Genomic DNA, 72,089 nt, shown 5'->3' on the forward strand with positions numbered 1-72,089 from the left:
CAGAGAACCATGGAATGAACAGAGATTGTGATATAAACAGATGAAGGAGAATTTATTAAAAATGAGACAGAGGGCAAGGTGGAACTTTAGGATGTTCTTCAGAGAGTGAATTTCAGAGTTGTGGATAATGGAAGCAAAATATATTGTGGGAGTCATGGGAAGTTCAATTTTGGTATATAATTAAGTTGGAGTGAAGGCAGAGGACATGAGAGTTGAGATTGATATCCTTAGTGGCCAGAGTGTTTTAGAAGACATGGACCAGCATATTGATGTCCAATATAAGATCAGGAGTTGGGCTGGAGAGAAAGACTTTGATTTAGGTAACTCAGTTCCCTGAGAGAAAATAGATTGAGAACAGTAGATGAGTCATCCCATAGTTAGGACCAGCCTCTTGATGGTGCATTTGCTGGTAGATAGGATTTTTCCTTTGGAAATCCTTCCGAATTTGTCATATTTTTAGGAGGACCATTGAAAATTGACTTTCTTGTACTATGTGAGCAAATGAAATGAACAAACACAATTATAAGGGGAATATTTATCTATTAGCAAGACCAATTATTTTCTAGTACTTTGGGAGAAATTATTTACATACAGACAGTATATATGCCATGTAAATAGAGGTCAGTCAACTGGGAGTGATGCTTTGAAATCAGAATTACAAATCATTATAATCTAGTTAAATAAGGTCACTAATTTCAATTACTACTTCATATCAACAAATTTTTAAAAATCTTAAATGAGTATAGTCAATTTTGAAGTCATTGTGAAAAATACATTGTTGGTGAAATTGTAAAATGGTCCAACTATTCTGGAAAGTAATTTGCAATTATGAAAAGAAAGTTACAATATTTCCATACCCTTGAACCCAGAGATCCTACTATTAGGCATGTATGAGGAGGTAAAAGACAAAAAGAAAGGCCTTGTATATACCTAAATACTTATAAGTAACATTTTTAGTAATGGTAAAGAATTAGAAACAAAGTAGATGCCCATTGGTTGCAAAATGGTTAAACAAGTTGTGGTACATAAATGTATTGGAATATTATTATACTATAAAAATGATGAACATGATATATAGAGAGGAAAGCATGGAAAGACACAAACAGATGCAAAATAAAGCAAGGTGAACTCAGAAAACAATATATATATATATATATATAATGACTACATTGGAAATTGAAATAGTCACACAAAAAACAATCATCAAACGGAATGCAACAAAATTGAAATAATTGTGTTTGACATCAAAGAAAAAATAAAAGAAAATCTCTCTTCTCTTTGCAAAGTTCAGAGGGTCATGTGTGTATGGAAAACTGCACTGTAGTATCAAACTCATGTTGGCTTGTTTTCTTTACTTCCCCCCCCCCCCTTTTTTTTTCTTCTTTATCTTATGAGGTAGTTCTCTGAAAGAGAGATAAGAAAGGATGGGAATGTAGGTGAAATGAGAATAAAAAATACCATAATTTTTTTAAATTCTATAAAGCAGATTTTTGTCCTAACCTACAATCAGGTCTTTTATACAAGTTTTCTATAGCAATTAAGGTATTTTAATTTCCTTGAAATAATTTTTCAGCTTATTTTTTCCTTTATTTCTGTCCATGTATTCTCTGTCCAAAAGCTTCTGGGCAGGAAGAACATATCTCTCATTAAATAATTTTCTGTAGCATACTGATGCTCAAGTATTAGGAATGGGATTAATTAATACTATCCTAGTAATATTCTAAGTTTTAGATAGATAGTTAAATATGAATGCTGAAACAATTACATATCTATATATGTGTTTATATGTATGTTTATATATACATATGTTATGGATATATTAAGTGCACAAAGGCATCTGTATGTATTTATATATTTAGTATTTACTTACTGGCATTTATAAATAGCCTCCATTATAAACATTAAAAAAGGAAAAATCTAGATAATATAAAAAATGGTCTTCTGGGGCACACATAACAAATGATCAAAAAAAAAATTTTTTTAATGGTCTCCATTAAATCCTACTCTGACACCTTATTATGGCCTGGCCATATCCCTGGACTAATTGAGTAGAACAGAAACTCAGGTAGGCAATAGTACATCATGCACAAAGGTGGAATGTCATACTTGAACCAACTTGGCTAAGCATGGATTATTTCCAAAGCACTTGATTATCAGTTAATTTTAATTTAAAATTCTAATTCATAAAGACTTTGTCTTATGGTAGAAGGCCATGTCTAAACTGATGCAATCATGCATTTTCATAAGTGAGGAAATATTTATCAACATAGTCAATGATCAGAATGCTCTATGTGATATTGGAATCCATTTTCTTTTGGAGATGCTGCATGATTCACCCAAGTTTTTCACGATTTCCATACAAGGCATAGACTTGTCCCTATAAATAGTTTATTGAATTATTTGTTCAATTTGGAAAAGAACAGATTGGAATTGGTGGCATCTGTTGTTTGTTCCATTTGGTTTGGAGCTAGTATAAGCCTTGTAGCTGTGCAATTACTATACATCAGTCAATGTGATGTTAAAGCTACTTGGATCACAACAGATCTGTTGTATGAGACAAGTCAGCTCTTGTGTTCCTCCAGAAATGTCATTACTTACTAAAGGTATAGTTCAAGGCAAGGCCACCAGAATTAAGCATGCACTGGATAACTCTGCATCCAACTTCATTTAGGAGGAAGTTTCATTGGCTACCTAGCAGTAGTTCTTTGACTTCTCGTATTACAATAATGAGTGGGCCAGAGAAATAATTAAAGGCCTATGGAACCACTGACTCACTGTGTGCCTACCAATTCTTCTATTGCAATCCTTTAAAACTTCAAGAACCAACAACTACTTGGACTTCATGTGTGTTCCTCACTAAGCAATAAATGCTGGGTTTTGCTTATTCCTTTTGTCTTTTTTCTCTGCCTTCAAAATTAGGCCATAAGTTAGGTTGATCTGTCTAGAGAAAACAGTCTCAGATGATTTCTATTAACTAATTTTACCAAGAACACCTGAATGTTCCGTTTCATTGGGACATATTAGTAATACCTCTTAGTTTTGTCCAGAATTAATTGAATTAAAAAAAAAGACTCATTAGAGATTTTCTTCCTTCATCCCTTCTTTCCTTCTTTTGTTCTTTCTTTCCTTCTTTCTTTCTATCTCTCTTTCTCTCTCCTCCATTCTTTCTTTCTTTCTTTCTTTCTTTCTCTCTCTTTCTTTCTTTCTCTCTCTCTCTTTCTTTCTCTCCTTCTCCCTTTCTTTCTTTCTCCCTTTCTCTCTTGCTTTCTTTCTCTCTTTCTTCCTTCCTTCCTTCCTTCCTTCCTTCCTTCCTTCCTTCCTTCCTTCCTTCCTTCCTTCCTTCCTTCCTTCCTTCCTTCCTTCCTTCCTTTCTTCTTCTTCCTTCCTTCTTTCTTTCTCTCTTCCTTCCTTCCTTCCTTTCTCCCTTTCTTCTTTCTTTCTTTCTTTCTTTCTTTCTTTCTTTCTTTCTTTCTTTCTTTCTTTCTTTCTTTCTTTCTTTCTTTCTTTCTTTCTTTCTTTCTTTCTTTCTTTCTTTCTTTCTTTCTTTCTTTCTTTCTTTCTTTCTTTCTTTCTTTCTTTCTTTCTTTCTTCCTTCCTTCCTTCCTTCCTTCCTTTCTTCTTCCTTTCTCCCTTTCTTTCTTTCTTTCTTTCTTTCTTTCTTTCTTTCTTTCTTTCTTTCTTTCTTTCTTTCTTTCTTTCTTTCTTTCTTTCTTTCTTTTCTTTCTTTCTTTCTTTCTTCTCTTTCTTCCTTCCTTCCTTCCTTCCTTCCTCCCTCCTCCCTCCCTTCCTTCCTTCCTTTCTTCCTTCCTTTCTTTCTTTCTTTCTTGCTTTCTTCCTTCCTTTTTTCTTTTTCTTTCTTTCTTTCTTTCTTTCTTTCTTTCTTTCTTTCTTTCTTTCTTTCTTTCTTTCTTTCTTTCTTTCTTTCTTTCTTTCTTTCTTTCTTTCTTTCTTCTTTCTTTCTTTCTTTCTTTCTTTCTTTCTTTCTTTCTTTCTTTCTTTCTTTCTTTCTTTCTTTCTTTCTTTCTTTCTTTCTTTCTTTCTTTCTCTTTCTTTCTCCATAGGAATTTCAGGTCAGGATATCAACCTCCACTATCATTTACATTAATTTATCCTGCCTGAGCACATCTGAGCTAGCCTAAACTTTTCTAATAGAATTTTGTCCCAAATCAACCACTGAAAAATTCTTCCTGCCACCTAGTGTATAGTGTTTGTTATTACAATATATTAGTCTTCAAGTTACATAAGATTTTGATTGTTCCAGTGACAGTGACAGGACAGGCTATCAATAGTGAATCCACCAGGATTCACTGCTTCATTAACATGAAAAAAGATTAAATTTTTTAAAGTTGAGAATATGGTAAACTATTTTATTACAATTATAATTTTTTAAAAAGCTATATGGGGGACTAGACTGAGAGACAGAAGAACCAGTTTCTTGTCCCTGATCTCCCATTTAATGGTTGTGTGACCTTGGAATCCAGTTTACCTCTCAAGAACTGTTTCCATTTATTTTGAGCACATAATAACAACAAATAAAAATTTTGTTGAAGGAATGCCAAAGAAGTAAAGATTAGATATATCTCTCCTAGTTCTAAAAACTCAGAATCATAATTTCATTTTAGCTCTGCTAGGCACTATAAGCACCATGAAAACAAGACATGTCTTCCTAACAAATTTAAAGCCTCCTTGCCTCACTCCCCCTGCCCCAAGTATCTACCCTATCTGCTTACCAGGAGTTCCACAATTACCTACTTTTATTTAAAAGTCATCTATACCTGATCAAGCTAATATAGTAGTTTGCTAGCTGTTTACACCTTAATGTGAATGAGTTTATTAAAATCATTACTTTAAGGAGACTTTAGTATATTTTTTATGTCCAAGAATTTTAGGCCATCCAATCCAAACAACCCATGCCTAAACAAACATGTTCTCTCTAATAACAATGATAAGAATTCATCAAAATTTTGCTTAAAGACCTCTAATAAGGAAAAATATTCAACCTCCAAGGCAGTCCATTCGAGGTTTGGACAGTGGTACTCATGAATATGGTTTTCCATACCTCATCTCTTTATGGCTTTGCTTAAAGACTCTATTTATTTCTTAATTTCCACCTACTAGTTCTACTCTCTGAGGGCAAGCAGAACAAATTTAATCCCTCTTACATTTGTTAAATTATGGAAGATAGCCATGATATCATCTTTAAGTCTTTCCTTCTCTGACTTAAACATCCCTAATTCCTTCAAAAGATTCTCATATGACACTAACTGGAGGCTTTTCACCATCCTGGGTGCCTCCCTCTGAGCATTCTTTAGTTTATTAATGTCCTTTCTAAATTGTGACTTCTAGAATTAAATATAATATTCCAAATGTGGTCTGATGATGGGAATATTTATTATCCACATTCCCAAATTCTTGAGCACTAGTCATTTGCAGATAGCACTATCTATTATCTTTGTGGACCTAATCATAGTTCCTTTAAGTGTAGACTAAAGTTTTTGATGACAAATCACACTGGTGGGACATGTTGAATTTTCATTTAAATAAACTCCCAAGAGCTCTTTCAGATGAACTTCTAATTAGTTGTGCTTCTCTCATCTTGTACCGAAGAGGTTGATTTTTTTTCAAATGATGTAATACTTTACATTTATATCTCTGTTAAATTTCATTTGGCTAGAACATTCAGTCTAGTGTTTCACTGGTGTTCTAGCCTGTCAGGGACTTATTGGATTCTTTCTCTTTCATCTAGCTTTCCTTCCTGGCTTTGTGTTCTCTATATATTTGGTAGAAGTATCATTTATACCTTTACAGAAATCACTGATAAAATTTCTGAACCTACCTAACTGTACTATTATCTTGCCCATAGCTTTCTATCTTGTCTAAATGATACGGTGAAAAATATAGTTAAATTATTTGATTAAATCTAAACAACTATATCCATACAATCCCCTGATATTCCAGTCTAATGATCCCATCTCCCATCTCCCCTCTCCCGAGAAATTCAAAAAGAAATGAGTAAGACATGAATGGTTTTTGATGAATTCTTGTCACCTCTGCTACCATTGCTTTCTTTATTAGTTGCTCAGTAATCATCCCTTTAATAGGGGTAGTGAGAAAGCACATTAAATAGAAAATAGGGAATTTAGAAGGTCTGGGTTCAAATCCACCTACAGACAATTCCTAGCTGTGTGACCCTGGTCAAGTTACATAACCCCAATTTATCTAGACCTTATTGCTCTTCTGCCTTAGGACTGATATGTGGTATTAATTTTAATACAGAAAGTAAGGATTTTTTAAAATAATATATTCTATATTTTTTAGAAGTAGAAATTTACAATTTTACTAAGGACTAGTACTAGTCTATTATAATAAAATGCCAAAATAAACTATCAAATTAAGTTTATCCTTTTTCAGATAGAAAAAGACAGAACACATGAATGGTCAAAAAAGAGTTTTTCTGTCCTCTCACATGAATTTATAATAATAAGATGGGCTTGCAGTAATCCATTCCTCATCACTTATAGAATAGAGAATTAACTTACTATTTTTCCCTTTTTCCCCAAAAAAGAAAGAAGCAATATAGTTGATTAAGTATTTTCTACAGGAAAGGATTGCGTTCTTACACTCAAAAATCTCCTTGAGTTTCACAAAGTGAACCGAAAGATTAGATGAACATCTTTATTCCCAAAATGTCAAAGGAAAATGAGTACGCACCATTATCATGTAAACTCTTACCACAAAGGTAAAATGAAGAATTGTCTTCACTTGGGACAGGAGGTCATATGGGCAGAATAGAATGTGCCAAGGTATCAATGGTCATCCAGCATCTGCACAAACTAGGCCAATTCAGTCAGTCAATGGTGCCATAGCCAACTGAACCAGAACAAAGATCTTTCTGTGTCACTTGGAAGCCAAAACAGATTGAGAAGAAAGCAAGGTATGTAGGTTATGAGGACTAGGTGAAGCACAGTTCCTAAAATGGAAAAATAAGCCCAGGTGCGAATAGACTTAAAAGAGTCCTTGTTTTTCTACCTCTGCAGTCAAATTGGAGCCATGGTGTTTTGTCCCAGTCTTTTAATGACCAATTCTCTAAGGGTCATTGTTCAGAAGCAGAGATTATAGATATTGGTTTGTATCCAGCTTTCTTAGAGATCCACCCGGAAGTTCAATATTCAAACAAAACTTCCTAATATGTCCTAGGTGGGATTTCCCAGACTTTAGTATATCCTAGTAGAGCAGATACTAAAGCCACCAGGGACTAAGGTTATTTCCAAGAAACCAATCAAATGGGAGTTCTAATGAAAAAGAGAATTAGGGAGTAGAAAGAGGAAAGCACACAAAAACATTATGTTCTGCACATCCAATTGGGAAACAGGTACTTTCCCAAGATATAGCTGTATAAAATAAGGACAAGAGAGATATTGTGGGGAAGTCTCTTCTAAGGGATATAAACTCGAATAAAAGTAACTACTGTCTTCAAAGAAAGTGTGGGTATGTACACATATCCAAGACCTGCCTGATACCAGCAAACTTTTAGCAATCTTAGCATTATGAGAAGTAATAAAAGAATTAGAATAACTCCATAAGAGATCTCATTTTATTATGCTTTAGATTATCTATCAATACTTTGCTAGGTTGTGATTTACCTTCATTATAAATGTAAATGCACACTTAAGCAAAAAGGGGGGAAATTATAAGGATGATATTAAATATATGTTTAGAGATAAGAAGTAGAGAAGCTGGCTTAAGAAAGAATTGGAGTTTCAAACAGAGCTGAGATAGTGTCAGTGTCAAATGTTGACAGTTTAATGTTTTTTTTTCTGTGACTGTTACACACTCTAGGTGTGGCAGTTACTCAGAGGGAATTGGGAGTTATCTCTGGAGGTAGTGAGGAGTTACTCTCTCTCTCTCTCTGAGTCCTCACATGGTTGTTGCTGAAATTCAGCTAGCTAGCCTTGTTATTTTTATAACTTGGAAGTGAAGTTAAGAATTACAAGGATAAAAGTGTTAGTTTATTATATAACAGGGAAAATTTGGGTTAGTTAGATCAGGAAGGATCAGTGTAACCCATGAACACAGGAGAAGTAGTTCCTTGTGGAACCAGGGAGTTTTATTTGGGTGGAGTTAGAATCCCTAAGAGTTAGATGTCTTTTTTTTTATCCTTATGTTTTCAATAAATAGTTTATTTGTTTATAACAGGAGTCTCCTTAGGGTCCTTGTACCTGGCCCTGAAGAGAAGTTCATATATGAGATTCACTTCACAGATAGAAACTGAAGATACTTTATAAGCACAGCAGAGTATCTAAATCAGTTTATAATCAATAATCAATCCATTGCAATATTATTTTTATAGTTTTCCTTTTATTTTTACAAGAGTAAATAGCTTTGATTTAAGGGGTCCTCTAATAATTCATGCTTCCTAAAAGCACAATTACTGCTATACTTGCTGAACTGAAACTTTTCTGAAGAGTGAGTTTTGTGCATTGCAAAAGGTGAAATCATCATTCATGAAGGTCCTAAAAATCTTGAATGCAGGAAGGCTAATGGAACACAGGAATTGAAAAGTAATTTAGTAATACTAAGTCAAATCAAGGGCATAACTGGAGTTATTCTAATGCTGTATAAACTGTCTTAGAGGGATCACAAATGCCTAGAGGCCAGGAGAGTGCTTTGTTTTTTCTGTATCTCCTAAGAGTCTATCTATAACACTGGAGAGTTAACAAGATGAATGAACATCCAAGAGCTATATGAGTGAGTAATAGCAATAAGACTGATAATGATAATTGATGACATTTATATAAGACTTTAAGATCTGAAAAACACTTTACAGACATCTCATTGGAGATCCACAACAAATCTATGTTTTACTCTCATAGAATGGGAAAACCAACTCAGAGAATTTCAGTGATATGCCTTTGGTTATACAAGACTAGTTGTCAAAAGTTGCTCTTAAGACAAGGTCTTCCTTATTCTAGCTTCAATTGTCTATCTAGAATAAAGCACTTACATATTCTTAGGTGAGAGATGCTCTAAGTACAGAATAATATTCTTTTGTTGTTCAGTCACTTTCAGTAGTGCCCTTCTCTTTGTGACCCCATTTGGGGTTTTCTTGGCAAAGATACTATAGTGGTTTGCCATATCCTTGTTCAGCTCAGTTTTGTAAAAATTAAAATTAATCTCAAATAATAAAATATTATATTTTATGAGATTTATTAAATGATCATTAGAAATCAATGAATAAAGAGGATATAAAATAAAGACCACATACCCATAGCTGATCAGCCAGTTCAAAAGCCCACCTTACAAACACAAAGCTCAGGACAGAAAGTAAAGAGCCAGGACCCTCCATGTCCCTGCCTAATATTCCCTGTCTACAGCAAGTACATAATGACAGGAAGTTGGTGGACTCCTGGGAACTGTAGTTCTTTTTTAGGGTAACAGATTTTCAATTATACATTCCCCCATGAGATCCATGTCTCTCCAAGGGATCTTGTAAACATTTCCAATTTTTAAATTACAATAATTTGGGGATAAAAGGAAAAGAGAATAAAACCAATGATTGCTAGGCACATTGACAAAAAGCCAATTAGGGGACAATCCCCTTTGGCATAAGAGTATACATACAAAACAAATGCATTCAACCCCACACAGTTCAAATTACCACATCCCAAAGTTCACTCTAGATTTTCTGGTGCAGTGTGTGGTCTGTGGCGGCATCTTCATTGTGCCTTCTCCAAACAGTTCACTTTTTGATTTGGAGAGGTAGCATATTTCTTATACTAAAATTACTCTCAAAAAGAACTTAAACTTTGCATTTTGAATAATACATAATAATAATACATTCCCCCCTGAAGAGGGTGAGAGAGAAAATCAAAAAAGTCAAAAAATTCAAATAAAGAGAATAGAGAACTTCTGGATGAAATATAGACTATCAAAGTGTGATATGTGTGAAAATTCTAAGTAAAAGAAAAATAAATTTATAACAGTTCCTTGATTCAGGGCCCAATTAAAGTAATTTATAACCCACAAGTCTATAGGACAAAATGCAGTAATATTTCACTTACCCATCTGCAGTTAAGACTATGGGAAGTTGCCATACTATAAGAGAGAAAAGGGACTAGATTATAGGAGCAAATGGGAACAGGATGGATCCAGAATAACTGATGTCCCGTATTTTATATAGTGTGTGGTACAAAGAAGACCTGCATTTAACAAATGTTTAACAGCTGCAACCTTGAGTCTCAAGACATGATTAAGTCCTTGAGTTCTTTGTGCAGAATGTCATCAATCCACGTAGGATTGGTTAGGTCTCTTTGATCTTGTGCTCTATTGGCACTAAGCAAGTAGCTTTGTGCTTTTTTGGCACAGTGCAATGGCTCTTTTTGTATTCCCTTCTCCTGGAATTAGACAGATTCATTAAGCAAAGGCACATAATTTTTTTAAACAACCAATGACATCATTTTGATAGTCCAAAGATTTTTGGGTATGTATTAATATTAGAACAAATGTATTTTAAAACATTACTACAAAATAAAGAAAAATCTTCTCAATACTATTGACATGTGCTTCACATACAAAAAGGAGAGAAAAAATAAAACTCAGATATTTTATTGCACATGCAAGGAAAAACAATAATAAAAAGTATTTTTAAAAATAAAAAATATATAGCTTACAATCAGTGACACACTGTGTCAGGCAAGGAGAGGTAGAATACTAATGTTTCTCACAAAAAAAATTAAATCCATTTCCTTTTTAACTTAACCACTGTGTGAGTACAAGTGATTTTCAGAATAAAACAGTAATACAGTAGGTAATGCACATTCAAAGTACCAAAGTCCCCAAAATTCACAATAACCCAGTTAATTACAATCACAAATAAGCCCACTTTCATATTTCATATAATTTGCTATATGACAAAAAAAACCCTATGAACTCAGATATTTGTCACAATTTTTACAGAAGTAGAAAATCTTTCAACCTTGGCAAATATATTTTTAGACAATGTAAAACTTATTTGGGTCTAGAGCAACACCAAGAAATTGAGATTCTTCTAGTGGAAGTAAATTAAACTGAACAGTTTTTCAGGAGCTCTTTTTGGCTTCCTGTTTCATATAAACACCTTAGTAGGAACATTTCTTTGTTTCTCTACCTTTAATACAATATTCTTTATAATATAAATATTAAAAAATAATCCATTCAGAAACCACTAGTTAATTAAAATTGTTTCTGAAGTCCCCTTAGAATTACCATTTAAATTCTTTGCTAATTAAATTTTCCAAAGGTTTTTAATCAGGTTGAGTTCATCCATCATCTTTGTGACACTTAACAAATGAAAAATGGAAGAAAAAGCTATTTATGGGCTTTATAATATTTTTGTTCAGTATAATTATAGGGGAAAGGTAAAAAGAATATGTATAATAGTTAAAACACAGTAGATTAAACTGATTCAGTGTAACAGAACAGTACTGAATTCATTAATGTATGAACTTAAAAGGACAAAATTAAATCTTAAAGCAGACAATCAGTAAAATACAATAAACTACAAAGACTTTCATAAAACAATGGAGTCTGAAGAGGTTTGAAATTTTCACCTCCAGTCTCTTTAAAGTTCCTTTCTCTATCTGTTCAGATTCCTTTTGTCAGAACTTTGGAATTTCCCATAGCAAGGGAGAACATGGATTTCAGGAATCTCAAACTGGATGAATCTTAGAGACTGGGCAGGCCCAATTGGCAAAGGGCTGTGAGGAGATGCATGTCTCCCCTGTATCTCAGGTAAGATAAGTTAAAGGATCACTGTACTCATAAATGGTAGAAGCTGTTTGAAATAGGCAAGTTACTGCTCTTTCATAGAGTACACCATGCTTGTAATTTTTACTTCCTATTTGGAAGAGTAAAAAATTCTTCCCTTCCCCTTCCCCCTGAGGAAAAATGCTATTGAGCAGTTTGGTTCCCCAGCCATGTGGAGAAGGAGTTAGGAGGCTAATTGGTACCTAAATAAAATTCACCCCAGTTTTTATCAGTTGCCCAAAAAGTGGCTCCAAGAACTCTTAGCTTCTTGGCGGCAGCAATCAGCAACCCAGAAGGATCAAAAGTAGTGGTTGGGGTTGAGGTTGGGGCAGAGACCAATTCAGGAGCAGTAGTAGGAGAGGAACCAGAGATCAGGAGGAGGATTGCCAGAGGCAGCAGAGAAGAACTGAAGAACATGGGCTCAAGCAGAGTCCCTCAGCTAAAAATAGCCTTGCCGGGTAGGGAGAGCAACCAGGCAAAAAGTAGGGAAAGAAAAGGGCAGAACCTCCAAAGATTAAAGAGTTCTCTACGAGTTTGCAAGGGTAGGTGGTTGGGATGGGTGAAAACTCTGGGCAGGAGAAATGTGGCTTAAAAAATTTATCTAGGCTATCTTAAAAAATTGAGAGATTCTTCTCCAACCAGTGGTTGCCATCAATGTAAAAATTAAAATTAGTCTCAATAAAATATTATCTTTTATGAGATTTAATGATCATTAGAAATCAAGGAATAAAGAGGATTATAAAATGAAGACCATGTGCCCATGGCTGATCAGGCAGTTCAAATGCCCACCTTATGACTACCAAGCTCAGGACAGAAAGTAAAGAGCCAGGACCCTCCATGTCCCCGCCTAATATACCCTGTCTGCAGGAAGTATGTAATAACAGGAAGTTGGTGGGCTCCCAGGAAATGTAGTTCTTTTTTAGGGTAACATATTTTCAATTTTACAGTTAATAGATGAGAAAACTGAGGTAAATAGGGTGAAGTGACTTGCCCAGTGTCACACAGCTATTAAATGTTCAAGACCAGATCTGGTACTCTACATATGACCTAACTACCCCATATTCTTTTATCTCACCATAAATAGTCTATTATTTACTATGTTTTTACTCAAAAGAAAGAGATGGAATGCCCATTTAACAGAATATTCTTGTTAATAGGGAATTACCTTCTTCCCACTCAGGACATATTGGGAAGTCTCTTCTGAAGGCTGAACTTCCCGATGCATCTTTAAGAAAGGAAATTATGATGGAGAATGGAGATGAAGAGACTTGATATCACAATCATATGAGTTCACAGTGCTCTCAGAATTATTATGAGCTTTGCTAAGTTGGTACAGGTTAATAGACATTTTGAATTGATGAAACTCCAGATAAAAGAATAAGTAACTTCATCACACTCAGAAGAATAATAGAACAGCAATTTAAGATGAGATGATGCCAAGCTAAAGCAGGGAGGGACAAAGGATATTATTTATTTATGGCAGCTCTGTTTGGGAAATTTAGAGAGCTGACAAATCATAACAGAGCACTGGGCATGGAGTCAGGAAGGCTCCTCTTTTGAGTTTAAATATGGCCTCCTATACTTACTAGCTTTGTTACTCTGAACAGGTTACTTAATCCTTTTTGCTTTACTTTCTTCATCTGTAAAATGAGTTGGAGAGGAAAATAGTAAACTACTCCTGTATCTTTGCCAAGAGATCCCAAATGGAGTTATAAAGAGTAGGATATGACTGAAATGACCAAACAACAAATAACTGTTGAATTGGACAGAATTGCAAAATGATATGATCAGGACCCAGGGAAAGGGAACTAATTAATTAATATTTTATTTTTATTTATTAAGTCCCTACTATGTGTTAGCCTATTATTGAGCAGTGGGGTTATAAAGGAAGGAAAATTTAGCATTGGAGCTCAAGGATCTACATTTGAAAGAGGGGAGACAAAAGACCTGTAATTAGTGGGTGAAATTCCATCTTGGTAGGAAACTTTCCCACCAATACGAGGTACCACCATCTCTGAACTTACAGAGTTTCCTAGAGAACTGAGAAGCTAAATTAATTAATCAAGGCCACAAAATTAGTTTGTTTCAGAGGTATGAGTTGAACATAGGTCCTACTGACACTAAGACTAGATCTTTATCAAATTATACCATATCTTCTATGGAGTAGACAACATGCCAATAACTATAAAATTAAAAGATATAAACAGAAAAGATGGAAGATGCCAGAAAAATTGCTAGTAGATAAGGACTCTTGAAGAAGGTAGGATTTGAGCCTATGTCTTGAAGGAAGTCAGGAAAAATAAATGGTGGCCTTAAGATGGCAGATCACTGCAAGCATGTGAAACAGTTGGTTCAAAAGCACATGGATTGGAAATTGAGTGTCCTATCCAAAAAGCAGCAGGTAAGTCAATGTAATTAAATGATAGAGTGTGGAATGGGGTGGAATGAAAGAAGATTAAAAAGGATATGAAGAAGACAGTTTTAAATAGAGAATAGATGACTTTAGAGTTGATCCTGTGGATAAAAGAGAGCCACTAGAATTTGAGTGCTAAGAAAGGTATCATTATGATATTTACCCTTAAGGAAACTCTCTTTAAAAGCTAACAGGGGAAGATTTGAGGCAGGGAGACAAATTAAAAGGATTTTGTAGTATATCAGAAGGGAGGAGGTGATGCTTAAACTTGGGGTGATATACTATTTGAGTGAAAAGAAAGGCATATATATGAGAGATATTATGGAAATAGAAGTTCTAAGACTTGGCAACTGATGGGATTCTTGGGATAATGGAGAGTGAGAAGTCAAGAATGACACAGAGATGTAGTCAGGGGAATTAGGAGTATAATAGGGGGACTTAATAGTAATTCTGAAATTTGAAGAGGGGGGAAATTTGGGGAAAAGATAATGACTTCTCTTTTGGACTTGTTGAGTTTGAGATCCCTGTATATCTCAACATTAGTCAATCCTTTCAAGGGAAATGTTTTAAAGTTATTCTAAAGCAGAGATTTTTAATCTTTTTAGTATCAAGGAACAATTTGGCAGTCTTATAAAGCCTATGAACTTAGATTCATGTTTTTACATGAATCAAATAAAATGAAAAGGATTACAAAAGATTCCAATTATATGGAAATAGTTATAAAAAATTAAGTTCATGAACCCAGCTTAAGAACTTCTAATCTGTGTGGGCAGAGTCAAGATGGTGGCATAGAGGCAGCAAAAATTCAGACCTCATCAATTAAAAACAAAATGCTTCTAGGGGACTGAAAACCAAATATAACAGGACATTGCTAAGGAACCCTCCTGCTGGACTCAAGTTAAAAGGTATGTCCCCCCCAAAAGCAGGAATTCTAGAACACTCTGATTTAATGAGAAGGAAGAAGGAAGGTCCCAGGACCCCTCCCCCCACCTATAGTACTGAGCCTCTAGAAGAGGCTGGAATCTCTGGGACAGTGAGGGCACTAGCTTTGAGGGAGTACCTTGTGGGCACAGGTGTGCCAGGCTCAGAAGTCTGAACACAAGTGGCAGGGAGGTAGCTGGAAGAGAAGCACAAAGGGGGCAGCCTAGTCACAGTAGCCAAGACACTCCATATTGCTCCCCCCTTCCTGAGGTTTTGGACTCAGGGCACATCAAGTTCTACAAGATCAACTCTGCTCTGGCTTAATCTTATCAAGCCTTCAGAGGACAGGGAAGCTCAAGCTCCAATACACCTTCCCCATAGATTTTTCTGAGAGCCTTGCTGACTAAGCTCCAAAGGTGAAGGCTGCAATAGAACACCTTCATAACAAGGTGGGAAGCCCAGCTCCTTTTCAGCTTCTGCTGACAGCTAGGGAAGATCTGATATCAGGACTCAACCTGACCAATCAGCAGAGCAGAGAAGAAGCCTCTTCAGGACAGAAAAGTCCAAACCTACAGATTCAGCACATAATGAGAGGAGCAAGACTACAGGCAACCAAAGGGGGGGGGGGGGGAAGGAAATATGATCAAACCACAGAAAAAGAAAAAAAAAGAGAAATTACAATTGACAGCTTCTATCCAGGCAATGAATAAAGAGCAAATGAAATGGAGGAAGATCAAGGAATACCAAGCAAAAACACAGAAATTCCAGTGATTTGGACACAGGTTTTGGAAGAACTCAAAATACAATTCAAAACAAAATTAAGAGAGACTAAAGACAACTGGGAAAAGAACTTAAAAAGCAAGATAAGTCACCTGGAAACAGAGACACTTGAACTAAGATGAGAAAACAGTGTCTTGAAAGCCAAAATTAATAAGCTTGAAAATGAGGCAGAGGAGATGGAAGATGAGGCAAAGAAGATGAAAGATGACCTCCAAAGAAAATCAGACCAGAAGGAGAAGGATGACCAAAAAGACAAGGATGAAATTTAGTCTTTAAAAACTAGAATCCAACATCTAGAAGCAAATGACTTCACAAGGCAAGAGGAAACTATTAAACAAAACCAAAAGAATGAAATTGAGGAAACTATGTAACACCTCATCCACAAAACAGAAGATGTAGAAAACAGATCCAGGAGATACAATTTAAGAGACATTGGTCTACCGGAAGATCATGACAAAAGAAAAATCCTGAACATCATTCTATGGAAAATTACCCAAGAAAATTGCCCCAAAATTCTAGAGCAAGAAGAAAAAGTGGAGATTGAAAAAATCCACAGATTGCCTCCTGTACTTAATCCCCAACTGACAACACCCAGGAATGTAATAGACAAATTCAAGAACTACCAGACCAAGGAAAAAATATTACAAGCTGCTAAGAAGTAATTCAAATACCATGGAGCAACAGTTAGGATAACACAGGATCTGTCTGCATCTACACTGAATGATCAAAAGGCATGGAATATGATGTTCCAGAAAGCAAGGGAACTAGGTCTACAATCAAGAATCAACTACTGTGAATTTTAAAGCTACTCCACCCTACTGTTAGATTTAAAATAGTTTTGAGCGTTAAATAGTTGTAGATAAGAGAGTGGGAGCCATAAAATATGATAATTAAAATGTTTGGGAGCAAAGGAAATATATAACAATTATGACCGCTGAAATATGTTTTCTACTGTGTCTTGGTTTTATATAAATATAAGATGGTCGCCAGGGAATATATTCCCAATTTATGAATATGCCCAAGCCAACTGGGTTTTATAGAGAAATTTAATTTATAATACACTGATTAATCAATAGAAAAAGAGAGAAAGTAAGAAAGGAATAAGAATGAAGGGCCTCAAACCAATAAGGCCTAGACCTCAGTCCTAAGAGATAAATCAGTCAGTTGGTTTTATCACTCACCCAAGATCTCTCTAGGTAAGGCTTCTCATGCCAACCTCAGGCTCCACCTTCAAGAGAGGCTCCTTTCAAGAAATGTTTCCAGAGAATCCTCCTCCTGAGTTCTCCTTCCATAGCCTCCTTCAAGACCTCTCCAGGAGCTCTCCCTCCAGGACCTCTCTCCTCTCAGACCTCCTTCAGAGCATCCACCCCCCTTCAGTCCTGCTTCAGAGCAACCTCCTCAGTCCTCCTTCAGAGCAACCTCTCAGTCCTCCTTCAGAGCCCCCCTTCAGTCCTCAGACCCCGCTATCTTAAAGCAAACAATCTAAGTTCCCTCCCCTCAGTTCTCACATCTACCAATCACTGTCCATGTCTTCCCTGTGCCAATGGTGGCTCTAGCTTAACCCAGGACTTCCCAGAGGTCTGCCCCCTTTGCACATGTCTGTTGAAGATCATATTCTCAAATAATTAAATCTTGATCTTTGCTGTAGCCCTTCCTAAATCCTGTTACTCTGAGTAGGGTGGAGATTGTAGTTTCCAAGACCTGGTTCTGTCATTCCAAGTATCTCTATTGTATCAATTCTAAAATCAATCATGACTCAAAGAACTTCCTGTTCTATGCTTAAGCATAGGTCAAAGCCCTTTCCATTGTTTAGCAAAAGGTTTCTGTCCTAATATAGTCTTAAGTAGGGAGGAGAAGGATCCTCCCATGCCAAGGAGTTTCATATTCCAATAGAGTTCTTACTATCAGTAGGAGATTTTTTCAAGTATGAAATTTCCCAATGGGGAAATTTCCAACATTCATAAGTCTAAGAAATTTTAAGGTTTACACTACTCAGACCATACTTTAGAAGATTTGATTTAGCTATTTCCTGATTATTAACAATGGAGATACTTGGTCTAACAGAATCAAGTCTTGAGAACTCTACATTTCTCCACCCTACTTAGTTTAACACCTCACACCCAGCAGACTGGCTAATATGCCAGTGAGGGAAAGTAATGAATGCTGGAGGGGATGTGACAAAGTCGGGACATTAATTCATTGCTGGTGGAGTTGTGAATTGATCCAACCATTCTGGAGGGCAATATGGAACTATGCCCAAGGGGTGATAAAAGAGTGTCTGCCCTTTGATCTAGCCATAGCACTGCTGGGTTTTTACCCCAAAGAGACAATAAGTAAAAAGACTTGTACAAAAATATTCATAGCTGCGCTCTTTGTGGTGTCAAAAAATTGGAAAATGAGGGGATGCCTTTCAATTGGGGAATGGCTGAACAAACTATGGTATATGTTGGTGATGGAAAACTATTGTGCTAAAAGGAACAATAAAGTGGAGGAATTCCATGGAGACTGGAGCGACTTCCAGGAAGTGATGCAGAGTGAGAGGAGCAGAGCCAGGAAAACATTGTACACAGAGACTGATATACTGTGGTACAATCGAAAGTAATGAACTTCTCCATTAGTCTCAATGCATTAGTCTCAAAGTTCCTGAACAACCTGCAGGAACCAAGGAGAAAAAAATACTACCCACAAGCAGAGGACAAACAGTGGGAGTAAAAACACGGAGGAAGGAAAACAGCATGAATACAGGGGTGGAGGGGATATGAACAAGGAGAGACTCTGAATAAACACCCTACTATGGAAACCAATAGCATGGAAATGGGCTCAGGTTGAGGAAGCATGTGATACTCAGAGGAATTGCGCATCATCAATGGGAGGGGTGAGGGGAAGAGGGGAGGGAAAAAAAAGGTGATCTTTGTTTCTAATGAATAACATTGGAAAACGATCAAATAAAATAAACGCTTAAAAAAAAAAGTTCAGGAATGTCTGCACCATACTAAGGGATTAAGTATCTGAGAAAATGGCCTTCAACAGACATGTGCAGAAACAGAGGACAGACCCCTGGTCTGTCCTAAGTCAAGCTAAGCTATCATTGGTACAGATGAGATGCAGGAAAGTGATGTAAAACCATTTATATAAGACATGTCACTTCCTCACTTCACCGTCTTTTCTTGGAGAGGCATCTCTGGCTGGCAGCATGCTAAGCATTCCTATATCTTGGCATGGTGGCAGCTATTTGTCTGGGTTTTGGTGGTAAGTTTGTCCTTGAGCTAATTCAGGTTCAGGCATCTTGGCTGAGCCCTTTTGGAGTTCAGGCTGATTCCTTCCTCTTTTTCTCTCCAAAACCTTACCTTCTAGAGCCTCTAATCTTCCCACCCAGCACAAGCCAGGCAGGAGAAATCCTACACCCTTTTCCTTTTCCCTTCTTCTTAAATTTCTTTCCACTATTTTAATTAAATCCCCATAAATTTCCAGACTGACTTGGGTAAAATTTTTTTTTGGTTATTTGGGATATCCACAGCTGCCAATAATTAATATAGTTTGGATCACAATGCTAAAATTATCCTTTACATTACCAAGCAAAACTGACTATATCTTAAAGGGGAAAGTATGGTCATTTAATAAAATAGAAGAGTTCCAAGAATTTGTAAAGAAAAGATCAGATCTGAACAGAAAATTTGATGTCTAAACACAGAACTCAAAAAATCATCAAAAGGTAACTAAGAAAGGGGGAAAAACCTTTTTTTAAGGGGACCCAATAAGTTAAAATGATATATATCCCTACAAGGAAAGAAGATATTGGTAACTCTTAAAAATTATTATTATCACCTATGTAGCTAGCTAGAAGAATTATACTTAGAGGAACAGTGACAAACTGTATAGGATGAAATTCCAAGACATAAATATGTATGTAGATATATGTATGCATATATATATATATATATATTCTTATATAGAGAGAGTTTAAAAAAGAGATAATATTAAGAGAAACGGGAAAAGAAACAAAATGGGGTAAATTCATATGTCATAAAGAAGCACATGGAGGGAGTGGGGGAAAACACCAATACACAGGAAGGGTAAAGAGGTTGAAGACAGAAAATACTCAATTCTTATGTGCATTGAAATTGACTCAAAGAGGGAATAACAATCAAATCCACTGGAGCAGAGAATTGATTTGTGCCCTATAGAGCAGTAGAAGAGTAACAAATGGACTGGTGGGGAGGGAAGCAATATAAGGAAGGGAGAGGGTGGAGGGCTAGTTTTAAAAGACTGTAAAGAAAATAAGAGGGGAATAAAAAGGGAGGGGGGATAGAAAGGAAAGTAAAATAAGAGTGGGAATTAGGGGGACTGATTAAAAACAAAACACTAATGTGGAAGGAAATAGTGAAAGATGAAAGGGCAGGAATAGTAGTCGAAATCAAAATTTTGGGAAATACACAGCTGGTAATCATGACTCTGAATGTGAATGGAATGAACTCACCCATAAAAAGCAAGCAAATAGCAGAGTGATTAAAAATCAAAACCCTGAAAAAAGCCTTTAACAAAATACAACACTCATTCCTATTGAAAACACTAGAGAGCATATGAATAGAAGGGTCTTTCCTAAAAGTAATAAACAGTATATATCTAAAACCAACAGTAAAAATCATCTGCAATGGGAACAAACTAGAAGCCTTCCCAGTAAGATCAGGAGTGAAACAAGGATGCCCATTATCACCTCTATTATTTAACATTGTACTAGAAACACTAGCTGTAGCAATTAGAGAAGAAAAAGAAATTGAAGGTATTAAAATAGGCAATGAGGAGACCAAGTTATCACTCCTTGCAGATGATATGATGGTCTACTTAAAGAACCCCAGAGAATCAACCAAAAAGCTAGTCTAAATAATCAAGAATTTTAGCAAAGTTGCAGGATACAAAATAAACCCATATAAGTCATCAGCATTTCAGTATATCTCCAACACATCTCAGCAGCAAGAATTAGAAAGAGAAATTCCATTTGAAATCATCATAGGCAATATAAAATACTTAGGAATCTATCTGCTGAGACAAACACAGGAACTGTATCAATACAACTACAAAATACTCTCCACACAATTAAAACTAGATCTAAACAATTGGAAAAACATTGACTGCTCGTGGGTAGGATGAGCTAATGTAATAAAATTGACAATCGTACCCAAATTAATTCACTTATTTAGTGCCATACACATTGAACTACCAAAAAAAAAACATTTTACTGAATTAGAAAAAAACATATCAAAGTTCATTTGGAACTTTGGATATCCAGGGAAATCATGAAAAAAAATTGCGAAGGAAGGAGGTTTTGCAGTCCCAGATCTCAAACTATACTATAAAGAAGTGGTCATCAAAACAATCTGGTACTGGCTAAGAGACAGAAAGGAGGATCAGTGGAATTGGGGTAAGTGACCTCAGCAAGACAGTCTATGATAAGCCCAAAGATCCCAGCTTTTGATAAAAACTGTTGGGAAAATTGGAAGACAGTATGGGAGAGATGAGATGGGATCAATATCACATACCCCACACCAAGATAAACTCAGAATGGGTGAATGACCTGAATATAAAGAAGAAACTATAAGCAAATTAGTGAACACATAATAGTATATATAATCAGATCTTTGGGAAAGGAAAGGCTTTTGTAAAGATTAAAATTTAGGGAATATGGGGAGACTGAGGCAGGTAGAAATTAGTTTCTCTCTGCAAGGAGTATTATATTTTTTTAGAGGTTTATTGAAGATTAAGGATTAAAGAAAATACAGGATAAGAGACACGTGTCCAGGCCATAGAGAGGCCTAGACACAACCTCACCTTCATTATGAAAAAAACCAGGCCTGCCCCAAAACGGAAGTCCAAGAGTCAAGAGAGAGCTTAAAAAAAAAAAAAAAGCCTTTGAATCAGCTTAAATACCTTCTCGATCTCGGCCCAGGTGAGATTACAAGGCATTCTGGGGAAGTGAAGCAAAGGCTTGTGGGGATTGTAGTCCTGTATTCGAGTCTATTTTTTACATTCCTCCGTTTGATCGTTTGAAAAAAATTAATGTTTTTTCCAAAGGATCATGAAAACATAATCAATTTAAAGATTACAATAATTTGAGGATAAGAGAAACAAAAGAATAAAACCAATAATTGCTGAACGCATTGACAAAAAGCTGTTAGGGGGCAGTCCCCTTTGGCATGAAAGTATACATACAAATAAATGTTCAATCAACCACACCCAAAGTTCAATTTGATCTTGTGCAGCTTGTGGTCTGGATGCTTCTTCATGATGGCTTCTCCAACAGTTCAGTTTCTGGATTCAGAGACATAGCATCTTCTGTAATTAAAATTCTTCTCAAAAGGAATTTAAACTTTGCAATTTAAATAATGGTATTTTTTACATTCCCCCTGTTAAGAGGGTGATATAAAAAAAAGGGGATCACTTAAGGATGCATGACTGAGGTATGAGGTATATGAATCAATTGGCAAGAGATATTAAAAAGACATCAGAAAAATCAAAAAGAAAAGAAAAATTTTCTGGATGAAAATACAGACTATCCAAGTCTTATGTGTAAAAATTCCAAGTAAAAGAAAAATAAATGTATAACAGGTCCTTCTATCAGGGCCCAATCAAAATGATCTAAGTAATGATGCATTTACCCAGTCAATAGCCAGGACTACAGAAAGGTACCACACTATGAGAGGCAGAAAAGAAAGGGACCAGATTATAGAAACCAAGTAGGAGCCAAGGTTTTGGGGATACTCGTCTGTGAGTATCTTCAGAGTGAGTGTGGACACAAGGAAAGCTTATGTCTTAACACATGTTAAACATAGTAACCTCTAGTCTTCACACTAGGTTCAAGACCTTTGTATTGGCCTAGAAGTGCATCAATCCATCCTGGATTGGCCTTTTTTTTGGCTCTGTACAATGGCTCTTGTGTGTATATCTTGTCCTGGAATCAGACAGAATCATTAAGCAAAGTCCCATAATTTATTTAAATAATTAGTGGCATTGTTTTTATAGTCACAAGCATTTTGGGCATGCATTAGCAAATGTATTTCAAACTTGTAGCACTGAAAAGTCAAAAAGTTAAAGAAAATCTTAATGCTGGTGATGTGCTTCAAATATAAAAAAGAGAGAAAAAATAATAAAAAAACTGAAAAAGTATATTGCACATGCAAGAAAAATATAATAAAAGAGCTTTTAAGAAAATTCAAAAATATAGCTTATAATCATTGACACTCTGTGTCAGCTAAGAAAATATAAAATGCAAGGCTTTCTCACAAAAAATGAGATCCATTTCCTCTTAATATCTGGCCATGCTCACTGTGAGTAGAAGGCAAATGAATTGAACAAGGTTAACAATTTTTTCATTTTTAAAAATACAGTAGTACAAATATGTAGATATCAAAATCCCCAAAATTCTCAATAGCCCAATTAATTACAATAGCAAACAAACACACTTTCATATTTCACATAAGTTGCTGTATGACATTTTTAAAACCTATGAATTCATGGACATTTGTCACAATTTTTACAAACATAGCAATCCTTCAACCTTGGTATTTAAACATATTTTTAAAACAAAGTAAAACTCATCTTGGGTTTAGAACATAATCAAGAAATCTATATATCATTCTGATGCAAGTAAAGTAGTGAGCTGAAGAGTATAAATAAAGGGGTGCTCCTTTTTGGAGGCTGTTAGGGATACAAATGCCCTGAGATTAACTGCCCAACTTCCATTCACATATTTAGAAATGCGGGAAGGTTGGGGGTTATAAAATGTATTTCACTTCAGCTAAAGGGCCTTATCTCGTGGTAGGGGCAGGCAAAAATAACCAGATTGTTAAAAAAAAAATTCCAAAAATCGTATTTAAAAAACCCGTAAAATCAAATCATTTGAGGTATTTAGCACATTAAAATTTCCAAAGGTTGTTAATACAATTATAACCAGTTCTGAAGTCCATCTATCCTCAGAAAAATAGAAAAAAGCTGTTTTTTCATATATGGGCTTATTCACAATAATATTTGTTCAATAGTTATAGGGGAAAAACAACAGAATTTCAAAACTCAGTACATTCAAAATAAATTCAATCAACCTTCAGTTCAAGCAGAATAATATTGAATCCAGTAATATATGAACTTAAAATCACAAAGTTAAACCATAACAAAAAATGCAATAGAATACAGAGATTTTTTTATAAACCATTGGAGTCTGAAATGCCTTAGAATATAGCCTTTAGTCTTTAAAGTTCCTTAGGTGAGTTTATCCATTTAAATGTCTATTGTCGGAAGGCAGAGTAGTAACAGCTAGGCAATGGGGTTCAAGGCCAGGGCCCCACAGCTGGGAAGTATCTGAGGCCAGATTTTAACCCAGGACCATGCTCTCAGTTCCCTGAGCCACCCATTTGCAAATTCAAAGTTGAATCTTTGAGCTGAATGTTTCTTCTGGCATGCAGGTGAAATCAATGAAATTACCAGAACAGTCAAAAATCTTTTTAAAAAGCCCATTGCTTTTTTAAGTTTCTGTTTGAAAAATCTGTTTCTTCTCCTCTCCCTTTCCTCTCTCCCCTGCTCTGATCCCCCTGTGGCCAATACCCCCATCCACGTGGAGGCTTAGCCTAAGGGAAAATTACCCGGTCTCCTTTCCCTCTCTTCTCTCCCCTCCGCCCACATGGCCAATACTGTTACCAGCTGGTCACAAACAATGAGTCCTGAGCGATCTGCTCCAAGGATCTGGGTGATGAGCCAACTGGGGTTGTGCTCGTGGGTCTGGGGCTCAGAAATAGGCAGGCAGAGGGCCGGTGAGAGGCCAGGAGCAGGAGCTGGAGCAGCTGCGAGGGTGGGCAAGGCCGGGACCAGGTACCAGGTGAGGACGATCAGGGCTGCAGGCTGCAGGCAGGAAGCGACGGGCTGAGCCAGGTGGGGTGGGCAGCAAACACAACAGGTCCGGAGCCTGTAGCAGCTTTGCAAGGGTAGAAAACCTTGGCCAGAGAGATATGGCTCAAAAAAAAAATTCTATGTACTAGCTATTAAAACTGAATTTAAGATCAGAAAAGAAATCAGAAGATTGAAAGTTTTTTTTCCCCATTAGGTCGCCAACTGTAAAGATTAAAATTTAGGGAATATGGGGAGACTGAGGCAGGTAGAAATTAGTTTCTCTCTGCAAGGAGCATTATATTTTTTTAGAGGTTTATTGAAGATTAAGGATTAAAGAAAATACAGGATTAGAGACACGTGTCCAGGCCACAGAGAGGCCTAGACACAACCTCACCTTCATTATGAAAAAAACCAGGCCTGCCCCAAAACGGAAGTCCAAGAGTCAAGAGAGAGCTTCAAAAAAAGCCTTTGAATCAGCTTAAATACCTTCTCGATCTCGGCCCAGGTGAGATTACAAGGCATTCTGGGGAAGTGAAGCAAAGGCTTGTGGGGATTGTAGTCCTGAATTCGAGTCTATTTTTTACACTTTAAAACCAAGCAAGAGCTAGAAGAAATCACAAAATGTTAAATCAATAATTTTGAGTACATCAAATTAAAAAGGTTTTGTACAAGCAAAATCAATGCAACCAAAATTAGAAGGGAAGCAACAAATTGGGAAACAATTTTCATAACAAAACCTCTGACAAAAGTCTAATTACTAAAATTTATAAAGAGCTAAACCAATTGTACAAAAATCAAGCTATTATCCAATTGATAAATGGGCAAGGTACATGAATAGGCAATTCTCAGTTAAAGAAATCAAAACTATTAATAAACACATGAAAAAGTGTTCTAAATCTCTGATAATCAGAGAGATGCAAATCAAAACAAATCTGAGGTATCACCTCACACATAGCAGATTGGCTAACATGATAGCTAAGGGAAAGTAATGAGTGCTGGAGGGGACAGGGCAAAATTGGGACATTAACTCATTGCTGGTGGAGTTGTGAATTAATCCAACTATTCTGGAGGGCAATTTGGAAATATGCCCAAAGGCATTTAAAGACTTTGCCCTTCAATCCAGTCATAGCACTGCTGGGTTTATACGCAAAAGAGATAATAAGGAAAAAACTTGTATAAGAATATTCATAGTGGCGCTCTTTGTGGTGGCCAAAAATTGGAAAATGAGAGGATGCCCTTCAATTGGAGAATAGCTGAACAAATTGTGGTATATGTTGGTGATGGAATACTATTGTGCTCAAAGGAATAATAAAGTGGAGGAATTCCATGGGGCCTGGAATGATCTCCAGGAATTGATGCAGAGTGAGAAGAATCCAGAGAAAACAATACACAGAGACTGATACACTGTGTTACAATTGAATGTAATGGACTTCTCAATTATTGGCAAGGCAGTGATCCTGAACAACTTGGAGGAATCCACGAGAAAAAAAAAAAACATTATCCATATTCAGAAGATAAACCGTGGGAGTAGAAACACAGAAGAAAAGCAACTGCTCGATTACATGGGTTGAGGGAAATGTGATTGGGGATGTAGACTCCAAATGATCATCCTAGTCTAAACATCAACAACATGGAAATAGGATCTGATCAAGGACACATGTAAAATCCAGTGTAATTGCATTTCAGCTATGGGAAGGGGTGGAGGAGAGGAGGGAATTAATGTGATTCTTGTAATCAAGGAATAATGTTCTAAATTAACTAAATAAAATTTTCAAAAGAATTTAAAAGAGCAAAAAAAGAACTTCTAATCTAAGATTTATAGTATAAATCAAAACAATTTCTTTCATAGGACAAAAGAACAATAGCTTTTAGAACTAAAAGGGATTTAAAAAATCATCTGATCTAGCTACTTCATTTCCTAGAGGAGAAAATAGAGGCTTTGAAAAGTTATGTGAATAATAAATGTTGGAGAGCATGTAGCAAAATTGGGACACTAATGCTTTGCTGGTGGAGTTGTGAATTGATCCAACCATTCTGGAAGGCAATTTGGAATTATGCCCAAAGGCCTTTAAAATAATACATAACCCTTTGATCCAGAAACATAACACTACTTGGTTTGTATCCCAAAGAGATAAAAAAAATGGGAAAGGAACTGGTGGTAAAAAAAATTTTATAGCTGAGCTTTTTGTGGTGGCAAAAAAAATGGAAAATTAAGGGATACCCCTGAATTGGAGAATGGCTGAAGAAATTGTATTTTATGATGGTGATGGAGTACTGCTGTGCTAAAAGAATGATTAATCAATGGATTTCTATAAGAATTGGAATGACCTACATGAACTGACACAGAGTGAAATGAGTAGAACCAGGTGAACATTATACACAGTAACTGAAACATGGAATGATCAAATGTGATTGACTTTGCTATTAAAAGCAATCTAAAAGCTACTAAAAAAAAATCCAGGATAATTCTGAGGGACTTATGAGAAAAAATGCTATCCACATCTAGAAAAAGAATTGTGGGAGTAGAAATCCAGAAGAAAACATGATTTATCACTTGTCTATATGGATGTATGATTTGAGTTTTTAGTTTTAAAAGATTATTCTATTGCAAAAATGAATAATATGGAAATGCGTTTTGAGTGATAATATATGTATAATCCAGTGAAATTGCTTGTCAACTCTGGGAGAGGGGAAGTATAATAAGTAAATAATAGCTGGTGTGTTGATAACCAAACTATTATTAATAAGCTGATATAACTATTATAGCCAACTGTTGTAAATAAATTGAATCTAGTATGGATCAAGCTGTTATAACTATTGATCATATTAATAACAAAATGTAATAGCTAATTATTATAATCAGTTAAAGCTAAAGCTGTCAGGGCCAAGCTGGTCTCAGGCAGTGTATTGAAGGCTAGATGCAGTCTAATACAACTTGAATTTTTTATGGAGGGGAGATATAAAAAGGAAAACAGAAGGTAGAAGTAAGAGTTGAAACTAGGAGAGTATATATTAATATTATGTTATGTCTAAAGTTCAAATTCTATGATAACATATCTAAATAAGTCCTCCCCCACCAAACTAACTCCTCACAGAGTTTCTTATCTGAAAACAGACCTGACTTAACTGACTTGACTAAAAATGAAATTCATCTTACTATCTTATCCTAAGCTAATTTATAAACTCTTCAATTGATGTGAGTTCTTTATCTTCAAACACCTCCTTAAAATAGTATATTAAATCAAAATTTCAAATATAACTGTCAGTTTCTCTTTACAGAGCTCCTCCCTGTCTTCCCTCCAATGGTTCAACGATCTGTGACAGTTCACACAAAATAGCTCTCTAGCGCCCCTCGGTTTCTGAAGAGAAAAGCTTCTGTAAAGACACTCTCAGCTCAATATGAATCTCAAATCTCAAATCAAATTCTCTCAAAATAGCAAACAAATCATCTTTTCTGTCAGAGAATAGACCCAGCAACAACTGGCTCCAAAAACAAGTCAGAAAGATTGCACAGAACTCCCAACTGCCTCTCTCTTATCCTTGGCCTCTTAAAGAGTCCTCTGCAAGTTCTGTGGGTTCTTCCCTCTTAAAGGGGACATCATAAAAGTGAACAAACTCTTTCTCTTACCTGAAGCCTGTTCTTAATGAAAGCTAAATAAATTCTTATCAAAACAGAAGGAAGAGGAGAAGGAGACAAGAATCATGTAAGTATGAAAAAAAAAAACATTTTTTTAAGTTATGTGACTCGCCTATCATGAATTCAAAGTCATGTCTTCTGATGTCAAATCCAATGCCCAATACCACAATTTATGTCCCTATTTTACAATTTCAGATTGAATTAAATAATGAAATCTCTTATCTTTCTAAAGTCTTCATAGAAATTATCCTCCCAAAACCTTTTTGTTAGAAATCTACATGATAAAATTATCTCCTAATCTTTGTCACTCTTCTTTCAAATTGACTGGTTTTGAGTGGTCTTTGTAACTCCTTCCCTCCCACCACAAAATTATTCCTAATATCTTTCATGCTGTATGCCTTGTCTAGGACTAAAGAAGTCTGAGCTAGTCCAGTGTCCAAACTCATGTGTCAACCTGGCTCTTGAATGATTTGGGCCATAGGGTTTAAACAATAAATAATGAATATTTTAAAGTCTTTTCTCATTAATTGCCTTCAAAGAAAAAAAAATTGAAACAATGTGATAGTGGTTAGAGTGTTGGACTTGGAATCAGGAAAAAAGGAAGGAAGGAAGGAAGGAAGGAAGGAAGGAAGGAAGGAAGGAAGGAAGGAAGGAAGGAAGGAAGGAAGGAAGGAAGGAAGGAAGAAAGGGAGACTACTAATTGCTTTTGTTTATGTAGTACCCTGTCTTCCCAGAATTGGGTTGCTAATTAGAGAGAGAAATTATTGTCTGAAATGCTTCTGTTAGAAGAGAGAAAAGATAAGCAGATGAAGCAAAAAGAGAAGGAAACAAGGAGGAGAGAGACAAGTTGCAGACTTTGAATGGCTAATAGGAGCCTCTGGAGCCATTGGCACATGAGGAACACCAGTCCCACAGCATATCCCTTGAATCCAAAAAACTCTAGGATTTGAAAAGGAACAATTTTTCAGGGGAGACCATTTTTATCTTGTGTAAGCCAAGATTTCCTCTGACTGCCTCTGTCTCTGTCTCTGTCTCTCTCTGTCTCTCTGTCTCTCTGTCTCTCTCTCTCTCATCAGAGTAACAGTTGGGCACCCAACTTAATCGAAACCATTTCCCTCATTACTATTTTGTTTCTTGTTTGATTCAATATGTTTGCTCAGTAACCATGGTGGTTTTTCTGTAATAAGCTTTTTGGTGGGTGGAGAGCTAAACTGGATGAGGTTAAACTAACTATTCCCCTCCCAGTTTGGATCAGGACTACTTCCAAACTGTAATGAGGAAAAGTAGCTCTTATCCTGAACTCCAAAAGTATCATACCTCTAAACTGCAAATATCTTATTTATAATAAATAAATATAATTCTAATAATAACCATCCTAAAAATAGGAGAGCTGAGGAGTGACTTCCCAGCCATAGTCATATACCTACTCTCCACAAAGGCAGAAGAGAAGTCTCCTTTGGAAATGTGGAAAAATCATTACAAATCTAAATGAATTCTTATAACACCCAGGCCACTCTGGATCTTTCTGATTTGGTCTAATTTTTTACATTCATAGAGTTTATCCTGTGATTCTTAAAATAGCCCTATAAGGATTATTATGCTTATTTTAAAATAATTAATTAATTAATCAAAGTATTTGTTATATTTAAATCCCCAGTTAACTCCCTGCCTCCCTACCCCAGTAAGTGGAAAACTATGTCTTATTTATTTCTTATCAGTACTTTCTCTGGAGGTGGACATACACAAGTCATTCTTCAAACAATAATTCTGTTGTTCTATAAAATGTACCCTTTGTTCTACTCATTTCACTTTATAATTTCATTAATGTCTTTCCATGTTTTTTTTCTCCAAAATTAACCTGTTATTCCTTATGGTGCATTAGTATTCCATCACAATCATGTATCACAACTTGCTTAGCCATTCCCCCTTTGATAGGCATCCTCTCAATTTCTAGTTCTTGCCATCACAAAGGGAGCTACTATAAATGTTTTAGAACATATTGGTCCTTTTCTATTTTCCTTGATCACCTTAGGAAATAAACCTAGTTGTAACTGGGCCAATGTCAGGGGACTGACAAACGTTTGGGGGTCCCAAAGAGGTGAGGGGAATGATACGTAGGGAGAAGGATGACACACATCAGGAGGGCCAATGAAGCTGGTAGCAATCAGAGGCAAAGTTTATTGATTACAACTAGTATGTTATAGAGAAAGTGATGTAGGGTAAGGGATTAGAAAAGCTTTTTACACGGACAATGGTTAGTAATGATTTACAAGCTCAGTACAACGACTTAGTTTACCTCACCAAAACTAGACAGATTTTTCTATAGGATAATAAATCATTATGTCAATGTGTAACCATCTAACAGAGTTCCTCATAGAATTCTTGCACCAGTGATTTCTTGGAAGGTAATTTAGTAATTGGGAAGGAATTGGATTAAGGTCTCATGCTAGGGGGTGGGGGTGGGGAGCTACATGTCTGGCTCCAGCTAGCTGATGGCTCTGATTTTATTGGAGCCTATTCTCACTACTGGGGGCTACATCTACTACTTTTTTATTTAAATTTAACAAATGAAGGCAAGGTAAGTGAGTGTGTGATTTGTATGGATTGTGTAAGCCTAGAAAGCTAGATTCCAATTCTATTGCTTGGGTTTTTACTAGGGCCTTTTTTCAGAGTGTGTCTCAGAATATGCTTTGTGTTCTGGCCATAGTGTTTTGTCATAGACAGACATTTATCCATGGCTTTAGTGTATGAGATGAGATGACTTTTACTCAGTGGTCTTTTTTGACCTCAAGTCAGGTGGTCTAATCCTAGGGTTTCTAAGACTATCTCCCCAAAAAGGCATTTTCTCTGGACTTTTTGCATAGCCATAGTTGGATTGTTAGGCTTGCTAAGGCTTTTGCTAAAACCCAAGGTCCTTCCTTTTGCTTTTATGACAAGCATATCTATCACACCTTAAGAGAATATGCAAATATCTTTTGTGAGTTTTCATGTAGAGGTATTGAGAAAAAGGCATAACATAAATCAACCACAGTAAAATATTTTGCATGACTTGAGATAGATGATGGTAGCAGGACTTGGTACAACTGGGTATGGTCATTAACAGCTCTTAAATCTTGAATGAATCTATAGACTATTCATCTTTCAGCATCTAGCTTGGGGTTTTTAACTGGTAAAATTAGGGCTTTATATTCAGAGATGCATGGTATTATTATGCCTTGCTGCAATAACAGATTTATTATCAGAGTAATCCCATCAATGGCTTCTTTACTTAGTGGGTATTGTGGAATGCATGATGGTGGACCTCCTTTAGTCAGCACTTTAAAAGGAAGTTGCTGATTTTAATAAACCTATATCTGTGGAATCTGTAGCCCATAAGCCTTTTGGAATATTATCTGGTGTGTGATAGATATGATTCCCTTCCCCCTCTGATTCTACTGTATCTAGGAATAATATAGGGAAAAGTTTTAGGGATTCTTTTGGGAGTTTTAAGGAAATATCTCTGGTTGGGGTACATACTATCATTGCTCTCAATTTACAAAGAAGGTAGATTCCACTAGAACCCACTAGATTCATTGGAGAATTTAGCATTAAAAGAAAAGACTATTCTACACTTAGAGGTCCAAGTGAAACCATTTTGTTTTTTTACTTTTTGAGGTCCTGTCACACACACAACTTCTATTGAACCCACTGCCTTTCACTCCTCAGGGGATTTCTGCAACACAGATTTGATAGCACCTGTGCCAAAGAGATCATCATAAACTTGTGTTCCTGTTTGTAGGGTTACATGAGATTCTGTACTATTTTCTGGAGAATGGACAGGTATGACAGGAGCTAACACACTAGAATCAAGAAAACTCAACAATTGTTCCTGTTCCTCATTCTCTAATTCTTCATTGATTTCTCCTGCACTAATTTCCCATATTTTAAAAATATCTTTGTCATTTTCATTAGTTTTTATTTCATTGCCCATACTTCCTAGTCCATTTTCTCCACATACTATACTTTTAACTGAACAGGCCTTGGCACACCTTCATAATGAAGTTGCACCTTTTTGCATATTGAAATTTTGGGGATTCTCACCAACTACTTAGGAATATTTTGCACAAGCACCTACTTTGATATATTTTTGCATGGTATTTAGGTCTGCAGCTTGTTATGAATTATGGTAGCATCCAGTATTAAAATAATTTGGGTAATTTGGTCTCCCATACTAGAATGCATTATTAAATCCATTATTAAACCCATAATTTCTATATCCATTTTGCTTGAGTCCATTAAAGCAATTAAATCTGTTGCCTCAGTTTTCCCTGAAGCTTTGTCCAAAGAATTGTCCCCTAAATCTGCACTCTCTCATAAGATTACCAGGTCTGCTACAAAGAAAACATCTTGGGGTTTGTCTGTATTGTCTGGGGTTTTAGTTATTTCTGGGTTGTCTATAAGTTCTTAGTGCAGCTACTGTTTTTTTTCCCCCTGAACTTTATTGGATTTCAGTTTTTGGTTAAACTCTCTGGTTTCTTTGTTTAAGTTATCAATTATATAATTTTTCTCTTCTGATTGCCTATCTTTCTCATCTTGGAAAACATAGTTAGCAATTCTCCTAATTTCTTAAAGACCCATGTCAAAACAATTTAGACAGTTACTCCAAAAAATAATTTTGGACCACAGGGCATGCATTTTTTACAAACTGCCTGTGAATGTGATTTACGTCCTCATCTGTTAAAGTATTCAACCCAATCCATTTTTCTGTACAGTCAATAATTCTATTGAGGAAAGTGGAGGGAATCTCTCCCACTTCCTGCTTTAGGTGCTCAAATTTAGACCAGATTCCTGGGTGTCTGGAATTTTCCCTCATAGTTTCAATTATTCCCTCCCTGGCTGTAGTTAAGTCTGTACCTCCCCCCCCCCCCAAGGGTTAACTTCCCAACCAGAATCCTCATTTGGCCAATTGACAATTCGGGGGTTATTATTAGTGTCCTGCATAATGTGCTATTTCTCCTTTTTTGTTAATAATTCATCCATAAGAATGTCAAAGTCCAAATAAGAAGGATTATAAAGCTTAATTAAGTGCTTGAACTGCTTTACATCTATTATGTGTTCTTCTTCATATGTTGGAGTATTTTTCTTAAAACTGTCTATATCAACTTGTGTAAACTTTCTGTGACACATGAGATTCACTATACCACGCTTTGGGGACACTATAGATACCTCCCTTAGAGAGAACATATGAGCTGGTCTGCTTTCTAATGCTTCAGTTTCCATTTCTAATTTAGTTGGATTATCTTATTTAGTTGCACCATCTAATTTAGTTGCTTCATGTTCTTTAGTTTCTGTCATTGTTCCTTTATCCTTGAGTAATTATTCATATTGAGTTTGCATTCTATCTAGTTGAGTCTCTAGATAGTTCACTTTTAACATTAGTTCACTCTTTGTAGTAGCTTGCTTGATGCTTGCTTTTAAATGTTTAAAAGCAACTGCCAAAGATTTGACTAGCATGTAAAAGCACATGATAAACAATAGTAGCACAGGGACATAAGAGATTAGTTGTAGGAATATCAATGAGAGAGTAATGGCATTAGAAATTCATAGGCAAGTACATTTTGTATATATTCTTGTACAATAGTGAAAATGAGAGAAATCATAGCTAATAGAGAAAATCCTACGGTGATTTTATGTAGCTAATTCACCAGGTTTTCTGAGAGTACAGATTCTTTGTATCAAATTGACTGGGAGATTGATTTTGTAGTCAACTAGAGTTCAGCTCACTGGTACCATAGCTCACAGTAAAACTATCAGCTCTAGCTGTTTCCACAGATCCCCTGCTGAGATGACAGTTCCAACTGCATAAGTTGACAGTTAGACCCTTAAGATCAGACAGTTAGGTTCTTTGTCCATTTAGCTTGCCAAACTGTAAGAATAAATGACAATGGCCAGGTACATACAAAAAAAAGATAGGAAAACTCACCAATACAGATTCAAAACTGTTTGGATACTTTTGATAGAGGTAATTAAAAGTATCTTCAGTGATGAAGTGAAGCTCAAATGTGAAATTCCCTTCAGAGCCAGGCTCAAGGAATTTAAAGAGACTCTTATTATAAAAATAAGATATTCATTGAAATATATTAGGATAAAAAAGGATTTCTAATTCTAAGGGATTCTAAATCCACCCAAATAAACTCCCAGGTTCTGCAAGGAATCGCTTCTCTGTGTTTCACAGGCTACACTACTCCTCCCTGATCTTACTAATCCAAATTTATACTATCTAAATAAAAAAATACCACTATTATCCTTATAATTCTTAACTTTGCCTTCAAATTATAAAATAGTAAAGGCTAGTTGGTTGAGTCTAAACAAGAATCAGTTAGGACTTTGAGCCTTAACAGACTCAGAGTCCAAACCAAAGACCAGGTTTTTCTTTGGTCTTTTCAGAGGTAAATCAATCTATAAAAATTGCAATAAATAGTCAATAATGTTTCCAAGTTGGGAAAGGAAAACACTGAGCTCTTTCAGGTCTCTCCCTCAGGCAGAGAGAGAGGCAAAGATGTTACCTCCTCCAGCCCTGAGAGAGAGAGAGAGTCAATTGCCAGAGACCAACTCCCAACTGCCAGAGAGAGTAATTGACACAAAAAAAATGGTTATAACTGTCAATGATTGAAATTAACACACTCTCTCAGCTCTGCTTCAAACTACAATTCTTTCTCAAGCTAGAACTCTACTTTTTATCCCTAAACTAATAAAACAACATTTATTTTCTAATATCATCCTTACAGTTAGCATCTAATTCTTAGTTCTATAAGCCAAACAAATGAATTCTCCTTTATTTATAAGTTCAATTTGTGTTATTTTTAAGTGCCCATGCTATTATGATGCTATGAGTTATGTTTTTTTAATGGAGTAATATACTAGGGTATACATAGTTTTATATGTCTTTGAGCATAATTCCTAATTGTTCTCCAAAATGGTTGGATCAGTTCACAGTTCTCCCAACATTGTGTAAGTATCCCTTATTTTTCCACATCCCCTCCAACTTTTGTCATTTTGCCCTTTTATTATTTTAGTCAATCTGTAAGTGATAATAACAATAAGATATGATGCTTATTTCTACAGAAAGAGAAACAATCTGAGATTAATCAAATGATTTGTCCATAACCACATAAGCTAGACAGTTTTAAATTTCTAGTTAAGAATAGATTAGCAAGCAGTCTGTCAATAGAGTTTCCACATCAGAAAGTGACACTTTATTTTTCATATACACTTTTAATTTCTGTATATTAGGGAGAGTTACCATGTATTTCTGTGTCTGGAATATGAGACAGAGATACCATCCTTTTTGCTGCTTTTTGCATTTTTTTGTCCTCAGTAATAATAAATGAAGGAGACAAGAATTCTTTTTCTTCTGTACATGTGACCTATCCATCTGTGGGGATGGGTAGGGGTGGTTATGGTTAATGGACCACCTCTTAATTAGTTATTACAAATTAAATATGTTTTGGGATGGTCGAGGTAAGGGCTGTATCACTTTATAATGCTGGCCTAACCAACAAACTTCACATAATCAATAAATTTATATTCTTAGACAAAAATCAGTTTCTCAAAATAATTTTAAACATAACAGGAATTTGGATACACTCATCCAAAATTTAATTAAGCTGTCTATCAGCCCATAGACAGAGTCTTTAGTCAGTACCACACTCAAAGCCATTTCTATTGCAGTTAGGTCTTTTCAAAACTTTACAATTCACTGATATAACTTTTAAGAATTCTGGGTTTGCTCTATCTGGTAATAAGAGATCATAGTAAAACTTTAATGGAAGTGGGCAGCTAGATGGGTCAATGGACTGAGAACCAGGACTAGAGAAGGGAGGTCTTGAGTTCAAATCTGGCCTCAGACACTTCCTAGCTGTTTGACCTTGGACACATTATTATCCTCATTACCTAGTTTTTACCACTCTTCTGCCTTAGAACCAATATACAGTATTGATTATAAGACGGAAGGTAAGTGTCTTTAAAAAAAAAAGCTTTAGCAGAGGTAAAAGACGAAAACATTTTGCAAATTCAAGTGAGAAATGAGACAGGGGAAGCTACACCCAAAAAAGCTACTGATGAGTTAAGAGCTTTTATCCCTCCCCAATAATTCCCTCACATAATAAGCTCAATCTGTCATCTGGCAAGATATCTTCTACTCTAAAATAATTCTTAGCTGACTACATAATTTCATTTCATGAAAGCCTGATTTGGTAAATTCTTTTTACTTAAAACAATACCCTTTTCATCTGTGGTCTCTTGAAGATATACATGATTTAAATGTTGAAAATTATTTTTAAATGTAACTGGAAAAAATAAAATATTATTAAATTTTAAATATATATATGTATGTATGTACACTTGATTTTAAAAGCAGGGATTTTTGGTATCACTTAATAATGTATGAAAATGTAAGGCTCTGAGACCTTGCCTTCATGATGGCCTTAAAACATTTTGGAAGCAATAAAACAACAAAAAAGAGGAGGGAGTAATTATTTTGTGATCACTAAGAGACCTGAAACATTTGAGTAGTGCAATGGAATAATAAAGAATTCAAAGCAAAAAATCTATGTTCAGATCTGTAACTTACAACCTAAGAGACATTGACAAAATTACTTCAATTCTCTGGGACTCAATTTCCCCATCTATAAAATAGGTGTTGGGCTATATGTCATATAGGGTTCCTTCGGGCTCTAAATCAATGATCCTTTTATTCTCAGACTCGGTGTTCTAACTAGAAATTCTGACCTGGGAGAAATATAAGGATCATTTGTGGCAGGGAGACCTTGAGGACACAGACCAAGAAGCTTCTGACAGAGAGGTCTCTACCAGAGTGCAGAGCAGGGGGAAGTTAACAGAGACTGAGTCATGGATTCTCACATGTGGCATGTAACTGTCTTCACTTTAATTATGATATGGGTGACTTTTGTGCAAATCACTTACTAATGCTGAGGAAAGCAAAGCTTATTTCCTAGGGCATATAGCTTGGGCTCTGACTCCCCAAATCCCAAGGAGGAGGTAGAGGACCAGACAAAGGTACAACTGTTTATAGAAGTTTGGCAAGTATCATCTTCTTTGGCTCCAGGATGTGGCAACAACATGTGAGAGAAATGATTGTGGGGCTCTGGTCCCTGAGAGACAGACAGAGGTAGAAAGAGACAGAGACCAGGAGAAACAGATATGAGGATTGAAAATTCAGTCAAAGAAAGTTGGCATAATCACACTGTGAAGCATAATGATGCAGGCTGTAGGACTTCTTGGGAAAGCAACATGCCATTGTAAATTTTGACAACCTGAACCAAAGTCTGTTGCCTTATTTATATCTTTGGAGATAACATCTTTACCAATGAGAATACTGATTTATTGGCATATAAATGGGTACTAATCACTCAGGAAAGAATATTAGGGTCTTTTAGCAGAGCCATACTAATTCTAGGAGCAGCTTGCTCATTGGCACATAAATTGGCATATTCCATTTCTGTGTTTTTGCTTTGGGGATACTCAGAATCACAGAAGTTCTGCAGAGCTCTTGCCCTTAAATAACTTACTCCCAACTATTTAGCCAAGGGCAATTATATGTAAAAGCACAACCTCGCTGACTAGATTTTGGGATGCTCCATAGGGCAGCTGGTCCGTAGCTGCAGCTATGTACCCTTTTGAAAGATGTTCAATCCTATCTGACTCTTCATTTTCCTTTCTAGGGTTTTCCTGGCAAAGATAGATGAGGAAACCAAGGCACACAAGGTTAAGGTCCCACAACTAGTAAATGTCTGAGACTGGATTTGAACTCACTCTTCCTGACTGCCAGACATCTAGCTGCTCTCTCATGAAGGTTAATTCAGCCTGCATCTGCCATTTTTCCCTTAGTCTGTCCTCAGAACTTCAAAGCCTAAACACCTTAGCTTATCTATAAATGGCCAAAGAAGTTTTCAATTGTCTTTTTTTTTTTTTAAGTGAGAAAGTTCCACTCCACAATTCAGGGCACGAATGCTCAACCTGCTTATTGCTTTCAGTCGGTTCAGTGAAAAAATCAGCAGGTGTGAATGTTTGGCATCTCACAGAGTGAACAGGCAGCTGAAGAACTGGAGTGTTTACTTTTTGACCAGTTGTTTTGGCACCAAGTAAACACAGCCTAAGATTTGTTGGGGGAAAATAATGATGCACAGATTTTTCGGTCTTTGTGATATAGGAACAGGTGGTACTTGGAAGCTACAAAGCAAAACCCTGCTGTGCTTTTCAAAGAAAAAAGCCCATACCTAAATAAGGCAGGAGGAGAGAAAAGAGAACAATGAACAATGGGGTTCGGTGCTCTTGCTCTGGAAATTCACAACTCAGAAAGTTCCTCATATCCCAGTGAAGGAATTCTTAACTGTTTTGTGCCAAGGACATAGCTATAAGCTAAAGATGGTTCTTACTTTCAAGGGAAGATGATTAAATTTTCAGGGTGAGCATTGGAATTGGCAAATGCTACAAATCAGGGTTTGATTTATTATCTTGCTGATAGTCTAAATTTTTAAAGAGGAGAAAATGTTAACAATGTACATAAAACTTAAAAGCATGTTTTATGTACCTTGTTTTCCAGAGTGCCAACTGTCAACATTTATTAGAACACTCCTGCATTGATCCCTTTAGCATTTGAGTGAATCCTATAGGCTCCTCACAGCAAAGTTTTTAAATTCCTAAAATAAAATACACAGAATTGAAAAGGAAATCTATTGTTTTGAAATAAAGATGCCATTTTCCCCTATCTAAGCTGAGATACTCATTGATATCAATCCATACATCTCTTGGGGACCTGTGGATCCTAGGTTAATAAACCTTCATTTAATACATATTTTTAAATGTCCTTAATTGTAATATACAGGGTGTTGCTAAAATCTTAGTGCTATTTCAAGCTATTAAAACTTGAAACTGTATTTTAGAAAACACTGTATATGTTCTATTTCAGAGTGATAGGTAAGAAAACTTGATACTGATGATTAGAAGGTCGACAGGAGATCCTGGGCTCAAATTTGATCTCAGATACTTTCTGGCTGTGTTATCCTGGGCAAGGCACTTAACTCTAACTGCGTATGTCCTTATTACTCTTCTTTTTTAGAATCAAAACTTAATATTAGTTTAAGGTAAGGGTTTAAGAAAAAAAGTTCATTGAATAAAATGATCAATATGCTACATCTATTAAGTAATCTTGTATGATCTCAGTTATCCATTGCAGATTCTTTGTCAGAAGAGGCCCTTTAAAATTGTTTAAACTCTTACTGAGTCAATTGCTTCTTTTTATAATTAAAAATAAAAGGAAACAGTGGGATTTCATAAAGTGCCTTTTTCAGTTAGTGTGACTATAAAAATATTAGTAGATCATATTTGATCCTTCCTTGATTGTACTTTTTACAAAAATATAACTGGTCTTTTCTCATATTGTCATCAAGTACCCTTCATAGGCCTGTATCTTCAAAAATATTTTATAGAGATAAGAAAGTAATTATTTCATATATTTCAGAGCCAGAAGGTACTACAGGGGTCTTCAGGTACAAACCCACTTTATAGATGAGGAAACTAAGGCCCTTAATAGGTAAAATAATTTTTGTCTAAGGTATACATGTATAGTAGTTATAGAAGCACAGAATGTCAGGATTAGAAGGGACCTTGGAAATCACTACATTATAGAATAATAGAATCTCAGAGTTGGAAAGGACCTCAGAGGTCTTTTGGCCCAACTGATGCTCAAATAGGAATCTCTTTTATGATATTAATTATTTAATTTATTGCCATTATTATTTTAATTAATTATATTAACTAATATTAAATCAATAATTCAATCATTTAATTAATTAAATAAGTAGCATCCTTCACTCAAAAACCTTCAGTAAAGGAAAACTCCTTCCCTTCCAGAACAGTCCATTCCACTTTGGGCACCTCCAAATATTAGGAAGTTTTCTTTACCTTAAGTTTATATATTAGTCTATATATTATTGTTTATATACTTGATAATATATTTTCCTCTGAAATTTCCATCTATTGATCTTAGTTCTACCCTCTGAGATAAAAAATGCCAGTAGCCCCTTGCCTCAGAGACAGACCTCCTGCTCCTTCAAGATCCAGAGGCAAAAAGACCCTCACTGTCAGTACTGCTTCCTTTTCTCCATCCTGGTCTCCCTCTGTAATGGAATCTGGCTCTGGCTCACTGACTCCTGTCAGTTCTGATCTACTTAGCAACCCTGCTCTCTTGCCTCTTAAGAAGACAGAGAGAGAGAGTTTTAAAAAATCCCTTTAACACAGGTGAGGAAACTTATGCATATCATCCAGAGTAACAAAGCCAACATGTGTCAGAGGCAAGACATCAACTCAGATCTTCTTGGTTTTGGTTCTTGTTCTCTATACAAATGTTGTGCAGCTCCTCTGTCTATTAAGTTTATGAAGAAAAAAAAAAGATTTAGTCTGTTATCAACTGTTCTTAATGAACTGATGTTGGCTCTGTGTGAGCACTGTTTCTTTTTCTAGATAGTCACTAGACATCTTTCTAATAATACCTTCCTGGATTTTGCCAGGAACCAAAGTCAAGGTCACTGTCTCATAGTTAACAGACTTCATTCTCTTTCTTTTTTTTTAAATCAGGACATTTGTCTTTCATCCAGCAAAATCTTTCCAATTCTCCACTGTTTTCCAAACATAATTGGTTTGGCAGTCTTACCTAATTGTACTCTAGAATGTAATTATTCTGTGACCTTTGATTTGAACTCATCAGGAGCAGCAAAGTGCTCCCTAAATATCTCCCTTTCTTTTTTTTAGGTTTCAGTTCTCCATTAGCCATTTTCCTCTGTCCTTCCCAGGGTAAAGGTCATTCTCCTTATCAGAGAAAACAAGCATAATAAAAACTGATCAGTTTTGCTTTGTCTCTATAATGCAATATGATTGTCCCATCCAACTCAAGTTTTCTTTGAGCCTTCTCTTTTCTCCTTAGTTCTTCTCACTCTATTTAGCTAATTCTGAGTTTTATCAATTTTGGCACTCTTCTTATAGGATTATGCCATTCTTTTTTTTTTAATCCTTTGTTATTTGCCATTGGTAACATATAACAAATTTGCAGTTTTTAATTTCTTTTTTGTAGGGTGGTATAAATGCCATCCCTTATTTTATTCCAATTCTTTGATATTATTCATTTCTGTCAAACTTTGTGAACATTTATTTGTCAGACACTGAAAATGTGAAAATGGGCAACGAATTGGGTCCAGAATTGCTAGGGAACAAGATAATAGGATGGATAACATGTGAGAAATTTCATGGTGGTTTCAACCATCCCAAACTTTGAGGTAGTTAGGTGGTACAAACAGATAAATGACTGGTCCTGGAGTCTGGAAACTTGAGTTCAATTCTAGCCTCAGACATTTCATTTACTAGCTGTATTTCCCAGGACATGTCACTTAACCTCTGCTTGCCTCAGTTTACCCAAAGTTAAATGGAATAACAGCACATAGCACAGTGCCTGGCATATAGAAGGTGCTATAAAATGCTATTTTACCAGTACCACTGCCTTCTAACAATGTATTCCTTATTATTCTACATGACTATGAGTATGGAACATGACAATCTCCAAAGAATAACAAATTTTGGAAACATAAAAGGCAATGGATGTATGTAGACTGTAGTGTATCACCAACAATGACTTGCACATTAGAAATGGTATTAAATATACCATATGAGAAATGCATGAAGGAAAGGAGTAGGCTGGTCACGTATCAAAATTAAGGGCATCATGATATTCTGTATAATATACTAAGGGCTATATTATTCCCCTTAAAATTCTAAAACAAAGATCTGGCTCCAATGGATTTTTCCAGATTTATTTCATGATTCACATATACTATATTCCAGTCATACTAAACTATTAATGGTTCCCTCTCTAGTTTTGCAATCCTCTTCTTTGTGGCTTCTGAAAGATTGCTTCCCCTGCCTGGAATGGATTTTACCTGACCCTGGAAGTTCATCTTCAGTGTCACCTATTCTATGCATCCTTTCCAATTTCCCCCTGCTGATTTTTTTCTCTAACACTATCCTTTGCCATTATTGCAATATTGGCATGCATGTGGTTGCCCCCCTAATAAACTTTAAGCTTACTGAAGTCTAGAATGAGTTACTTCTCCCAAGTACTTTGCACTGTATTTATCTAGAGCTTGTATTTAAATAATTGGTAAATTAAATAATTTCCTTGTACTTTTTTGTTAATCTTGATAAAAAGAGCAACAACCAAACTCTTGATAATTTCATATCATATGGGAAATTTTGTAGACTAAAGTTTTCCCTGAGTTGGTTAAGGTCATATGCAAGATGAAACTCAAAGTTTAGAAAATATTAGATTATGCTCATGTTTATGAAGCAAAATCATACTGAATTGACAATGGGAGTATTTAGCTTTGGGAAAAGATCAAAGAAATAATCAATATATCAATTTATCATCTACCTATAGTCAAAGAGGCCTGTGATCCTTTGCATTTTGTATTTGTATTTGTGTTTTTTATTGCTTGTTTTATTCTTGCAAATGTTTCCGTTTTGCTTTGATCTTTATACCAGTTTATTGTAAATCCCTTTTCTTTCCTTTCCCTAGTTAAATTCCTTAGCTTAATGTATTATTATTAAGACTAGGATAAAGTAAGTGAGTGTAGGCTATTTGTTATTTTGGGTAAGAATATTAGAATAGGAGTACAATAAGGGGAATTGGTTTATTGGTGCACAAATACCAAAATATTTTTTTTCAAAATGACTTTTAGTTTCGTGCAAAGGGTGGATTATAAGAAGGGAAGATGAGAAATGGATTGCAAACATGTGAAACAGAGAGAGGTTTTGCAAAGACAGAGGTTTGCTGGACCTAACCATAAGTCTGTGTTCTGGAATGTGGGGAAGGGGATAAAAGTGAACTCTGGAAGTTACTGGGGAGCTCTTAGACTTCCTGTTGTTAGGTCTGTCAGGAGCTGGAATCTTCCTCTATCTCTGTGAACTGACAAGGTTTAGGTTTCCTATCCCCTGAAGCCAAAGATACCAAATCTGGTGTTCCTGTCTGGAGAACCCTTTCACTACTTGAGATTCAACAGTGTTTCCTGCATACTGAAAGTGTTCCCAACTGCTCTAAAGATCAGTGACCAGCTAAACTCTACAAATTGCCTGTGGTGGGAAGACCAGAAGCCAATTTAAACTTAACCCTACTAGGGTTAACTTAACCCTACTAGTAGCTTCTGAAGATACTCAGAAGACCTGTTTATCCTTCTAAAGTAATCTGGGAGGATTAAGTAGTGTCTGGTAGCCAGTTAGCCTGAGGAATTTAGACAGACAGTAGGGATTAGGGAGCTTGGAAGAAATGAAGATATCTCCATGTGGAGATTTTAAAAGGGGGATGATTAGCTAGAACCCTTAGAGTTAGGGAATCCTAATTCCTTAATCCTCCCCTTCAATATACCTTATTTCCTAAAATAAATCCCTGTCTTGTTTTTTAAAATCTGTCTGGGAGTCTGAACAGCATACTGGTCACTGTGAAGCAAGCTCATAGGCCTCCTTCACTGTGGGGTACCAAGGAACCATCTAAACCTTGATAGTTCAACATTATCAATGTCATCCCATGGAGGATCTACATTATTTCACTATCTATCTATCTATCTATCTATCTATCTATCTATCTATTTATCTATCTATCATCTATCTATCTAATCTTTTTGCCTCAAAATAAGTAATTGTCCTCATTGCCTATGAAATAAGATCTACATTCCTTCACATGATATTGAAGATTTCCACAATTTGGCCAATTTCAATTGTTTTCCAAAATTCCCCATTGTCCTCCTAATCTTCCAGGCAAAATGTTGTTTCCTGAATATATCCCACCATATTAATTTCACCTGGAACCCCATTTACTTATTTTTGTGTAGTAGGTAACCCCAGCTCCACCTGCAGAATCCTACTAAGACCAAGACTTCCTCTAGATTTCCATAGCTCCTTGTAGTTCTTTTCTTATATTTCTTAATTACACATTATAATTGGTGTTATTAATTTACTAATCATTCTTAAGCTGCAAAGCACTGTTAGTGTTTTGTAATTAATTTGAATTATTGGGAAAATTACAAAGATAATCAAGATACGGTTCCTGCCTTCCTGGAGGTTATAATGTGTTGGAGGAAAAGGCTGGGGGAGGGATTGACATATATACTCATCTGCAATACTATCTAACAACTATAGAACAGAATAGAATAATAGCAAAGAAAATCATGGAATGCCATACAAATTCAGAGGAAATAAAGGCCAGAATAAGGGAAAGATTGAAACACAGGCATCTGTTGTTTTATTCCTTAGTTATACAGCACTACCTGGTTTAAAAGAGATCCAGCAGTCTTACTATCCTGCAAAGGAGCCCCATTTTTCCTCATACAAAGATGCTTTACCATCAAGTTTTGAAGTTACATTTATTTTATATCCTGCATAATTAAAGTATGTGTTATTTATAGCCAATGTGAGGCCTCCGCTGTATTTTAATAACCACAGTATTTAAGTTTAACATAGGCAAAAATCTATTTATGATATAATTATCTTTTTTTTTTAAATACTGTTTCTGCCTATCTTGCCCAGCCTGGTTGTTCTGAGTCTACTTATGGGCTCAGGGCCCTGAATAATCAGAATAAGCAATTTGACCTACTCCATTTTTTGATACGAGCTAGTTCTTACCTCCTTAAGCAACCCTCTCTTCCCCCAGCTCTTCATTAATGCCAAACAATGACAATACCTGATCATCATAGCTCACTGTAGCTCAGAACTCCCACACTCAAGAGATCTGCCAGCCTTAATCTTCTGAGCAGCAGTGATTACAGGTATGCACCATCATACCTGGCTTACATTATTTCTTAAATTAACGAAGGTAAAAGAGTTACAGAACTTCTGATCTTGCAGGGACTTAAAAACCATATAGTCCAACTTATATTTGAAGAAGAGAAGGAATTCTATAGCATAACTAATAATCCATGCATTGTCTGAAGACTTCCAGTGAAGGAAAATGCATTTTACTACCCAAAGAAGCCCACTATGATTTTGGAGAGCTCTAAAGTTTTATAAAGTTCAATGTTATACTGTACATAGGGCTTTAGCAGAAGGATCCAGCTATTTATTCATTCATTCCATACACTTCTCAGGATAAGGATACAGAAACATTATGTAGATCTTTGAAAATATAGATTAATCCAGCTCCCTGCACTAACATGTCATCAAACCCTGCTAACTATTGTTACAGATAGTGAGTGGATCACCAAGGACACAACTATCAAACTGTTTAAAAAAAATGATGCCAAAATGGTGTCTAACGAATGGATTAGACTTAATTGTCATTCAATTATCAAAGTTAAAAAATGGTAAACTCCTAATTAAAGTCAATGAATTAAAAAATGAGCATTATTCAAGTCATATTTTTACTTTTCTGACCCATTTCATAGACTAATCTCCTTGCCTGACTTCCCAGGTTAGCAATGAATTCCTAGTGAACTGTACTACTTCCTCTTTCCCCTTTTCCACTGCTAGTTGTCTTTCTCACTGCTTTTCATCAAAAGTCTGTGACTCCTAAAAACCTTCACTATCAGAACTAAGAATTTGGGTAAAATAAACCCCAAAGAAAGTGTTCAGAGATGTATGAAAAGTGACTCAGACACAGGAATATATGAGTTAAATAAGTACCACTTTCTGTCTGTCTGTCTGGTTCTCTCTGTCTGTCTGTCTGTCTGTCTGTCTCTTTCTCTCTCTTACACACACACACACACACACACACACACACACACACACACACACACACACAGGAGCAAATCTTTTTTCTTAGTGCCTTAGAAAACTCTCTAAGACTATAAATTGCAGAGCCCTAGAAAATCAACTTTAGTAAAGTTTCTATATCTAGAGTTCCCAATACCAGTGAAGTCACCAACATAGTCTCATTCCAGCCCATGTATAAAAGGCACCAAGGCACTAAGAAGTTAAAAGACTTGGGATAGGAGAAATCCTTTAAAAAATTCTGCTCATATTTTCCTTATTCTATATATTTTGTTGAGTTATGTACTAAAGATACAAAAATAATTGAAATGTGGTATATAACTTGTATAAACTCTTTAGACTTAACTTTCCTCCAATGGGTAAAAACCAAAAAGCATAATCTCAGCAAATCTCCTTTACTCTTTCTCCTCCTCAAGTAGAGAGATTAAAATTTATCTAAGCAGCTAGTGAGGAAGGGTAATTTTTGTTAAGCTGCTAAAAAATTTGCCATTCTCATGAATGAGATAATCTCTTCTGATTCATTTTTGTCCTGGTATAGCCTATTCTTTTATATTCAGAATTATTAGTGGAACCCTTTTGTCAGAGACTCTCAGGGCACCAAGAGCCAGGCTATCTCTGGGACAAGGGAAGAAAGGAGGGAGACATTTTGCAATCCTTTTGAGTCCTGTTTCTATCCAGAAATCCAGAATAGATGATCTCAAAGACTCTTTCCAATTCTAAATCCTCTGATTCCACACAAATCTCTGCTGGGCTTGACAGTGCCTGCCCATGAATAGTTCATAGAATCATGGGTTTTAGTTGGAAGGGACTTTTGTGAACATGTTATATTCTATGAAAAAAGAATGAGAAAGCCCCCTAATCTCTTTAAAGGGGAGATTGCTAAGTGTCTTCTATTTTAATCCAATAAATATTTATTAATCACAACGGAACCATAAATAAAAACAAAAACAGTTCATGTCATCAAAGAGTTTATAATCTAACTGAGGAATACAGAAAAAGCTAAAAGGAAGCTAAAAAGAAACCTTCCTTGTTGGAGACTTCAGAGAAGTACCAAAGTAGCATAGTTGGTGGGAAATGTAGCCCATCCCAGGCTCTCCTTAATTCTCTAAGGACCCTATTAGTAATCACTATGAACATGATGTGTACATTGAATAGGGGAGCTTGTCTTTGGAGCATAATCAGATCACCTAACCTGGAGGCTACTGGTGGAACTTGTCCTAGATATGCCCAGATTTCCCAAGATAAGGATACTTTTCCTCCTGTACCAGGCAGATGGATATAGCTTCCTTCAATTGACTACTAAACAGAATGAAGTCTTTTTTTTTAATTGGTAAGAATTCTGGGGTCACTCTCTGCTTTCTTGCTAGAGCTAGAGCTCTCTAACTCCTTCTGCTTCATGAAGAGGGTGAAGATGACAGTTCTCAGTGTGGGTGCAAGGACTTCCTTCTCTCACTCTTCCTTTCTTTTACCTCTTCTCTGAGAAATGAGCCCTGAGTGCTTGTTCTTGTGTTTTATTTGTCTTCAATTTCAGGTGTAGATGGTGATCTCCACTCTAGTTCAAGCTAGGAGGACCTCAGAGCCAGGATTCTAAGCTCCCATGTCTCCACCTGCCAGAGACATTCTGAGAAACCAAAGGGCCAAGGACACAAAAAGGGTTTTGGACTTAGAGCTAGTTCAGAAGGAGCTTTATAGGAACTGGGCTTAAACTATGAACAGAAAATCCCTTTCTCCTCCCCAGACACTGAGGAAATAGAAGAAGAGGAAGATGTTGAGGGGAGTATGTTTGCATAGTTGATTATAATGTTTTGAACTAAACATTTCTTTGTAAAAGTTAATCTGATAATTAATGGCTAAGTGGAACTGAGGGGCAGGGTCCCCCCACTGATGTGAGAAGGGGAGTGAAGGCTGGAACCATTTATGAAGTGCCTAGATACTACTCAATCCCCCTTCCTGGTACTACAGAGCAAAATGTAAGATTCTTGGCCTGAATGCAGTGGGTGCCCAGGTGCCCAATGTTAGGTATATGTAGTGCAGATGTGTATTTATTATATGTATATGTCTATTAATAATAATAATAGGTGGCACAGTGAATAGAATGACAAGTTTAATCAGGAAATCTTGAGTTCAAATCTAGCCTCAGAGGCATCACTTAGTTTTTTTTATTTTGTCTCAGTTTCTTCATCTGTAAAAAGGGGATAATAATAGAATAGTACCTATGCCACAGTGCTGTGAGGATCAAATGAGATAATATTTGTGATGTACTAAGCATAATGCCTGGCATATAGTAAGTGCTATATAAACATTAATATATAGTTATATTAATTAGTACATATTATCATATTAATACCATATTATTAAATTAATATATATTAGTCATATGTTCTATAATTATATATGTGATACATAACTATTCGATAGTATGTATTAGCTAATTATTATATATATACACACACATTTATATCAGGACAGTGCCTAGTACATAGTTAAGTTTTGGTTTTGGTTCTGTTTTTTAGTCATAATAATGGGTCTTTAATTGATGCAAGGAGATTATAATTGAGAACATCAGAAAGCTTTAGCTTTGAAATTTTAATCTGGGAAGTCACACTGAGTCAAAGTACTGGGCCTTCCAATAATTGTTTTTAAACCCTTACCTTCTGTCTTAGAAGCAATACTGTGTATTGAGGGCAACTGGGTAGCTCAGTAGATTGAGAGCCAGGCCCAGATATGGGAGGTCCTGGGTTCAAACTTGGCCTCAGATACCTCCCAGCTGTGTGACCCTGGGCAAGTCACTTGACCCCCATTGCCTCTGTTGGTGTTATTGTTTAGTTGCTTTCAGTTGTGTGGACTCTGCTTGCCCAACTGGGGTTTTCTTGGCAGAGATACTGAAGTGGTTTGCCATTTCCTTTTCCAGCTCATTTTAAAGATGAGGAAACTGAGGCCAAAAGAGCTAAGTGTCTTTTCCAAGCTAACCCAGCTAGTAAGTGTCTGAATTAAGATTTGAACTCAGGTCTTCCTGACTAGAGGTGCATCACTCTATCCACTAAGCCTTCTAGCTGCTTTCTGCTGTAGAGTAGGTACCAATCTACATTCAAAAGGAAAGTTTCCTCCACTGAATAAGAATAAATCCTGTCCTGTCTATATTGGGTGTATAAGTATAAGTGTGTGTGTGTGTGTGTGTGTGTGTGTGAGAGAGAGAGAGAGAGAGAGAGAGAGAGAGAGAGAGAGAGAGAGAGAGAGAGAGAGAGAGAGAGAGAGAGAGAGACAGCAAGATGGAATCAGAGGCAGAGAAAGAGACAGAGACAGACCCAAATACAAGCAGACAGGCAGAAAAAGGTAGCCTGATGGATGGAGAGCCCACCTTGGAGTCAGGAAAAATTGGGTTCAAATGAAGCCTCATACACACACTGATTATAGGCAAGTTGTCTAAGCCCCCATACAACTTTCTACATCTTAGTTCCTCTGTAGATGCTGGTCTGAATAAATGGAGTTTCCTCCCAACGGAGTTCCTTAGATCAATGAGGTCCCAGATCTAGCCCCATCCTCCTCTGTGTGTATACACATAATGTCAAGAGTGATTATTTTATCTCTACTATTTCCAGACCAAGGGCTAATTAAAGAAAAGCCCTCATTGCAGACAGGGTGAAGGCAATCATCCTGCCCACTCTGCATTCTATTGGATTCCAGTCTTGATTTAATAACAGGGATGTAGGAAGTTAAGTCTGCCTATGCCTGAAATATCTTCTGCTTGTGAAAAGCTTGTCCCTTTACTTTTCTCCTTAATCATAGTTGGGCTTTATAGCTTTCATTAGAAAATCTAAGAGAGCTTAACTCAAATCCTCACTGCTCTGAACAAGCCATCAGCAGGTGGAAAAAAAGATTATTACTTTTATTCTGCAAGTAAATCAACAGACTAAGAGATTAAGGTTTTATGACAAGTCAGCAAAAGATTTGGGTATAATAATAATAATAAGAGCTTCCATTTATAACAGGAGTTATGGTTACCAAACACTACATAGGGTAGTATCTCATTTGATCCTCACAATAACTGTAGGGTACATGGTAGATAAATGCAAATCTTTTAATTTCTATTTTATGGATGAGCAAAATGAGACAGAAAGGTTCAGTTGCCAAAAGTCACATATCTAGTAATTGATAGAGCTTCAGATTCCAAGTCCAGCATTCTGTATTTTTAAATTTAAATTAAATTCATTTTCAATTAAGACTTGATCATTCTATAGAACTAGTGATGAAGAATGCTACCTACTTCCTGACAGAATAATGTAGAGACAAATACATAGAAAAAACACACATTTTTAGACATGACTGATTGGTTAGTCAAGAAGCATTTATTAAGCCCCAACTATATGCCAGGAACTGTGTTAAGTGCTGGGGATGCAAAGAAACCAAAAGAGAGTTTCTTACTCCTAAGGAATTCACAATCTAATCAGGAGACAACATGAAAACAATTATGCATAAACAATGTGGAAATGTATTTTGTTTGATTATCCAGTCTTGTCTTCCTTCCTTCCTTCCTTCCTTCCTTCCTTCCTTCCTTCCTTCCTTCCTTCCTTCCTTCCTTCCTTCCTTCCTTCCTTCCTTCCTTCCTTCCTTCCTTCCTTCCTTCCTTCCTTCCTTCCTTCCTTCCTTCCTTCCTTCCTTCCTTCCTTCCTTCCTTCCTTCCTTCCTTCCTTCCTTCCTTCCTTCCTTCCTTCCTTCCTTCCTTCCTTCCTTCCTTCCTTCTTTCTTTCTTTCTTTCTTTCTTTCTTTCTTTCTTTCTTTCTTTCTTTCTTTCTTTCTTTCTTTCTTTCTTTCTTTCTTTCTTTCTTTCTTTCTTTCTTTCTTTCTTTCTTTCTTTCTTTCTTTCTTTCTTTCTTTCTTTCTTTCTTCTTACCTTCCACCTTAAAATCAATACTGTGTATTAGTTATAAGGCAGAAGAATGGTATGGGCTAGGCAATGAGGGTTAAGTGACTTGCCCAAGTTCACACAGCTATGACATATCTGAAGTCAAATTTGAACCCAGAATTTCTTGTTTTCTGGCCTGGCTCTCCACTGAGCTACATCTAATAACTCCCTCTAATATTCTTTCTAATGCATTCTGTTACCCAATGAAGTAGATGATTTCCAAGTCAGGGTTATAATTGCTTGTCTGATAGACTCTCTCTACTCAGGGTCACAAAAGGATATTAAATCTTTTTCTTTTTTTAAAAATAAAATCTATAAATGTGTAAAGGAAGTTCCAAGTAAGAACATACTCCTCACCTACCCCTAAAAGAAATAGGCAATTGCTCTGTACCAAAAGCCTTTTCTTTTCCTTGCCTCTAGCAACAAAGAGTTTTAAGTGGTTTGCCTCATTGGTTCAGTATGTGTCAGAGACAGGATGTGAACCCAGCTCTTCCCATCTCCAAGAGCAGATCTCCTCTCTACTACTCCATGATGTCTCATGTTGAACTATATAAGAATCAACTGAGAGAGATCTCAGGAAAGATCTCACAGAGTAGCTGCCTGGATTCAGCCAACCATATAAATATTATAGTTTGATAAATACAAAACTGATCTTGTTGATTTAAAGGAGGGGGGAGAAGGAAACCCTTTTAGACTACAAAAGTATGTCAATAATATGCTATTATACTCTAGCAAATAAACAGATATCTCAGACTAAATATAAGTCACCCACCCAGGTTAAGATCCTCTTTCATCACCCTTACCACAGGGAGACATTATCTGCAGTGACACAGCTGGCTTTTTTATGGTGTTTTTCAGACCATTAAATATTTGCTCTTGTTTGTCTCATCTTTGGGGCATTACATTAGACAGGACATCAAGGTTAGCCTCAAGGCAAACATTTAGGATTACTGTATTTATATGGTTGCTCTCTGTTCCTATTAAACAAGTTTAAATGATAGTACATTGTGAGTATTCAGGCAGAAGTCTAAGGGTGGGAAAAAGGTCTTTGCTCTAAGATGAATGAGTCGCTAGAGAAGAACAGTGGGAATCTGTGTCTACTACATAATTCACAAATGTCTAGTTCATTCAGAAAATTCAGTACTCAAAGATCAATGAAACCCATCATCTGGTATTATATATACAACACAGAAAACAGTTTTTCAAGTTTCTATAATAATTAAGATAATCACATAGTTTAAGATATTCTTTGTTTTTAATGTGATTAATAATTTTGATTATTTTCCTAATGTTGAACTATCCTTGGTATAAATCCAACTTGGTCATAATGAGTGGTCTCTTGAATGAATTGGTATTGTCTATTTTTGACATGATTTTATTTATTTTTTAGATTTCAATATATATGCATATAGGGAGTTGTGGTTAGTTCATTACCTCTATCTGAAAAAAAATGAAAAAGAATAGTGAGGAATGAATATTTTTTGGAAAACGTCTAGACCAGGGATAAAATGACTTTAGGCTTTTAAGTCTTTGGCTTGATTTCATCTTGCTTTATAGCAAGTTTTCCATTGGTTGCCTTTAACACCACTGAGACTAAAAAATAGGAAATGTAGAAAGTTGCTCTGTCATCTTAGAGACCTTTTGGATATTAAAACCTGGATGTTAGGAGAATTAAGTTTCTCAAATTTCACAATAAATATAGTTGCAGCCCATGATGAAAGATGATAAAATAAAGAAATAACAAAAGGCACTCTATGATCAAATTCTGAAAATTTCATTATATATTATTTCAAAAAAAAGAAGAAAATTAGGGGTAAAATTCAACATAGTTTCCCACATAACTTTCTCATGAGCTCTTGTTTAAAAAAAGTACCAGTATGAAAGATTGAAGGAATAAGGTGCTATGGGATCTCAATGGAATTTCTGTGGGAAAACCAAGAAGAGAGAAATAAGGGACAAACAAGCTCAGTCAGGCTAATAAATGGGAGGTCCTGGATTTAAATCTGAGCTCAGGTACTTCCTTACTGTGTGACCCTGGACAATTCCCTTAACCCCCATTTGTCAAGCCCTTCCCACTCTTCTGCCTTGGAACCAACAGACAGTATTGATTTTAAGACAGAAGGTAAGGGTTTTAAGAAACCAATCCCAAATAAGAAAGAGTAAAAATGAAAAGATGTACTGTACAAATACAACAATCCCAACTTGACATATTTAAATAAGTTACTGAGTGAAAAAAAATAGGATGGATAAAAGAATAGATGTAGATATAGACAATTCAAGTTGCAAGTCATCCAAGACTATTTCCTAATAAATTTTAGCCAATGTAAATCATTTGTCACAATGAGAGCAAAAGAATACATACACTATTTTAGCCAGTAAACACTAAATCTGCTTATCAAGTCAAGAGAGATGATGACAAAAATAGCAAGGATGTAGAATAGAAACTTGTTACTAAAGCCTTGCAGCCATAAATGGTAGAAGAATCTGAGAATATCTTCTCAAATCACTTTGGGAAACCATAGAGAGGGGGGTAAATTTTAAAACTTTAACAAGAGATACTAATTAATCTAAATCTTCCCCCAGATACTGAGGAAAAATCAAGAAGGCAGAAAATAGATTTTTCAAAATGGAAAATTCAAATTAATATTATTATAACAATTAATTCTCTATGCCAGGAGTTGAGAAACTATGATCTGCAGGCCAACCCTAGCATAATTTTTTAAAATATTTTTATTTGAAGTTTTACTTGTTTTAAAATGTAAAAAAAAAAAATAGATTAGTTCCTAGGACATTCAAAACCAGCTCTAGGCTCTGGTTCTGAGGCTGTAGTTTACTGACCCCTACTTTACTTTAAAGAAAATACAGTCACCAGACTTGGTCACTAACACTGTAGTCCCAATGTGCTGAAAGAGAAAGTAGAGATGGTACTGAAAAAAAAAAGCAAAGATGAAAATATAAGCATGACCTACAGCAAGTAATTGCAGAGGAAGTGTGTGCTGCAAGTGGCATAATTTTGAGATATTGGAGTGATTATTAACAAACCAGAAAGAGAGAAACCCAAATGCTTTCAAAACATCATAGACATAATTACAACCAAAAATGATGATTGAAAAAACATTCATAGCTATTCATCCACATCCCTATTTTCCAAATCCTTCAAAATCTTTATGAGAGCAATCATCATATATATTAAGAGCATTCTTAAAGGCAAGAAAAAGGAAAAGGAAGACTTTTGCAAGTCATATTTTACAGTAGATAGCATCTTTATAGTCCATAACTGATTGAATGGTACAAGAGAATATAAGATCTCAGTGTGCTACTATTTGTTGACTTCAAAAAGCATTTATTTGGTAGAGCCTTAAATACTCTCTTCTGACATGTCACCCACACAAATGTCAGAATAAAACTAGATTCCTTGAAAGATAAAAGGACAGAGAGTGCTTTATTTGACAACCCTATTATTACAAATATCAAGTAAGGCTTAAAACTGAGAGAAATTTATTTATCAAAGGAGTTTATTGTTATGAATGATGTCCAGCACAAACATCAAGTCAAATAGACTCTAAAATGTTGAGGTCTTCTCCATTCCCCAGTTTTCTGACAACATTGTATCATTTGCATCAAGCCTTAGAACAATTCAGAGCCTCATAAATGAAAACCAAACCTGATATATAATCAATAAACATATTCTCACCCAAAAATCAGTCTCTTGAGATAATTTTAATCCCCAAAGGATGAATAATGAACTAGCCCCAGAATTAAGTTATGAAATAAGAGGTGAGCAGATTGGGTTGAATTTAGAAAATTGTGCCGTTCACTGAATGGCCCTATATTTCTCCCAGAAACAGACCCATCTAGTTTTGGAGATGGATGAAAACACAAACTATCAGTCCCTAAAGAATTAAAAGAGCAAGTCACCCTAAGAGTAGGCTATAATATGCCACACCAAAATAGAACCATATAGGTAAAATAGTTTAAAAGATCTTATTAAAGAATGGTTTGCCAAGAAAAGTACTAGTTTGGTCATGTAGCAAAAGGAAAGAATAACCAAAGGAAAACCCATTGGCACTCACATAGTGTTAAGAGATTTAGAGAGTCTCTCAACATGTCCTCTATAAAGGATTTATGGGAGGATGTGAACAAGATGCACTTAGGCTTAGCTGGTGTGGTTGCGCTGACATTTGAAACGTTGAAGGAAACACTGATATTGATGACCCAGTAGGTTCATAGATCCAACAAAGTATTTTTAAAAAGTTAGAATAGGCTGATATGTACAAAGTAAGCATCTAAGCAAGGGAATATGATGTTCAACCACTCTCAAAGGTGTCATAGCCAAGTTGTCTGAGTTGAGTAAAAGACTAAACAAATGATTTCCTATATTTTCTTCTAAGATACTAAGAATCAGTGATTTCACGAAATATATTTGCACTCACCCTTGAAAAATAATTCCAATATAAATAAGATAAATAATTCCAAGGATAAGAAAAAGGCTTGAATCTACCACAAACATCTTTTAAACTATATGTCTAGCTATATAAGAACAAGAGTTGTAGGGTAGAGGAGAGGATAAGTATTTATTAAGTACTACATCTATTAATGTGCTGGATATTATGCAAAGTACCTTGTAAATATTATCTCATTTGATCCTCACAACAATCCCAGGAGGCAAATACTTTTTATTACCCTTATTTTTAAGTAAAGGAAACTGATGCATTCAGAGGTAAAAATGACTTGTCCAGGATCATAAAGTTATGAAATTTCTAAGGATAGATTGAAATTCAAGTCTTCCTGATTCCAGGCCTAGCAATCTGTCCACTGCATCACTTATTGCTTCTATACGATATTAGCAGTAAACAGTGAACTTATTACTTAATACTTTATATATATAATATGCATATTATATATATATATATAACGTTTTTGTAGTTGTTGTTCACTTGTTTTAATTCTGTCTGACTTTTTGTTAGTACATTTTGGGTTTTCTTGGCAGAGGAACTTTAATGGTTTTCCATTTCCTTCTCCAGCTCATTTTTTTTTCACAGATGAGGAAACTGAGGCATATAGAGATTAAGTGATTTGTCCAGGATCACACAACTAGGAAATGTCTGAGGACAGATTTGAACCCAGAACCTTCCATCTCTAGACCTAGCTCTAGATTCACTGAGCGACCCAGCTGCCCCAATATTTTCAGTATTAACTAGGACATTAATGCAATGTTGGTGGAGTTGTGAACTGATTCCAACTCTTTGGAATGAGAGAAATTTGGAACTATGCTCAAAGGGCTATAATACTGTGCCTACCTTTTGAGCTAGCAGTGCCACTACTGTGCCTCAAAGAGATTAAAAAAGGGGTAAGGAGAAGGACCTATCTGTACAAAAATATTTATAGCACCTCTTTTTATGTAGTAAAAGAATTAGAAAATAAGGAGGTACCCATCAATTGGAGAACAGCTAAACAAGTTGTGGTATATGATTATAATGGAATACTGCTGCGCTATAAGAAATAATGAGAAGGAAGATTTCAGAAAAACTTAGCCCTCTCTCAATTGTGCCAACTAACTGACCTCTGCATATATTTATATCCACATATATATATATATTAGAATTTAGATATATCAGTATATACATACATATAGATAAAACATATATATATATGTGTGAATGGATATAATATGTATGTGCATGTTGCATCCCTGGTAGAATATAAATCCTAAAAACAGGAATTTTTTTACTTTTGGAACAGATAAATGAGGTAGTGAAGAGAGAATTGGATCTGGAGGCAGGGAGACCCAAGTTCTAATTATGTAACCCTGGCAAATCACTTAATTTCTGTATGCCTCGGTTTCCTCAACTATAAAATGGAAATAATGAAAGTACTTACCTCCCAGGGTTGTTGTAAGGATCAAATGAGATAATCAAGCACTTGATAAAATGCTTGGCACATAGTAGGCTCTTAGTGGATGATTCCTTCCTTTTTTCCTTTGTAGTCCCAGTACCATTCACAGAGCCTGGCACATTTTGGGTGCTTAATATTTTTTAATTGATTGATTGATTCACTAATGAAGTAGGCAGTATTGAAGGAAGAGAGTCTTGGGTCAATTATTGGCCACTTAGAGTATCCAGGTTAAAGAAAAAGAACTAAGGCCTTAGGGAGAGGAAGAGTGGTGATTGCTAGGAAAAAAGTAAAATCTTGAGAAAATAGGAAATATTTTGCTTTTTTTTTCTTTCCCTTCCATTTCATCTCTTCTTTTCCCATTGGCTATCTCTTTTACCTTTTGTTAAGTTGACCCTACCATTTCTGAGATTAAGCCAAAAAGGGAATGAGGACTATTTCTGAAGAGTGGACACAGCCTGGATCAAATAAGTGAGTGATGAAAATGGTCCTAGGCACAGAAGGGGAGATAAGAGTTTATTGACCTAGAAATCAAGGGTAAGAAATGAAATTATTTTAGAGGAACCAGTGCTATTGAGAGAATTCACCCATTCCTCCTAAAACCTGGGTTTATATCAGAAAATTTATTCTTAGGAGCAGGTAGGGAGCCAGATCTGAAAGACAGAAAGTCCTGAGTTTAATTATGGCTTTAGCTGTGTGTCTCTAGACAAGTCACTTAACCCCAATTGCCTACTTTACTTTTGGAACTGATGCCTAGTATTGATTTTAAGACAGAAGATAAGGGTTATTGAAAAAAGAAGAGGAAAATTTGTTCTTTCTCTTTTAAATCAAAGTTATATTGAAAGTTGGCACTCTCATAGGGTTGTCATTGCCCTGATGGAATTCTTTTTGTTTTTCTTTCTACCTGACTCTTGAGTCATCTCATGATGAGAAACAGTTCCCCATCTCAAGTACTCTGTGTTCTCATAAAAGTTTCTGCTTCTACTACACATTCACTGTTTAGGCTTGGCTTACAAAGCCACAATATCATCATCTGGGGCCAAATATGGCTGGTTAACGCTTTAATTAGAGGTGAATAGGGTATGACAGAATGTGGACAGGAAGGGGAGGACCTACAGTGTTGTGAATTAAGTGGCTTGTAAACTTTAAAACATTGTACAAATATGAACTATTTCATTTCACTATTTTATAGATGTCAAGCAAATAAATAGTCAAGTCAAATCTAGTCAACAAATATTTATTAAGTGCTTACTATGTGCCAGTATTGTGGTAAGGGCTGGATTAACAAAGGAAGGCTACACAAATAGTCTCTGCCCTCAAATAACTCACATTCTTATGTAGAAAACAATGTGCCAACAGCTACATAAAAATAAGAGAAGTACAGGGTGAATGGGAGATAATCTCAGAATAAGAAACTAATAGTAAAGGGGAATGAGAAAAGAAGGGGAGATTTTGGTGGAGACTTGGAAGGATGCCAGGAAAGCCAGGAGGTAGAAGTTTTTTTCTATTATAGACTTTTTTAAAAGAAAAAAATATTTAAGTATTTTTCCATGGTTACATGATTCATGTTCTTTCCCTCCCCATTTTCCCTTTCCCCTCCCAGAGCTGACAAGCAATTCCACTGGGGTATACATGTAATATCATTCAATACCTATTTCCATATTATTAATTTTTGTAATCTTTTCAAAACCAAAACTCTGCATTCAATGCTCATATAAACAAGTGAAAAGTCAAATGTTTTCCATTCTGTGATTCTACTCTCACAGTTCTTTCTCTCAATGTGTATAGCATTCTTTCTCATAAGTCCCTCATTGCTTTTAGTAGCAAAGTCAATCATCACCGCACAATGTTTCAATCTCTGTGTGCAATGTTCTCCTGGTTCTGCTCATTTCACTCCGTATCAGTTCACTGAGGTCTTTCTGGTACTTATGGAAATCAAGCAGTTTATTGTCCTTTAATCCAGAGTATTATCCCATCACCATCATATACCCCAATTTGTTCAGCCATTCTCCCACTGAGGGACATCCCCTCATTTTCCAATTTTTGCCACAACAAAAGAATATTTTTGTACAAACATTTTTCATTATTATCTCTTTGGGTTACCAACCTAATAGTAGTATTGCTTTATCAAAGATCAAGTATTCTTTTAAAGCTCTTTGGACATAATTCTAAATTGCCCTCCAGAATGGTTAGATCAATTTACAACTCTACCATCAGTGTATTAGTGTCCCAATTTTACCACACCCCCTCCAACATTTGTTATTTTCCTTTACTTTCATATTGGCCAATCTGCTAGGTGGTACCTCAAAGTTGTTTTAATTTGCATTTCTCCAATTATGAGGGTTTTGGAACACTTTTTATGTGATTATTGATAGTTTTGATTTCTTCATCAGAAAACTGCCTATTTATATCCTTTGACTATTTGTCCTATTATGGACTCTTAATAGAAAACATATTTGGGATTCGTACTTGCACAAAGATGGATTCTACTTTGTTTTCCAGGGGATATTTTAACAAAACAACAACAACAAAAATAGGTGAAAAGAGTCATGTAGGAGAGGTTTCACCCAATAAATTTAGTGATTAGGGCTCAGAAATAGTTTTATTGGGACAGCTAGGTTTTTCAATGGGTAGAGAGCCAAAACTGGAGTCAGGGGGACTTGGGTTCAAGACTGGTCTCTGACACTTCCTAGGTGGGTGATCCCCATTTGTCAAGCCCTTACTTCTGCCTTGGAATCAATGCATACTTTTGGAAAGTATGGGTTTAAAAAAGAATGGTTGGCTCTGTTCAACGAAGTCCAGCAGCTCCCTATTACCTCCAAGATCATCTATAAAGTCCACTAGTGGTTAAAGTAATTCACAACACAGTGCTTTTTTACCCTTTGCCTCTTGCCAGGAACTCTATGGTCCAACCTCACTAACCTACCCACTATTTCTCACACGCTCCATTTTCCAAATCCCTGCCATTGTCCAAGATATTCCTCAGCCCCAGAAGCTTCTTCTCACTTACTAGGCTCCGCTCAGGTGTCCCTGTCTGCTCAAAGTGTTTCTGGTTCCTCTCTTCCCACACCGACTCTCCTCACAGATTATCTTCCCTGTCTCTGGGATAAACATGTTGTGTCCCTAGGAAAGTGTAAGAACCCTGAGGCCAGAGACGAGAGCCTTTCTTTTTATCTGTCAACATGGAAATATAGAAATCCCCAGTTTATTTAGAGTGTAGAAACCCTAGGTTTTGACCTTGTCACAGGAGAGGTTTCCCCCTGAGGAAAGGTCCCTCTTCACCAGACAATAAACATTCACTTCAGCTTTGGCACAGTAGGTAGCTCGTCAGTCTTGCAAACTGAAGGTCCCATAAGGAGTTCCCATAAGGAGGGTGTGATATATGGGGAAAGGCTTCTGGAGACAAAAGAGCTACTTGACTTAAGATGGGGTCTGCCCCAAACCTGAAGTGGATGTTTATTGTCTGGTGAAGAGGACCTTCCCTCAGGGGGAAACTTCTCCTGTGACAAGGTCAAAACCTAGGGTTTCTGCACTCAAACTAAATAAACTGGGGATTTCTATATTTCCATGTTGATAACTCCAAGGGTTATGTAGTGCTGCCCCATGTGAGGACTTAATGATGGTGGACCAAGTGTCATCATGAATGTTGAATGGTGCACTATAAAAGATTTCAAGCCTATGCACCTATGTAGAGGTGCACACTCAGATGTGCTCTTCTATAAATGCTTTGGGAGTTCTTTGGATTTACTGGCGAGCTTTATATAATAGAAGAATCCCAACTTCTTTTAGAAGAGAAGGAGAAGAGAGGGGGTAAGGGAGGAGAGGGGAGAAGGAAGGAATGGGAGAGGAGAGGAGAGGAGGTAGGGGAAAAGAGGGAGGAAGAGAAAGTAAGAAACTGGGGTAGGGGAGAGGAAGGAGGGAATGGAAAAGAGGGAGAGGGGAGGGGAAGAGAGGAATAGAAAGGGAGAAAGGGAGAGGAAGAAGATGAGTTCCATGAGGAAAACTTAAAGAAATTACTTGCCCAGAAGAAAAAACAAAGAGACGAGAGTTACTTATTAAAATATATAATAAGTAGAGGGCCAGAATAATTTTAGTCTCTGATGAATTTTTTTTTCAGATTTGAACAATATTTTATTTGGTCATTTCAAAACATCATTCATTGGAGACAAAGATCATTTTATTTTCCTCCCCCTGCCCCCAATAGCCAACACACGATTCCACTGGGTTTCACATGTGTTCTTGATTCGAACCCATTTCCATGTTGTTGGTATTTGCATTAAAGCGTTCATTTAGAGTCTCTCCTCAGACATGTCCCCTTAACCCCTGTAGTCAAGCAGTTGCTTTTCCTCTGTGTTTTTACTCCCACAGTTTGTCCTCTGCTTGTGTTTTTTCTCCTAGATCCCTGCAGATTGTTCAGGGACATTGCATTGACACTAATGGAGAATTCCATTACGTTCGATTGTACCACAGTGTATCAGTCTCTGAGTACAGTGTTTTCCTGGTTCTGCTCCTTTTGCTCTGAATCACTTCCTGGAGGTTGTTCCAGTTTCCATGGAATTCCTCCACTTTATTATTCCTTTTAGCACAATAGTATTCCATCACCAACATATACCACAATTTGTTCAGCCATACTCCAATTGAAGGGCATCCCCTCGTTTTCCAATTTTTGGCCACAACAAAGAGTGCAGCTATGAATATTCTTGTACAAGTCTGAAGAATTTAATGTAAAATTAGTCTCCAAATTAAGAAAGAATTATTATAAGGACATTGAAATAAATAAGCAAATTGTTTATCATTATAGACAGACCTAAAGAAAGTGGACTTCAATGGTAAAAGAAGAGTTAGTTTTCCTGATGATTCTGATTGTACAGATTCTTGGAAAATTGACCCTGATGAACAGGGAGGTTGTAGAATCTTCTTAAGTAGAGGATAATAAAATAGAAAACAGTAATTCAATTTAATAAATATTTATTAAGTACCTGGTCTTTGCCAGATACCATGGAAGTTATTGACAATGTTAAAATAAATTGTGGTTGGACTGATAATATATTAATTAGTTGGTCACCAGTGATTTAATTTCTAAATCCCAAATGAATTACTAAAGTAAATGGAAATTATGGTAGTTTATTTACAATATTTACAATAGAAGGAAGATATTAAAAAATAAGAGAGATAGAGAGAGAGAGAGAGAGAGAGAGAGAGAGAGAGAGAGAGAGAGAGAGAGAGAGAGAGAGAAAGAGAGAGAGAGAGAGAGAGAAAACTCTGGCTTCTTCTTATACCAGTTAGAATTTCTAAGCTGCAGCTAGAGGAAGAGAGTCTCAAGAAGTTGGGCCTTACCTGGAGGCTTCACACCTCCAGAAAGGCAGGGTTACTAAACCCCAGCTTTTCATTCACCAATGGTAACAGTCTAAAAGAAGTCTGGGTGTTGGTCTTCTAGTAGCACCTCCAAGTCTGTCTTCCAGTTGCTCCTCTGAGTCAGTGCCCAAATCTCTGCATGCTGGAATGCCTGTCTTCCCTTCAGCTCTGAGTGACTGATCTTTCACTCCAAGCCCAGGTGACTGACTGTCTCCAAGCTCATCTGAATGTCTGAATCCAAATCCCTCTTTAGTTCTCACCTTCTTTGGTTAGATTATATCTTTTGGGGTTACTTAACACCTCTTTGTAGTTCACTTTTTGTAGTTACTTTCTAAATATATATTGGAGCTTAAAATTCTAGCTTCATTGACCCTGGGCAAGTCACTTGACCCCCATTGCCTCGCCCTTACCACTCTTCTGCCTTGGAGCCAATACATAGTATTGACTCCAAGACAGAAGGTAAGGGTTTAAAAAAAAATTCTAGCTATACTATAAAGTAAGAGTCAAGTACCTTCATTGTTACAATCAGGAGATTACAATTTTATCTTCACAATAAAGAAACAGCTAAGTATCTTCATTGTTATAATCAGGAGATAGCTAAATCCAATCTTTACAACAATATAAAAACAAATAAAAAAAATAGTCCTTGACCTCAAGGAACTTACATTCTACCCCAAACAAATTTTGGGGAAAATAATTGAATGTTAACCTGGTGGGGGGTAATTGGACTAAATGATTCATGGATGAACCACTCAGGATGAACCAAGGTGTAAAACTGGCTATGAGATAACTTGAGGCTTTCAATGATTATTCAGTTGGAGCAAAACTCTGGCAAGATGAACTATAGTCTGGAGATCGGATCATTTAAACATGGAGCAGATAATCTCACAAAGTTTGACCACCAGGTAATGAAGGTTTCAGATATCCATAAATGCTCATCATAAACCCATTTACAAAGATGTGAGATAGTTGGCATTTCAATTAGTGAAGAAAGTACTTGCACCAGTGAAGTTTCTTTTAAAAGAGAAGCAAAACTCTTAGTATCAATTCTAGATCAGAAAAGTGTCAAGGGCTAGACAATCTAGGTTAGGTGACTTGCCCAGCTAGGAAGTATCTGAGGTCAATTTGAACCCAGGTTCTCACCACCAGGCCTGGTTCTCTATCTACCCTGCTACTAACAGACCCTGAAATTTCTCTTGAAATAAGTTTTAAGGCCATCTTGGCCTTGGGTAGGATGCCTTATGAAAGTCTCTCAGCATCCTGTGTAAATTCAATGTGTCAATAAAGAACAAAATTTTGGCATTTTGTAATTTTTTGTTTGGGCTGTTTCCCTACAACCAGAAATAAGAAGACAATAAAATGAGTGAAACCCATACTTCTTACTTAAAAAGAATTACACAAAGTAGTTCATACACTAGTCTCTCTCTTCCCAATAGCCAACTAGATGAGGATTGTTGCTTATGTGGATATAGTCACACCAAAAAGTACATCCACATAAATTTGTGGTACAAAGGAAAGAATGCAACATAACTTAGTCCAATTCATCAGTCAGAGAATCTAGGCTAAAGCCCTGCTTCTGTCTTCGACTTCCAATATGGTTTTGGGGAAATCACAGTCTCTCTGGACCTTTTTCCTTCTCTTTGAAATGAAAAGGTTGGACTAGATGACATCTGAGTTCCTTCTTGATTTAAGTATATTATATAATTCTATGACCTTTTATTCTTCATCTGAAAGGGATATTTAGTTTAGAGAATCCTAGGTCTGTTACCTTTGTCTTTGGTGGGCACTGAGGAAAATCGTTTTTTAGGCTATTCTGAAGGGCAAGGGCTTTTTTAAAAGAGAAAATGTCAATTGGAAATAGTGGCATTTCAGTTGAGAAACAAACAACTTCATGTTTGGCAAGAATTAGTACCTGTCAGGGCAGAAATTCAGGCCGTTTTTCTGCAGTGATTTCTGAAGTGCCTTATATTTTCTGAAAGGTAAACCACAGAAAAATCTTGCCTGAAGGAGTCTTTTCAGCCTATGTTACATTCTCTGCATTGTTAATTTGTCTCTGTATTTAACTCCTTTGTGAGTGTTATTTGTCCTTCAAAAATGAGAGTTCTGTTAAGCAAGAAGGTTGAATAAATTTTAAAAACATGAGTCCCCTCAGGGTGACTAAAGAGAATTGCAATTGGACTACATTTTACTATGGCATTTTATCTGGTGAATGATATGATTATCATCATATGATATTTCAGAGTTGGTGAGCAATTCTTCAGAGGAGGCTGGGAAATGTCCCTAACACTTAGAAATACAAGATGACTTCCATGCCACACACCATCTCAGGTTCCCTCATTGCAACAACTACAAAGGTGTAAATACCAAAGGGAGGGGAAAAAAGAGTCAAAGACCACCTCCTTCCCCCTTCTCCTCATTGTGACATGTACTTTTTAGATATGGAAAACTCTTTACAATCCATTAGTACATTGCTTGTTACACTTGTAAAGGGGATTTAATAAATTGTGTCCCAGGAGTGAAAGCTAATATAGTCTTAAACAGTGTCTCTGTTTCTTGAGTAATATTTCCCAGGAGGGACCATTCCTATTGCCACATACCTTGCAACAGACCTTATAAATCTCTATCTAACAGACAGACTAAATACAGATTAAATCTGAGGTCACAGTATTGACCTAAAGATTTGTAGCCAATAGAGTGAAAGTAGAGGTTTCGTTCTTTGCAGTAATTATGTCTCTTTAAGAAATATTTTATGTAGCCTAAAGAAAACTTAATGTACAGTGCACATAATGGGTGCTTAAAAATAAAGATAGGGACTGGACCATTAAAATAGGGAACTATAAGTTGAGAAAATTCTCGCTCTCAATGTAGGTTGACCCCTTCACTTTAATTTAGGGTTACAGAGAACTATCAGGTTATTACCCAGGGTCACAGAGCCTGTTTGTATCAGAGACCTAACTCAGGTTTTCTGGTTCCAAAGCCAAAAATCCACTACACCATACTGCTTAACAAACATTGAATTAAATTGAATAAAATTAATGGAATTAGCCCAATGTGCCTATTGAAAATGTATGAGCAAAGAAGGAAAAAGAAAGAAAATTTAAATGAATGAGCATAATAAAAAGAGCTTTTTCTTTGTAGAATCCTATTTTTTTGTTATTTTCATGAGTTTGTATTTATAGGAGAATTTTGATTTAATTTGCTGCTGGATGATGGATATTTTTCCTTAACTAAGTAATAATGATGAAATGAAAGTGAGTGAATAAAGATGGTATGCATAAATGTGGGCGGTACTAATTGTAAACTTTGTAAACCAAATAGAATTTTTGGCACTACTAATGGCTTTGGAAAACTATTTGCATGGTTAGTTTAGCAATATACCACTCAAATCAGTGGCCAGTAAGTAAAATTCCCTCCCCACCTAGTCTTACATAACTTGGATGGATTATTGATGAATACTATAGAAGGGTGGTATACTTGTAATATTGTAATATGAATTAAGAGAATGTGATTTCTGATAAGAGAGGTGATTTCTGAGATCACCTAATCCAACTCGTTCTCTTAACAGATAAGGAGAATGGGTCTCAAAGAGTCCGAGTTCTCCAAAATCAGTGTTGTATTTATGTTATTCAGTCATATCTGATTTTTCTTGATCCCATTTGGATTTTTTTTTTTTGCAAAGATACTGGAGTGGTTTGCCATTTCTTTCTCTAGCTTATTTTGCAGATGAAGAAACTAAGACAAACAGGGTTAAATGACTTCCCCAGGGTCATGCTGCCAATGAGTACCAGAGGCCAGATTAGAATTTAAGAAGACTAATTTTTCTGACTTCAAGCCTGGAATTCTATACAGCTAAGTACCCCCTACTGCTCTAATTTACTTTAAGAAGAAAGAAATAATACATCCAAAAGAGTTCTCATTTGTTTTTACCTGCAGATCAGAGGATTATATATATAGAACCAGATCTTAAAGGTCAGCTACCCTGATCCCCTCTTTTGTAGCTAGGGAAACTAAGAATAAGTTAAATGACTTTTCAAAGGTCACACGTGCAATAAGCCACAGAGCTGGGATTTCTAGCCAAGTCCTCCAATTCTAAATCAAACCCTTTTCACCATGCTATAATATCTATATAAAGAGTTGACTAGGATAAGTATCTAATTTTCTATGGTACAATGTTGAGAATATTGGTTAGTGTATTCAGTAGGAAGATAAATGGGCTGGAAGGCAAGTGCTCTGTATCCTACTCTAGTCTTAGACACAAACTATATATGTGACCTTAAATAAATAATTTGATTGCTATAGGCCTCAGTTTCCCTATTCATAAAATGAGCAGGTTGGACTGAATGATCTTTTAGAATCTTCCTATCTAGATAGCATTCTGTATGCTTCCTCTAGGGTTTATAACATTTGACAATATTGATTCAGAAGCAAAGAAGTTCTATAGATGATATAATAATAACATTGTATAGGTGCATAATTAGAATTAGTTATCAGCCACAGGGTATGATAACATTTTAGGAATAGAGAAAAATGTGGCAATTAGGTGAACATCATCTTTTTATATGTTTATATATGTGTATATATATATATATATATATATATATATATATATATATATATATATATACATACATACATTTTGTTGTTAGTCCAGAAGTCATGATACAAATAGATGGGATTATAGAAAACAGAGATGGGCAGGATCCACTGAAGGCTAATTTGTGTCTTAGCAGAAGAGGGAATTTGATACAAACCATACCATCTTTCTGCTATCCCTTTTCCTAATGCAGAAAGTCACCTTAGGAGTTGGAGGAAGGGGTGGAGGTAGTCAAAGCAATGGACCATTGAAGCAACTGGGCTGAGAATCAACTGACTGTGTTTTATTAAAATACAAAGGATCTTAAATGTGTGATTTAACTACTCTAATGATCCCTGTGGTTTAGATTGATACATCTGATTTACAAGAATCATGTTTAAAATATTCCTTACATAACTGTCACAAAATTGCACTGTTGCATGATTCACCTCTCATTAACTCATAATTCAGTGGGGGGCAATTAGCATAAGCCAAGCAACTTTCTTCAAAAGACTGACTCATGAATTACTAGAATAACAGCTTCAAATAAAAGGCAAAAGATGGAAAATTTTGAACTTATTTTCTCCCTATTTTTGCTCTTCATGAAATCTAATGAATTTCAAAATGAATTCCCCATTATCTTTTGGTTTCTATACATTCCCCTTATTAGCAATAGTTCTTTGTTTTTCAAATCCTGGTCAGTAAGTACTAAGATTTCACGGGAGTCCATAGTGTTATTTCATTAACGTGGAAAATTTCCAGTGTTGAAATTCTCCCCACTATTGCAACTTTGCAATTTGTCTCTATAGAGTGTAATCTCAGAGACCATAGGGTCACTGCTTCTAAGCCATAGGTTAAAAAGATACTAGAATTTGAACTAGAAGGGAGGCCATCTTACCCAACTACTTCATTTTACAAAAGAACAAGACCCAGGGGGGTTAAAGTGATTTACCCAAGGTCATACAAGTGAGCAATAAAGGAGGTATTTGAATCCACATCTCTGACTTCACATTCAAGATTCTTTTCAACAATTGTGGGGACCACAGTAAAAAGAGATTAGGATAGGGGCTAGAAATGGAGGAAAGGGGAGTTTTGAAGAAAATAGCTAAGCAAAGGAGGAGAGTTTTTGTTGTTTTTTAACAAAAATATTTATTTTAAACATTTGTTTTTTATTTTATTTATTATGTTTTATATACTATGACATATGTTATATAGTATGTATTTTCTTTAAATGTTTTTCTTTTTAAAATGTTTCTAGAAAACTGTGCATACCCTTTGATTCTATAATACCACTACTGGATCTGTATCCAAAAGAGATAATAAAAAAGGGGAAAAGAACCTGTTTGTAAAAAATTATTTATAGAATCTCTTTTTGTAGTGGCAAAGAATTAGAAATTAAGAGGATGTCCATCATTTGGGGAATGACTGAACAAATTGTGGTACATTCTGGTGATGGAATACTATTGTGCTATAAAAAATGAAGAGCAAGATGATTTCAGAAAAATCTGAAAAGATCTATATGAACAGATACAGAGCTAAACAAGCAAAACTGGAAGAATATTGTATACAATTGCAACAATATTGTATGATGATCAACTGTGAAAACTTGCCTACTCTCAATGAAATCATCTGGGACAATCTTAAAAAACTTATGACAGGAAATGCTATCTGCCTTCAGTGAAAGAACTGTTAGAGTCAGATGGATATGGATCAAAGCATACTATCTTTCACATCAGTATATTTACAGTTTTATTTTGGAGTTTTGATTTTATGACAATGACCAGTATGGAAGTGTGTTCTGCATGCTAAAAATAAATAAATAAATAAATGGTTCTTTTTAAAATTAAGAATTTATTTTTTTAAATAAGATATTTATTTTATTGTTTTTAAACAAAATATTAATGTAGTTAACTATTTGCATAGAAACATCACAACTATATCTTAGATATCATAGGATTGTAGATATATAATATAACTGGTAAGGAAATTAGAGATCATCTCATGTTACCTTTCCCTTTTGCATTTCAGGAAACTGAGGCCCAGGGAAGTTAAGCCACTTACTCAAGGCCACTGAGTTAGTAAGTAATGGAATTGCAATTCAAAATGATACTTTGACTCCAATTCCAGTGCTCTTTCTAATGTGGTCCACTGTTGCTTCTTCTTTTCTATGCTTCCTCACTCCCTATTCCATCTTACCCCCAATGGACGATCTCCATATATTCAGATTGATACATCCTGAAGTTGGATAACAAAGCCATTTACTTCTTTTTCCTAAACCAGGATTGGTCTCATAAGTACTCTATTGTCATCATAATTCTTACTCTTAATATGGACTCTCAACTTCTGAGTGCCCAGGAAGGTAGCAGCATCACATACCAACCATAGTCTACAAATGAAAGGGTAAGAGACAGGTAGGAGAACACTGACAGTATCTTTCTTCCATAGAATGTTCAGATTTGTCATTGTTTTAAAACAAAAATGAAAATTATTCCAAAAAAATTAAAACCAAAACATCAGCACCTGATACTCCTCTTCAGCCATGAAAACTGTCCAAAAAATTTTACAAAAGCAATGCATTTCCACAGCTCTCTGGAATAAAATAAAAACATTGATGAGCCTATAATCTTTTTTTTTTTCAAAGCACAGGGTACATTCAATCTGTCCTCCATGGACAACAAATCAAATGAAATTATTTGGAGTTGAGCTACATATGACTTCTAAATCCCTTTCCAGTTTCATATCAATTTTCTTTATGATGTTAAAAAGGCATATAAATAATAATATTAACTTCTACACCTTTAGATCCCTTTAAGGTGACAAAGTACTTCCCTACAATATCCTGGAAGTAGGTAACAGACATTTTATTCTCCATTTTACAAATGAGGGAAGTGAGATTTTTTTTTAATAAGTGGATATGAAAATTGTTTGTTATAACCGAGTTCAGAGCCTTTACAATAGATAATTCAAGCTGGTTTTGATCTTTCTCCTTCCCGATCTCAAGCCAGGTTTAATGCAATATGTATCAAGTAGGTTAAGATATATAAATCCACATACAGTCATACAAAGGAAATCCTCCATATAAAGGAAAGGTGAAATTATACTCTATGTATTTTTATATAATACCTTGAATTATTATATATTTCATATTTAATTACTTTATGTGATCAAGTCTCATTTTTCCAAAAAAGGCTGTCAACTAACTCCTGGGCATTTTTCAATTCAATGAGTGAATAATTATTAAATACGTATTATTTGCTAGGCATTGTGCTAGGTGTGCTGAAGATACAAAGGCAAAAGGGAAATAGTCCCCCCCTTATAAGAAATGTACCTTCTTTTTTTGGTGGATGAAGGGGGAGGAGTTTTTTAAGTGTACATAGTAGGTGTTTAATGAATACTAAATTGGATTGAATAAAAAGGGAAGAAAATCATGATAAAAGTTTTAGCTTTTAATTCTTTAAAATTCATGCATTAGTGAATAGAGTGCCAAGTCTGGAGATGGGAAGTCCTGAGTTCAAATTTGACCTCAGACACTTCCTAGCTCTGTGACTCTGGGCAAGTCACTTAATTCCAATATTATCAATTCTAAGACAAAATGTAAGGGTTGGGGGGAAAAAACAAAACAACAACTCATGGCTTTAGTTTTTCTATCACATTCATTTATTAATTGATCCTTTCCTTCTCTCATCCTAACATAAATTTCTTAAGGAGGGAAAAAATTCTGCAAAACCAACTAACACATTGGCCTTTTATCCACTATTCCACATTCATAGTACCTTACCTCTACAATGAAGAGATTATAAAAAGGTTTTTGCTGTTTATTTGTTTTAACATGGAATAAACTTCCATTTCATTTCAGTGTGTACATTAGTTGGTTGTTTACCATTGAGTTGGGAAGCATTTATTAAACTTGCGAGAGACACTATGCTTAAGTGCTTTACAAATATGATCTCATTTGATCTTCATGATAAACTTGGGGAATAGATGCTATTATTATTCCATTTTACATTTGAGGAAACAGACAGGCAAGTGGTTAAGTGATTTGCCCAGGTCACCGAGCTAGTAAATGTCTGAGGCTAGATTGGAACTTGAGTGTTCCTGACTGTGTTACTCTTGCTCTATCGCTGCTTGACCTAGCTCTCCACACAAAGTCCTCACCATCATCATCATCATATGTGGAGGAATATCCATTCCACTGGCTTATGCAATTTTTTTGTATCTTCTCTCCTTCTCCCCATATCACGTATTTACAGAATTCCTACCAATACAAACCCACAGCACTCAGTAAATACTTATAAAACAAGAACCTTACCTTCCATCTTAGAATCAATCCTGAGTATTGGTTCCAAGGCAGAAGAGCAGTGAGGGCTAGTCAAAGGGGATTAAGAGACTTGCAGGATCACTTGGCTAGAAAGTGTCTGAGGTCAAATTTGAACCCAGGACCTTCCATTTCTAAGTCTGGCTCCAAATCCGCTGAGCCACCCAAATGCTCTTGTAAATATTTGATAAATTGAAAACTCTGCCAATTCAATAACAGAAGGAAAACTGTGACAAGGCAGTGAAATGAATAGTTTAAGTAAAAAAAATAGTAATTGTGAGCTGAACAATATTCAGCATGTTCTTTCCCCCTTTCTGTACCCAGTAATCCACTTTTTTCACATGGTTCATGGGTGGATGTCATTGGAATGTATTGGTTTACCAATGTTTAACTATCAGCTTACTTATCTATCCCTTTTGCAAATGAGATTCCAGGTGATAAATAAAAATTGCTTGAGAACAAACACTGAGCCAGCTCAGCCCCATGGTACAGAATGTTCTCAGGAGTCAAAGGACTCATGAATAATATGACCAAACAACTTCCTTGACTTCACAGCATTCCTCAGCCATCCTCAGATAGCTTATACCCTTTGCCTCCTGACCTGGATCTGAGGTCATCTGTCCCAGCTCAGGTGAGTTGAGAATGAGTCTGGTTGAATTCCCTGAACTGTGTGCATGAACTGTTGTCTTGCTCTGAGGTGGTGCCTGCACATTTCAGTTTATTTTCAAGCTAGCAAAGAGAGGGCAAAGAACCCCAATAACTTAACACCCAGAATCCTAACAAAGAAAGGACTCAATGTTTATTTCAAAGACTTAATGCAAAACTGTTTCAGATTAT

Source organism: Monodelphis domestica, chromosome 2 (assembly GCF_027887165.1).
Source record: "Monodelphis domestica isolate mMonDom1 chromosome 2, mMonDom1.pri, whole genome shotgun sequence".
Classification (NCBI taxonomy): domain Eukaryota; kingdom Metazoa; phylum Chordata; class Mammalia; order Didelphimorphia; family Didelphidae; genus Monodelphis; species Monodelphis domestica.